This window comes from Barbus barbus (assembly GCF_936440315.1).
Source record: "Barbus barbus genome assembly, chromosome: 35".
NCBI classification, from domain to species: Eukaryota; Metazoa; Chordata; class Actinopteri; order Cypriniformes; family Cyprinidae; genus Barbus; species Barbus barbus.
The window spans coordinates 12199732-12269624 of NC_136763.1; the positions used below are offsets into that span (position 1 = coordinate 12199732).

General features: G+C 37.8%; 8 protein-coding genes across 10 annotated transcripts; 2 read left to right on the forward strand and 6 right to left on the reverse strand.

Annotated features, from left to right (window-relative positions):
• Positions 1 to 13059: 13059 nt before the first annotated feature.
• Positions 13060 to 21660, reverse strand: LOC306855199 (protein FAM83D-like). Its single transcript, XM_079393687.1, has 5 exons — positions 20264 to 21660; positions 16565 to 16927; positions 15147 to 15314; positions 14922 to 15046; positions 13060 to 14568 (listed from the first exon to the last, which is right to left on the reverse strand). The coding sequence occupies exons 1-5, from the start codon at positions 20399 to 20401 to the stop codon at positions 13659 to 13661; spliced, it is 1704 nt and encodes a 567-aa protein (XP_079249813.1). The 5' UTR covers positions 20402 to 21660; the 3' UTR covers positions 13060 to 13658.
• Positions 17893 to 23625, reverse strand: LOC306855192 (uncharacterized protein). Of its 2 annotated transcripts, none has more exons than XM_079393681.1 (4): positions 23484 to 23625; positions 19205 to 19455; positions 18356 to 18868; positions 17893 to 18201 (listed from the first exon to the last, which is right to left on the reverse strand). In XM_079393681.1, the coding sequence occupies exons 2-4, from the start codon at positions 19350 to 19352 to the stop codon at positions 18008 to 18010; spliced, it is 855 nt and encodes a 284-aa protein (XP_079249807.1). In that variant the 5' UTR covers positions 19353 to 19455; positions 23484 to 23625; the 3' UTR covers positions 17893 to 18007. The 2 variants fall into 2 exon arrangements, with proteins under 2 accessions (XP_079249807.1, XP_079249806.1); XM_079393680.1 differs by lacking the exon at positions 23484 to 23625 and adding an exon at positions 20050 to 20547.
• LOC306855172 (uncharacterized protein) lies at positions 22969 to 33361 on the forward strand. 2 transcript variants are annotated; one of them, XR_013782905.1, is made up of 4 exons: positions 23062 to 23197; positions 29014 to 32129; positions 32213 to 32305; positions 32652 to 33292. XR_013782905.1 is itself a non-coding variant. In XM_079393650.1 (3 exons), the coding sequence occupies exons 2-3, from the start codon at positions 29176 to 29178 to the stop codon at positions 32683 to 32685; spliced, it is 2988 nt and encodes a 995-aa protein (XP_079249776.1). In that variant the 5' UTR covers positions 22969 to 23197; positions 29014 to 29175; the 3' UTR covers positions 32686 to 33361. The 2 variants fall into 2 exon arrangements, 1 of the variants encoding a protein (XP_079249776.1); XM_079393650.1 differs by lacking the exon at positions 32213 to 32305 and having other exon boundaries at positions 22969 to 23197; positions 32652 to 33361.
• A 983-nt stretch (positions 33362 to 34344) lies between these two features.
• Positions 34345 to 46186, reverse strand: LOC306855177 (DNA topoisomerase 1-like). The gene is made up of 21 exons (XM_079393657.1): positions 46025 to 46186; positions 45597 to 45621; positions 42423 to 42519; positions 42067 to 42181; positions 41856 to 41902; positions 41160 to 41249; positions 40885 to 40960; positions 40700 to 40797; positions 40401 to 40516; positions 39894 to 40015; positions 39682 to 39804; positions 39379 to 39566; positions 39156 to 39300; positions 38252 to 38395; positions 37818 to 38003; positions 36829 to 36897; positions 36591 to 36705; positions 36379 to 36506; positions 36163 to 36257; positions 35895 to 36044; positions 34345 to 35808 (listed from the first exon to the last, which is right to left on the reverse strand). The coding sequence occupies exons 1-21, from the start codon at positions 46043 to 46045 to the stop codon at positions 35706 to 35708; spliced, it is 2253 nt and encodes a 750-aa protein (XP_079249783.1). The 5' UTR covers positions 46046 to 46186; the 3' UTR covers positions 34345 to 35705.
• Positions 46187 to 53175: 6989 nt separating this feature from the next.
• Positions 53176 to 55520, reverse strand: LOC306855195 (ubiquitin carboxyl-terminal hydrolase CYLD-like). Its single transcript, XM_079393683.1, has 7 exons — positions 55446 to 55520; positions 55267 to 55333; positions 54790 to 54922; positions 54559 to 54667; positions 54317 to 54435; positions 53992 to 54189; positions 53176 to 53792 (listed from the first exon to the last, which is right to left on the reverse strand). Exons 3-7 carry the CDS (start codon positions 54823 to 54825, stop codon positions 53760 to 53762), a joined length of 495 nt encoding a protein of 164 aa, XP_079249809.1. The 5' UTR covers positions 54826 to 54922; positions 55267 to 55333; positions 55446 to 55520; the 3' UTR covers positions 53176 to 53759.
• Positions 55521 to 55644: 124 nt separating this feature from the next.
• LOC306855193 (uncharacterized protein) lies at positions 55645 to 58047 on the reverse strand. Its single transcript, XM_079393682.1, has 6 exons — positions 57592 to 58047; positions 56823 to 56949; positions 56328 to 56572; positions 56066 to 56228; positions 55842 to 55974; positions 55645 to 55752 (listed from the first exon to the last, which is right to left on the reverse strand). The coding sequence occupies exons 1-3, from the start codon at positions 57919 to 57921 to the stop codon at positions 56343 to 56345; spliced, it is 687 nt and encodes a 228-aa protein (XP_079249808.1). The 5' UTR covers positions 57922 to 58047; the 3' UTR covers positions 55645 to 55752; positions 55842 to 55974; positions 56066 to 56228; positions 56328 to 56342.
• Positions 58048 to 60681: 2634 nt separating this feature from the next.
• LOC306855196 (uncharacterized protein) lies at positions 60682 to 63105 on the reverse strand. Its single transcript, XM_079393684.1, has 4 exons — positions 62937 to 63105; positions 61754 to 62005; positions 61145 to 61244; positions 60682 to 61014 (listed from the first exon to the last, which is right to left on the reverse strand). Exons 2-4 carry the CDS (start codon positions 61875 to 61877, stop codon positions 60759 to 60761), a joined length of 480 nt encoding a protein of 159 aa, XP_079249810.1. The 5' UTR covers positions 61878 to 62005; positions 62937 to 63105; the 3' UTR covers positions 60682 to 60758.
• Positions 63106 to 64773: 1668 nt separating this feature from the next.
• LOC306855191 (protein snail homolog Sna-like) lies at positions 64774 to 68197 on the forward strand. The gene is made up of 3 exons (XM_079393679.1): positions 64774 to 65156; positions 65580 to 66089; positions 67006 to 68197. Exons 1-3 carry the CDS (start codon positions 65081 to 65083, stop codon positions 67188 to 67190), a joined length of 771 nt encoding a protein of 256 aa, XP_079249805.1. The 5' UTR covers positions 64774 to 65080; the 3' UTR covers positions 67191 to 68197.
• Positions 68198 to 69893: the final 1696 nt, after the last annotated feature.

The following is a 69893-nucleotide window of genomic DNA, read 5'->3' on the forward strand; positions in this document are numbered from 1 at the left end:
GGCGAAAGAACGTGGGGGACAGAGAAGATGAGCTTTCCCACAGGTGGCAAATAGGGATCCGGCTTCCAAAGGTGTTATCAGGCCTCGCCATCTCATGTCGAGCTCGCCTGTCAGCACTTTCTCCACCAAGGGCATTTGACACTCTCACTCTTATGTGCATCAACAGTATGAGGAAGTAATGTGTTAATCTGAGGTGACATTTCACAGCAGCAACTGTACCACAAACATGTATCTGTATTATTGTTTCTCGTAATGAGACTGCGTTATGTATACTTATTTTGTAATAGATACCAAAATACACACAATCAAATAATCAAACAAAGCCAATTTTATAGATGGGGTTTTCTTCGACTACAGGCTACAAGTTCTTTTCTGTTTTGTTATATGAAGGTCATGTTAAAACTCTCTTGGAAACTTTTTTTTTACCATGCCTTTAATAATTTTTCTACTTTCTAAATACCTGTTATGTATATATTTTTTTAAACTATGATAATCTAAACAATTAGTAAAATTACTTAACAGCCTAAAAATATTTATTGTGTGAAATTTATTTGTATAAATTTAGTCTACTTAAATTTTGACTTATTCCTATGACAACCAACACTTTTGGCCCTTTTTTTCAGCATTTAGTGTACTTCGTCAGTAATAATCAGGCTTGAGATGATATACAAAAAAAGGAAAACTCAAGGCACATCTAATGAGAATATCCAATCATGATAATTTCAATTAGGTTGTTTTGTTAGTGCAGAAAATCTGATATAATTTAATTGAATTATTTAATATTATTTAATTGTTTAAAATGTCATTTCCACCACTGGATGCTTTCAAACACAATGCATACGCTACTGTTCAAAAGTTTGTGGTCTGTAAGATTTTTTTTATTTTTTTTTATGTTTTTAATGGAAATACAGGAAACCAGAATGATTGGGAAATATTGTTGCAATTTAAAGTTTTCTATTAGTATATATTTTAAGATGTAATTTATTTCTGTGATGGCAAAGCTGAAATTTTCAGCAGTCATTACTCCAATCTTCAGTGTCCTTCAGAAATCGTTCTAATATTATTGAACCGTGTTGAAAACAGTTGCTGCTTTATACTTTTGTGGACACTGATACATTTTTTCTGAATGTTTTGATGAGTTCAAAAGAACAGCATTTATTTGAAATCGAAATTCTTTTGTAACAGTTTAAAAGCCTTTACTGTGACTTTTGAAAAAGCCAAAAGTGCCGTAGAAGAAACACCCTGAGAAACTGACAAGTGCTCTGTTGCCAGTCATACAGAGTGTTTCTCCGCTTGCTCTCTGACCTTGCTTTCACACTGGTGGAAAGGTGAAGAAACCCACCTTCCCACAGGAGTCAAGTGAGAGGTGAATCTGGCATAAAATAACAAGCCATTTTATCTGTTTATCCATCAGCAACTCATCTGTATGTCCAAACCAAAAGGCTGGTTGTACAATACTATGAGACAGCTTTTGAAATCTATCGGCGTGGAACTTCTTAAAGATGACATGCACTCAGCACTTCGTATTTATGGCCAGCCAGTGAAAACCTCTGTAAAAAGGGACTGTGTCTGTGTGTGAGTGTGAAGACAGACACCATGATGAAAAAGCAGACCCATTTAATTGTAACTGCTGGTAGTTTTACTGCCAAATTCATGCAAATATCCATCTCGCTGCATGTGCAGTGTAAACAAGCATTTAGTGCTTGGAGACAGAGAAAGAAACATACAAGTATGGGAAAAGATCCACTCTGTCACCTCCACAGCAAACTGTGATACTGAGAACAGTAGCGTGCCACTCCCTGCTGTCAAGCCACCATAAAGAAGAAGTGTATAAATACCGCCGATAAACAAAGCACTGAGTCTGCAGAAAGTCTTTTTGTGGTGTGAGAAAACTGCATGTTTGTCAGTCACAGGATTAGGACTGTCTGTGATGTCTGTTGCTGTATACATAATAACTCGTCTTTATGATCTGACAGAAATCAAATTAGCTACTTAAAAAACTAAAAAAAAAAAAAAAATACACAGATACACAGCTTTGCTATAACGATTTTATCTAAGCATTCATAATGAGTCATTAATCATTACAATAGTACTTGACGTTGGCCAACAGGATGTTCCATGGAAGTTGTTTCTTAATGTAATTCAGTACAAGACTTTCAAGGCTTATGTATTAGTAATATGTAGGCCTATTCAATTTAAGTAAACGGCAATGTACTTTTGGTTGTTCACTATATTGCATAACTATTTTTTTAATTACTTTTTAATGTAGTGAGACAGGATCATTTTTCAAAATTAATGTTCATTTTTAAATTCATTAAATATTCAAACAGTCTTTTTAAACAAACAAAAAAAACTATTAGTGATAAGAAGAAAACTATTAGCAAATTAATTATTGTTAGCAATATTCAATATTATTGTTTTATTATATTACTTCATATAACTTTCATATGATATCGTAGGTGAAGGATGTACATTATTTATAATTTAATGTAGACATATAGCAGAAAAATTAAGCTACATTACAGGTACATCTCCAAAAATTTGAATATCGTGAAAAAGTTCATTTTTTCTTGTAACTTATTTCAAAAAGTGCAACTTTCATATATTTTAGATTCATTACATGTAAAGTAAAACATTTCAAATGTTTTCTTGTTTTCATTTTGGGGTTCAATGTCCATGGTGTTACTGTGCTTGATTGGCCAGCAAACTCTCCTGACCTGAACCCCATAGAGAATCTATGGGGTATTGTCAAGAGGAAGATGAGAGACACCAGACCCAACAATGCAGATGACCTGAAGGCCACTATCAAAGCAACCTGGGCTTCCATTACACCTGAGCAGTGCCACAGGCTGATCGCCTCCATGCCACGCCGCATTGATGCAGTAATTCATGCAAAAGGAGGCCCAACCAAGTATTGTGCATAGAAATGAACATACTTTTCAGAAGCCTGACATTCCTGTTTTATTGATCTTATGTAATATTCAAATTTTCTGAGACACTGAATTTTGGGTTTTCATTATCTGTAAGTCATAATCATCAAAATTTCAAGAAATAAAGGCTTGAAATATTTCACTCTGTGTAATGAATCTATATAATATACGGGTTTCACTATGAAATGAGTGGCAAACAATATTGACCTTTTCACGATATTCAAAGTTTTTTTAGATGTACCTGTATATAATTAAATGAACACTGAAACAGTTTTAATGATGATGATAAGAATCAAATGTTTTCATTATTTAGTATTGTTTACCATTTATTATTGTTAGTGCATTGTGTACCTAAAATAGTTTTCTATTCTATTCTATTCTATTACAACTTTTATATTATTATATTTCTTTTTTTAATATTATTTTTATTCAAATAATTAGATACACATTTATTAATTTATTTAATTTTAAATTTATAATTTTTTTAAACATTTGTATTAGTGTTAGAAGAAAATAAAAAAATAATTACAATTATAAAATAAATACAAATGTGCCAGAACAACAAAACATTGATGAACAAATGCATACAAAGACAAATGATAATTTAGGTAATGCATAAAAAGGATACAAATTCGTAAATGTTGTAGAGTGACTAGTTACATATAAAATTTTTAAGGAGGGCAAAATATTTATACAGACATATAGCAGAAACTGTGATCTCCATTGCTTTCTTTGTGTAATATTATTGTTCAGATGTCCTCTGCAGTCGACTCAATCAATGAAATCAAAGTTGTGCTGATCTTGCAGGACAAGCTAAGTTTCCCTTCCCCCTCAATCCCAACACCAGTGGTCCTCCAGACATATGCGTCTAAACACATTACCGCCGGTGAATGTAGAATGATAAACGTCAGCATGTGTAGTAGACGTCACCCTGATTTGTTTTGTTCTTCTGGCCAGCCAGTTTGGAGAGCAGGGAATACCCTTGAGTTTAATTCAAGTTCATAGCACCTCACAGGAGAGATACAGACTGCACCATCTGCATAATTCAGACAGCGTTCACATTGACATAGACAAGTGCTTTTGACTAATTGTTTGATGATTGCATTAGGTTCTCAATCTCTCAAACATGTAATGCAACCCCTTGGGCTGTTGAAAGGTGAGTAAATGTTTAGCAATGCACAGTTCTGTAATCAAAAAGCTTTTTGGTCAAAAGAATCTGGTGTGTGATTTGAAACTGATTGCCACTATAAAAACATCGAGCTTAAAGAATAAATATTAGAAAAGTTAAAGTTGCAAAAGATCAGTCAGAATAAAAAGCCATTCTGCCTCTGGCTGTATAATAACGTGAGAGCACTTGCTGCTTCCTTGTTGTTCATTTTGCATAACTTATTTTTTTTTACATAATTATGAAACAGTAAGTAAATAATCATTAAGCATCATTGACCTTGGTCATCCTAAAAACAAAAGGATTTCATATTTTTTTTTCTGGAAAAATATTTCATTATTAAAACGACATATTTGAGAAGCAAAATTAGATAGGACAAAAATATGTATTTATTTAACACAAGACAAGATCATTTGTATGCTTAAAACGAAGGAAGAAAATGCAAATGTGGTAAGAAAACATCTTTTCATTGAAAATGTATTCTCTGAAAACAAGTTTCAATATTAAGTATAAATTAATAGTCATCTTGAGTCAATAAGAGACCTTCCCTGTTTCCTTTCTCAGTAATGTCATAGTACTTCCATTTCATTTTTCTCTGCCGACTTGCTTTGTTTCATTTCCAGTCTCTATGCAGTTTATCAGGTGGTCAGTATTCTTGACCTCATTTGGCTACAGCTCCATTTGGCCAATCATTTAAAAGCCTTTAGCAGACACATGAGCAGCTAATAGATTATATCACAAAATCCATATGCAATCAATTTGCATGAATCAATAAGTAGATGGAGAGTCTGTGAAACACACCAAGACGGTACTGACCGATAGCCAAGGTACATGTTATTTAACAGCTAGCCAAGCACCAGCAACTACTTTCCGACCCATTAGTTTCAATAAGTTGACCATACAATGATTTGAATTTAAAAGTAAATATTTGTGTCAGCTGTCAATGCTGGATGGTTTAGAAAGGCTTTAACAGCTCCTAGGATCAGCTGTAACTTCACACTCTGTCATAAACTGATGAGGTAGATGGAAAGAGAGCGGGTAGAGCAGGCGCGCCTCCTCGACAGCGGCTGGTTAAACCGTGAGAGGGTGTGCGGTGTATCCGAGCTGGGAGATGGGTTGAGATAAAGACTCTATGAGGCAGTAGGAAACGTTGGACGAGGGTAAATGAGTGAACCTTATCTGCTTTAAACAGCGCTCTCATCTCAGGCATCTCTTTAACCACATGCAATCAGATTTTTCAATCTCAATAAGGAAAAAAAAATCATGAATTACCTTAATCTTTTTTTATTTTTTTTATTAAAACCGAAACTTGAGGTTATGAACCATTATAACGGTCTAAAAGGCAATCCGTTCTTCAATATATAATGTAGCTGTGGAATTCAGTATTTAACTTTCATTAATGTTAATGCTATATTTGTTGTATTTATTAAGGGATGCTCGGATACTAAAATTTTGGCTGATACAATAAGCCGAGAATAATTTTCATATTATGGTAGATAACCCATGACTTGCTCATATTACAATTCTTTTTTGTGTAAATAAATAAAAAATAAAACACAAACTAAAATCAATAATTTGAAATGTTGCAAGTGATTTATAGCATCACAATATTATAATGTACAGCATGAAAAATGTATTTGCATTTAAATATTCAATGCAGATTTGATACAGATTACATTTAACAGTGTTAATAAATGATTAGTGTTTTAAAGTTTTCCATTTAAGTTCAGTAGTTGATGGAAAGAATAATCTAAATGTAAAATTAGGCAAAATGAGCATGAACAATTAAATGAATATCGACTGAAGGTGATACATAAAAAATTTATACCGGTCAATAACCACCATTACATTGTATATAAGTATCAATGTTAGATAGAAAAAAGGTAATCTAAATGTAAAAATGAGCATGCACATTGCACAGTTAAATATCAAATATCGACTGATATTGATAAATAAAAACAATATTGGCCAGTAACCAATGTTATCATTATTTTGTGTATACCCTTAATGCTTTTTTTGTAGGAATGCATTAGTTTTATTAGTAGTATATGAATGAGAGTGTTACATGAAGGAAATACCTAATGTAAATCTAAAAATAATTCAATAGCCAATATTGACTGAAATCTGATACTGATAACAGTCAAATTGGCCAATAACCGATATGGTGCCATTATATTGTTTTGTATGAATGCGTCATTGGTAGTAATATTTGTGAGTGTAATTATTGGTAGTAATAAATATGAGTGTTAGATGAAAGAAAAAGGTCATCTAAATGTAAAAACAGCATGCAAAAAAGGTGCATTGTGCATTATCCCCTTCTAACTTTTCCTCCTATTTCTAGCCAAGGAACTCTGCATTGTTTCTGCATTACAAAGACAAAAGTGCAAAACAGATGATCTGGCCTGAACACAGAGCTGCACCTGTCACCTTCCCCAAGCCACATGCTCAGCCCACACAGCAAAGACCACAGGACACAAAGACTGCTTTCACCTGAGACACACCGTGGCTTCTATTAATAGCGCAGTTCGGCAGTGGTGCTGACACACACATCTAGAAGTAGTGGTTACCTTCACTGATAGCAGTTACTATAATGTGGCTTGTATTACTCATGTGCTGACAGAGTGTGAACCAAGGTCATGAAGCTAAAACACTGACAAATAGCTCTCATATTATTTATCTCCGCTCTTTTTGGTCAAAGGAACAGTCTGAAATCAACCCGCGAGCTCTTAATGTACTAGGGGAAGATACGAAATAAAGGGCAAGAACATATCACACCGGGGAGTGGGCAGAAAAGTTTACACACGCCATCAACTCGAACATGCTGCGCTCCGCCGGATCCACAGGGATTGAAAATAACTGTGTCATCATCATTTGAAGGCCGAAAATAGGAGCGGGGGCGTTGAAACCGAAATCTCTCCTGAAAACTACAAAAGAGTCGGCCGAGCTGTTTTGGCACGCGTCATCACATTGTTTTCCCCTGACTTGTATTTTCATGTCATTGTTTTGTATCCTCAGGCCAAACACCCTCCTCCAGATGGTGACTGTTCTAGTCTCCTCATGATGGAAAGTCAGATGTTTACCAGAGCCAGGTGAGGGGCAGAAGAGCTGACGAGGGCAGTCGGGTAACAAAAGGTCTCCACCTGCGAGTCTTGTTTAATTGGGATGACACATACCTGTGTTAGGGTTGGATATACACCCATGTGTTGCCAAATGTGTCCCATTTCCCTTTTAAAATGGTAAGAGAACTTGCCAATAGCATACAACACTTTCTACACTTATCTTGAGTAAAGTTTTTCCACCAAGCAAAAATCTTGCCATGAGATGCTTGTATCCGTTTCTGTAGGCATTTCCATTCATGCTCAGCATACAGTTGTTGAGATCTTAAAGTGACAGTTCAGACAAAAATCATTTACTCGTTCTCATGCTGTTCCAAACCTGTATGATGGATTTTTCTTCTGGAACATACACAATTTTTTATTTGTTTAAAGAAATGTCTGTTTTTGGTCCATACAATAAAAGTCAGAGGGGTTTAGTGTTGTTTAGACTTTCATTTTACATATTCTTCAAATTCTTCAAAACTTTCATATTCTTCAAAATATCTTTTATGATCCACAGAATTTTTTTTTTTTTTTGTCATTTTCAAATATCTGAACATCCCTAATTCAAAATGCATTTACTTGAGAATAAAAATCGTTTTGTTATATATTTATATACAGTCATGGCCAAAAATATTGGCACCCTTGGTAAATATGATCAAAATTTATCTGTGAAAATTAATCTGAATTGTTAATCCTTTTGATCTTTTATTTTAAAAAAATCTAACCTTTCATTGGATAATAAGAATTTAAAATGGGAGGGAATATCATTATGAAATAAATGTTTTTCTCTAATACACATTGGCCGCAATTAACGGCACCCTTTTATTCAATACTTTTTGAAACCTCCATTTGCCCGGTTAACAGCTCTAAATTTTCTCCTATAATGCCTGATGAGGTTAGAAAACACTTGACAAGAGATCAGAGACCATTCCTTCATCCAGAATCTCTCCAGATCCTTCAGATTCCCAGCTCCATGTTGGTGCTTCTTCTCTTCAGTTCACCTCATTCATTTTCTACAGGGTTCAGGTCAGAGGACTGGAATGGCCAGCAGAAGCTTGGTTTTGTGCTCAGTGACTCATTTTTGTGTTGTTTTTGAGGTTTGTGTTTGGATTATTGTACGGTTGGAAGATCCAAACATGGCCCATTATAAGATTTCTAACAGAGTCAGTCACTTATTGATTTTTTTATCTGTTGGTATTTGATAGAATCCATGATGTCATGTGTCTAAACAAGATGTCCAAGACCTCCAGCAGAAATATAGGCCCACAACATCAAAAATACAGCAGTATATTTCATTGTTCAAATGGGGTACTTTTTATCCCTGTGTTCACCAAACCCATCTTGAGTGTTTGCTGCTAAAAAGCTCATTTTTTTGTTTCATCTGACCATAGAAGCCAGTCCCATTTGAAGTTCCAGTCGTGTCTGATAACTGAATATGCTGGAGTTTGTTTTTGGATGAGTGAGGAGAATTTTTCTTGAAACCCTCCCAAACAACATGTGGTGATGTAGGTGCTGTTTGACAATTTTATTTTAGGTTTTCTGACCCTGAGACTCAACTATTTTCTGCATTTCTCCAGCTGTGGCCCTTGGAGAGTTTTTAGCTACTCAAACTCTCCTTCTCACCGTGCATTAGGACGATCCAGACACACGTCCTCTTTCAGGCAGTTTCGTAACATTTTATGCTGATTGGAAATTCTTAATTATTGCCCTGATGGTTGAAATGGGAATTTTCACTGCTCTAGCTCTTTTCTTAAAGCCACTTCACTAATTTGTGAAGCTCAATCAGAGCTCAATTCTGCACATCAGAAATATATTCTTTGGGTTTTCTCATTGTGATGGATGATTAAGAGAATTTGCGCTTTGTTTTCCCTCCTATTTATATTTATGTGAAACAGGAAGCCATGGCTGGATAATTTCATATTCATAATCACCCTGGAGTGCTCAAAATTGTGAATATGAATGGGAATATACTTCGGAGATATTTTACTCGTAAGAATTTCTAGGGGTGCCAATAATTTATGTCCAACGTGTATTTGAGAAAAAACATTTATTTCATAATGATATTTCCCTCCCATTTTAAATTCTTATTATCCAATGAAAGGCTAGATTTTTGTGAATTTTCTTAATAAAAGATCAAAAGGATTAACAAAGCAGATTAATTTTCACAGCCTTCTTTGTTCATATTTACCAAGGGTGCCGATATTTTTGGCCATGCCTGTATATATATAAAGAAAGATAGACAGATAAATAGATATAATCAACATAAGATATTAAGTCGTTTTCTATTGTTTTCCTGAAATGTATCAAAATTATGCAGGTTTATGCTTAAAAGAGAAAGATACCTGCCAGTAGAAAGATAAGAAAAATTGTCTTGTTTTACATTTGAATTAACTTTATTTTTCTTACCACATTAAATTAAGTAGGAACTTTTAATGCCATTTTAATGTATGGAAGATCATAGTTGCTTGTGTAATTTATAGATTCCCCTCATTCCCCCAAGTTACTGAATTATTGGACCTACTTGTTTGGGTTTAGGTAGAGAAATTAAACATGATTAAACTTGAACTGTATCTTAACGATTGCTTTTTAAAAACCACAAGCAGGTTTCATTACTCAAGAGGAGTGATTAAACCTGTGATCATTGGACAGTCATTGAGCTGTACCTGAGGGGGAGGCTGTGGCTCAAAACACTCATGAAAACAAGATAAATAATTAACCGCCAACAATCACTTGTTGTTCTGTTTAATCAAGCTATTAATAGTAAAGCTCAGGGGCGGCTTTTGAACGTATAAAAATTCAAGATAGTAAACAACATCTGAAAGGTAATTTGTTTTGAGTGTTAATTACGGCCTTCGTTGCCTGAATTTTATATTGAATATATTTTTGTAATGTTTATTCATTTTTAAAAGGCACTTTTACCTGTTAAAATATAATTCAATTTCACATAAACAACCCATGTGGATTTTACAGCAAACAACACACGACTTAGTCATTTGGCAGTATTTTGACACTTAGGCAATGAGGCAGTATGCATAAATCTTCAAAATGATCCAGAAATCAATAAGACACTGATCCTATAATTTTTTATATTTTTTTAAATGTGTGGGAAAAGCATAAATATAAAGTACTATTCAAAGGCTGAGGTCAGTACGTGTTTGGAAGAAAAGTTTTATGAAGAGTCTAAAGCTGCAAACAATTTGATCAAAAATACAGTTAAAACAGTAATATTGTGATATATTTTATTTAGAATTTTAAAAAACTTGTTTCATATTTTTATATATTTTACATTTTATTTTTTTCTGTAATAGTAAAAATAAAAAAAATCAGCGACCATTATTCCAGTCCTTGATCCTTGATCCCTAAGAAATCATTTTAATATGGTGATTTGGTACTCAAGAAACTCCTGATTATTATTATTTGTTGAAAATGGTTGTGTTGAAGTGTATGAAGTGCGGAAAGTTATTGTTCAGGATTCTTGAATGAATAGAAAATTCAAAAGAACAACATTTATTTGAAATAGAAATTTTGTAACACTGTAAAAAAAAAAAAAAAATTCTGTTAAATGTATGTTTATATTTTCGACGATGTTAACCAAGTCATTAGTCTCATTAAGTGAGTTGCAAGGTGCAAGATAATAGCGCCCTCTGTGGTTTACAGAGAACTATTGCTGGAGTGACATGAGGACAGACTTCCCAGAATTCCTTGTTCTGTGAACACTGTGAACACACAGATACTGACCTAAAATAAGGGCAGCTGTTTTAAAGGAATTAATTCTGCATAAGTAATTCTTGTATTAAGACAGTTTTATGCAATATCCATTGAATTATAGTTAAATACAGTGGGGTCCTGAAGTATGTGCGAAACCTCTAGTGAAAATGCATTTAATACAAATCATTTCATAACAAATTACCAGCACAATGATTTAAATGAGGATGTTGAGTTTTAAAATGTGGGCCTACAGTGATTCAGTGGAAACATGAACACCTGACCTTTTTTTTTTAAACAAAGGATTTCATATGATTTGTGTCACAAATTTGATTATTTGAATAGTGTCCTAGATATGGTTCAGAATCTTACTCATTATTTATTCATTTTATGTATTAACTTTAATATACTTTTTTTTTTTTTTTTTACCTAAAGTTTTGGAATTTGGTCAGTTTTTACTGAGATGAATGGCCTGATTTACCCGAATTCACCCTAATGGTTAATAAAACAAATACAATTTGCAACACAGTCCTTAATTTTGAGATGTCCAGATGATTAGTGCAGCCCTTGAGCAGATCACACATTTTCTGAGGAAGCATTTACATATAATCATAAAACATAACCCAGAACTCACCGATCTGTTAACATAAGCTTGCAAGTCAGTAACTATACTGTACATAAAGGCCCGGTTTCACTGACAGGGCTTGGACTAAGGATTAGGCCATAGTTCAGTTAGGACATTTAAGTAGTTTTTATTAACATGCCTTAGAAAAAACATTACTGGTATGCATCTTAAGACAAAACAAAGGCACTGATATGCTTTAAAATCAGTCAGTGCAAGTTTGTTTTGGTTGAAACGTCTCAGAATTACAATTTTAGTCTGGGACTAGTCTTAAGCCTTGTCTGTGAAACTGGGGGTAAATGTTTATGTTTCAAAAATATACATTTATAGTGTATAAAAAGATTTTTAATTGGTTTTGAAAGAAGTGTTTTGTGCAGTGCAAAATACAGTAAAATGATAATATTGTGAAATATAATATTTTTTTTCTAATGCAATATTTTAAAATAGAAACATATTTGAAATAGAAATCTTATCTTTACTGTCCACTTTGATGCATTTTTAATTTGAAGTATTGAACCCCAAACTGTTGAATGCTGGTATATATTTTGAAAATCTCTATATAAGATTACAGTGGGGAAAAAATATATTTGATCCCCTGCTGATTTTGTATGTTTGCCCACTGACAAAGAAATGATCTGCTCAAGAAAGCCCATGTACAGGCCCATCTGAAGTTTGCCAGTGAACATCTGAATGATTCAGAGGAGAACTGGGTGAAAGTGTCAGATGAGACCAAAATTGAGCTCTTTGGCATCAACTCAACTTGCTGTGTTTGGAGGAGGAATGATGCCTATGACCCCAAGAACACCATCCTCGCTGTCAAACGTGGAGGTGGAAACATTATGCTTTGGGGGTGTTTTTCTGCTAAGGGGACAGGACAACTGCACCGCATCAAAGGGACGATGGACAGGGCCATGTACCGTGAGGGCCAGGGCACTGGACAATGACCCAAAACACACGGCCAAGGCAACAAAGGAGTGGCTCAGGAAGAAGCACATTAAGGTCCTGGAGTGGCCTAGCCAGTCTCCAGACCTTAATCACATAGAAAATCTGTGGAGGGAGCTGAAGGTTCGAGTTGCCAAACTTCAGCCTCAAAACCTTTATTACTTTGAGAGGATCTGCAAAGAGGAGTGGGACAAAATCCCCCCTGAGATGTGTGAAAACCTGGTGGCCAACTACAAGAAATGTCTGACCTCTGTGATTGCCAGCAAGGGTTTTGCCACCAAGTACTAATTCATGTTTTGCTAAGGGGTCAAATACTTATTTGACTCATTGAAATGCAAATCAATTTATAACTTTTTTGAAATGCGTTTTTCTGTATTTTTTTTATGCAGTCTCTCACTGTTCATATAAACCTACCATTAAAAGTACAGACTGATTATTTCTTTGTCAGTGGGCAAATGTACAAAATCAGCAGGGGATCAAAAACAATTTCCCCACTGTATATATTTAAACATTACATTCCTGTATTTAAGTTCAATTTAATGCTAAGTGAGCTTTTATAAATGTTACATTCCACACCCCCACACAAATCTCCAACAAACTGTTCATCAAATGATGAGTTTTATTAAAATGAGGCAATCATAAAACAATGCACTTTTTATTTTTCACTATCTTTGTGAAATAAATATTCAACTGCCTCAAGCACAGTCAAAGTACCAAACATTTCCAATTTAGTACAAATGTTTTGATTCAATCCTTTCACTAACATCATCCAAGGCACATCAAACGCATAATCATGAGTGACTACTGTTTTTTTTCAATATATGAATATAAAAGTAATAGTGTTACAAAGGAGGTCATTTTCATAACTCCAAAACTTTAAACAACACAGAAAGAAACAGACAACCAAATACAGACAAAGTGTATTTCAAAATATCACAGACAAGAAAAAGTACTTTAGTTTATCTAACTACAGTATATAAAGACTGCTAATAATTCCCCCATCAAATACAATAGGTACAATTCAAGTTCAGAAAAAAATCAGTATCTTTGCACATTTCTCTTTTTTTATATTGCATACACATCATTCAAACTACTTTTCCGATTAATCTACAAGCTTTGTTCTGATTCGTAAAAAAAAGTGCTAAAACATTGCATAGACCACCACCTATGTTGACCACCTATCTCCTATGTTCATGTTACTGCAGACATCTTGACCTGGGCCAAGTCCCCATAATCACATTGTCAAGTGTACTGTGAACCTGCCTGCTCTCCTGCTGACCCTTGCGTCCTCTGTGCAGACCAGGCCTCAGCGTCAGGTTAGTGAGGTCCACTAGTTCCCTCTTGTGAGAAAGCAGTGTCACCATGTGGTCGAGCTTGGAGCGAATGGAGCTGTAGTGGTGCTGTCGCTCTTTGGTGATCTTGAAGAAGCATTCTCTCAGGTTGATCTCTTGTGGGGCAAGACAGACAGGTGGATGACAGTCCACCTCCTGTAGGTTGCAAGTGGATGAAGTATTGAGGTTGATCTGGTTGCTGCTGGACGAGGTTTTCGATTTAGGGTTGCTGTTGTCAGCACATGTTTGCACGCTCACGTCTGCTGTTTGGCAGATGGTTTGTGTTGAAATGTTGCAGGAAGTTACAGGGGGAGATATCATTACATCGACTGTCTGAGTCTGAGTAGAAACATTAATTGCCAGCAAACAAGGAGGGTCATCCGACGTGAGAGCTTCCTCTCTGAGTTCTTGCTCGATCCAGTCCTCACCTAGAGTGGAAGTATCAGAAACTGGGTTACTCTTTCTGTCTCGATCTTCAGTGTCTTTATTCATCTGTTGGATCTCTGGGGTATGAAGTCTGGCTGGAGTGCTCGTCAGACATTCTGGTTGAGGCTTTGTTGTTCGTGCCAAGTAGGAGGGAGGTGTTCCAGGTGGTTTGAGGACAAGATGGTCATATAAACTGCTGCTTCTGGCACTAGAGGGAGCTCTTGTATTCGCTGGCAGTGGCAAGGACTGGGCATAGAGGATGCGGAACTCTTCATCGAATTTCTCGGTTATCTGGCCAGATAACTCGATAAGGTTGCTGCTGTTTAGTTTGCCATCTGTCCAGTTAAACCTGTAGATAAAAATGTGCCAAAATAAATAGGGAACGTATAAATAGAACTGGAGTCATAGCGATTATGCACCGATTGTCTGTCATTTGCAAAGTTAAAATCGATTCAAAATACATAATTTCTATATAATTATTCTACATTGTCTGAAAGGTTACACCCATGCAAAATAGAAAACAAACCAAAAAATTTGTCCATACTTTGAAAGCCAAAACAATATTGGACCCCACTGACTTTCATTGAATAGACAAAAAAGACACTTTTGTGTTGCACAGAATAAATAAAGTCATACAATTTTGGAACAACAATTTTCACTTTTTATTCCTTTAAGATGTTGTGGAAAAGGGGTCTTTATTACCTATATGAACCTGTGGCCACTCTGTTTCCATCAATCAGCATGAAACGCTCATGAACCTTTCCAGTAATCCGAGCACCTGATCTCATGTAGTAGGTAGAACCTGTTGTGCTTCGTACTTTCATTTGCTTCATAAATAAAATGAAACACATTTTTAAAATGCAATAAAAAAATACTAAATCTATTAAATATAAAAACAACAATAATATTAGCATGAATAACTCATACCAGCAGTCCATCCAGCTGTACACAAAGGTTTTTACACATCTGTAAGAATGAGGGAACAGAAGACTGGTCTAAAAGAATATACACAGGAACTCTGCGGCGTGTGCAAGCTTCCTGCAGGTCTTGGAAGATATCCAGGTCTGTCAAGGAGTCTGTCACAATGGCAATCACCTAAGGATAAAAATTTCTGATTAATGAGAAATTAACAGCAGTAAACATTTCTTTATGCAACTGAGTATTGTTTGGTTAAAAAGGTGGGAATTGAATTAGCATCTTAGAGCTCCAGCATCACTGAACTCGACAATCTAGCTCATTGGTATGAATGTCATGACTTCACAGCCTCTGGCTACACACCTTGATGATTTCTTATTACGTTTGGTTTTTAAGTACATGCAAGCTGGAACAGATCCAGGGTGCCTGCAGGTATAACCTCAATACATTCAGCTCAAAAACCCCTTCATTTGAAGGACTGAAGAGCCTGTTGTGGCACCTCCAGGTTCAGACCCTCAGAGGTAACAGTTCAGTGTGATAGACGCTTCTGTGCATTCTTACCATTCCACATTCAAGATCCAGAGTGCTACTTTGAATAAATCATCACCTAAAAAACCCAAATGGCTGTTGTTTTTTAAATACAACTAAAATAAGAGATTTTTAAATCATCATAATCTTGAATTCATTGTTATTCTTTTCATTGCTGTTGCTTGGTTTTTGATATAATTTTAATCCTCTTAAAAGTTTCAACTGGGAAAACGGAAAACAAATTAATTAATGCCAATAAATAAAAAAAAATAGCTAAATGAAGGTGTTATGACATTTAAATATTACTTCTAAATTATTTGGATCTATTTTTGCAACTTATTTTTTTAATTATTAATTAATTCAACAGAGACAGACATCAGTTTCCATTTTATTAGTAGCTATTTATTAGCTACACTACTGCTTAACAAATAACTGTTTAAAAAGGAAAGTGGAATATATAGCTAGTTACTAGAAACATCTACTAGAAAAAACAAGTACCAGCAACAACTGGAATACATACGTGGAAATTAATATTTAATACATACATCTACACAGAATTAAATCTGGTCAATTTAAATTAAATTATGTTACAGTAGTAACAATGTAGCAATGTCACTGACTGAAAGGAAGTAATCTCTATTGGAATAAGTATTAGTATCTATTGAATAGTAAAATTTAAAAAGATAATAATCACTATTGGATTACACACTTCTAATTTGAGAATGAATACCAATAACAGAAAATATACTTAATAGATGTGTTCATATTAATGATTAAATGTTAATGCTTGTCATCGAGGCCCTAGTTTTGTAAAGCTGCTTTAGAACAGTATGCAGAGTGAATGATCGTGTCCACTTATATATAATTTTTTTAAACTATTTATTTTTTGGCCTGAGAAATACCTCTTTTGCATTTTTGATCATCCTCCTGGCTGCTTCTTTGCAACTATAAATGCACTCTCCATAACTCGGCTGGAAGTGGGCGACGGCGCGTGTTACTCCACGAAAAGACCCCGCGGTGAACGCAGGCCAACCCATCTCTAAAACTGGAGGCTCAATATCTGACACTTCGGGGAAATACGTGACAGATGAGCAGTCCAGTGTGCCAGACTGGTCCAAATGAGAATCGTCTCCGTTCAAAGAGAGTGGTTTAGGCACCACAGCCGCGCGGGAGATGCGCCTGATCTCGTCGTCGGAGAGAAAGTTAGGGATTCTCTCTTTCTGCAGGAATCCCATGAAGGACTCGACTCCGCCGGACACCAGCTCCTCCAGAGCGAGTCAAGTACACCCGGCTGCAGCCTGCAGATCGAGGCGGGGCTGCACCTGGGGCGGGGCTGCACGTGTCGCCCCGCCCATAATGCTTCTCATTGGTTATTGGCAAAGTAATGACGTAGATCGAGGCGGGGCTGCGCCTGGGGCGGGGCTGCACGTGTCGCCCCGCCCATAATGCTTCTCATTGGTTAGTGGCAAAGTAATGACGTTGACGCCGCGGTAAACAGGAAATGCGGTTGAAACATAATTGGTAGCAATACATAATTATATAAAACAAACCTGTGAACCCGTTAATTACTTATACCTGGTAAATTTATATAGTATTAAACAATACATTGCAAATTTGTTAATCTTTGGAAAACATTTCATTATATACATTTCCAAGCAAGAATCCAATTAACGTTGCTGCTTTTGACTTGTCACATTGCAGTCGCAATGTCAACGAATATAGTTTATTTACAACTTAAGTTTAAGTTATTTCTATTCATGTGTATAGGTCATTTACCACTTACAAGTTATTTATGGTCGTTTTTTATTTTATTTTCAGTATATGCTTTACTGTTACATGTGTTATTAACATTTAAATAAAAGTGAAATATTCTCAGCAAGTGTCATGCCTTAAGATGTTATTAAAATTAATGGTAACATTTTACAATAAGGTTCATTAAACAGTAATGTATTAACTAACATGAACTATAACCATGAGCAATACAATTGTTATTGTATTTACTAATCTTCGTTTACATTAGTTATTGAAAATACAGTAGTTTATTGTTTGTTCATGTTAGTTAACTGTATAAGTGCAGTTCATTATTAGTTCATGTTAACTAATGAACCATATTGTTAACCAAATTAATAATTTATGGATTTACTTGATAATGAAAAGCTTATGGTAAAAATACCAGCATTGTTTATATATGAATAACATGCCAAGACAATTATTTCCTTGTTATTTATTTAGGTATGAAACAGTTTAATTCTAAAAAAAAGAAAGGTGAAATTTGTACATCTGTATATAACATCTTTTTTACTTAATTTCCTTTAATCATTAAACCTTCCTTCTTTATTTACACTTTACTGGCACATGAAACAGCAGTCAGGGTCCTCTATGCTGTCGTAGAATCCTCTCAGGTAACCACGCTTCCCATTACCGTAAAAACCTGAGCAGGATTTGAACAAGGTTTTACATGTGCTACACTCTTTAATTTCAAAAGGCACCCGCAATTCAGCCTTTGATGCTTCACTCCATTTTCCCCAGTTCACAACACCTGTATCCAAAAACACACACAAAACAGAACTCTTTCATATGCACATCTAAGATTGTTAACCATGCCAGTGCTTTAGAAAAAACAAGAAGCAAGATTACTTAAAGCCAACCTTATGCATACTTCATTGCACAAATTTAAACTTTAACACACTTACTGTCAAGCCATGCATAGTGTGCCTTCTGCTGGACCGAGGAGGACTGGGGCTGCGTCTGCTGGACCGAGGAGGACTGGGGCGTCGTCTGCTGGACCAAGGAGGACTGGGGCGGCGTCTGATGGACCGAGGAGGACTGGGGCTGCGTCTGATGGACCGAGGAGGACTGGGGCTGCGTCTGATGGACCGAGGAGGACTGGGGCAGCATCTGCTGGACCGAGGAAGACCGAGGCGGCGTCTGCTGGACCGAGGAGGACCGGGGCGGCGTCTGATGGACCGAGGAGGACTGGGGCGGTGTCTGCTGGACCGAGGAGGACTGGGGCAGCATCTGCTGGACCGAGGAAGACCGAGGCGGCGTCTGCTGGACCGAGGAAGACCGAGGCTGGGTTGGTGGTGAAGCATGTGTGGCAATGTGCTTCAGCAAATTTGCCCGAGTTATTACAGTCGCTGAACAATAGCAGCAGTGAAAGTGGGACTTTGCCCGACATTTTAAACTACACTTTAAAATGGTGAAATCTGAAGGGGCAAACAAAAGAAAATAAGTTTATTGAAAATTGTCTAAATTTAACCTTCACTTGTTTGCATTTTGCTCTGGACAGTGGACAGTCGCAAGACAGAATTTTCATCAGCACCATCCATGTGCAAGCACATTTTTTTGTGATTTCAGCAACAAAGACCCATGGTCAATGCCCAGAATGCAGAAAATGAAGTTTACCTGAACCTTAAAATTAAATATTCTTCTACAAATTCACAAGCAATTAAATCCGAAGCATGCACAGTGCATTGCTGGCTGGTTCAGCACCATATTATACTTTAACTAAAGTGAGATAAGCAAAAGACAGTTAAACTCACCATGATGTTGAACTGCCCACTGAAAGTGATTTTTGATGTGATAATACATCAGTTCTGGCATACTGGAGTACCTGCAGAATGGGCACTCACTAGTGCAGCTTTTTAAATACTGCTCACATTCCCCCTTGCTTAACACCGTTTTGTGCATTTTTGCAAGGGGTAATGGCTCTTAAAAGAGCCTTTGGGTTATAAATTGAAGAACAACAAAAAAAGAGGAGAGATGGAGGGGTGGGGATGACAATGACAAGGATCTGCAAACAGAAGGAAATACAGAGAATCAGTATTAGATATAATTTAGATATAATTATAATAAAATCTAAATAATTAACAATTAATAATTTTATTCACAGAAAAACAATAAATTTGTATAGCCATTGTTAATATGAACTTGTCCTATATTACTTTTGCTGGTTCAGTTTTGCCACTGTATTTATTTTTAAGGTTATTTTGGGAACACTATATCAAATTCATAATCCCACTAAAACCACACACTAACTTTCTAATGCTGCCTTCAAGTGCTCTCGTAAACATTGCACATGAACGCCCTCCCATTCCGAAACATTAATGCGATGAGCTCGTAATTACAACTTCAATAGTAAGAATTATTAAATTTCCGATAGAACGTGAAGGCAGCATTATGCCATGCTTTTGGGAAACGCAGACCTGGTTATTTAAAAGCAGACCTTTAACGTTACACCTTGCGTGACATGGCTGAGTGAGTAAAGTTATGCGATTTTATTTTGAAACTACTTTACATTTCCTTTAACAACACACTAAACGGCACTTCAGAATTAAAAATTGTTATTAAACAAATTAGACAAGAGACATAGCTCGCCTGTACTCACCATGCAACCAAGAAGAACGTAAATGAAAAACCGCTAGAATTGACGTAATGACTTGACGCCACTAACCAATGAGAACAGTTGTAGGTGGGACGAGATGTGTAGCCCCGCCCCACATATAGCCCCACCTCGATCTACGTCATTACTTTGCCAATAACCAATGAGAAGCATTGTGGGCGGGGCGACACGTGCAGCCCCGCCCCAGGTGCAGGCCCGCCTCGATCTGCAGGCTGCAGCCGGGTGCATCTCGAGCGAGTCGGTGTCTCTCATTGTAAAGCTCTTTCAAGTTTAGGTCCTGGCCTGTCCTCGGTGTCCGCCAGCCCGGCGAATCTTCAAGACACTGGGAAAGCGCCATAACTAAAAGTTAATTAATCACACTAACGTTTCCTGAGATGAATACTACACTCTCTAACACCTGCCTCCTGTACTTTCAAAGGGTCCCAGCTCTTCGCCAGACGGCCATTGGTCGGTGAGTTGTTACCAGTCAAGATCTTGCGGCACGTGTCCGCCGAGTAAGAACGCCATTGGGTAATCTGCCCTGCGCCTATTGGCTGAGAGTTTGAATTCGGAGGCAAACAAAGGCGGCGTGTATGATTCTCCTCTGTGTTGCTGAATGTGAAATACTCACGGTGGTGTTGTGAAAGTAAATGGCCTCATTAAATACAGGTAATAATACACCATATAAACACCAATATAAAATCAGTTAAGGTTATGGCGGCATGTCTAAAGCCCTCCTCCAAAACTCCTATTCTTGCTTGGGTAAAAAAGATTGTTTTAGTGCTTGCATATATATTATTTATAATATTAATGCTGGTAATACAAATATACATACTAATCTTAATCGGTAATTTGTAATAGAAAAAAGCTAGTAAACACACTAGCTCCTTTCGACTCTTCTGTAATCGAATAAACCATTGTATACACATATTTTATTCACAGGCACAAACTTTAAAGACTTTTTATTTGCATTGACTTAACATTAAGTTTTTTACATTACTGCTTGAAAAATACAGTTTACTAAATAAACTTATAAACTTTTTTTCAAGCCTGTCTTCCAGGTTTTTCAGCAAAATTTAAACAGTAAAAAAAATTATGAAACAAAATGAAACAAGCAAACAATATAATAGCAGTAAAGTAAAGGATAACATAAAACAGCAAACCACTCTAACAAATATCTTAAATTCTCAGCCTTTCAATTATATAGTCCAGTTTACTGACCGTGTCTTGGTTATATGGTGATCATTCAATAGCTACAGCAAAAGAAAAAAAAAGGGTAATAACGTTATAGTTTGGTGGACAAAATTCATTTAAAAAAAAAATCTGCTTTAAAATTTTAGAACTAGGTGTTTAAAAAATAAGATTACTGCAAGAGAAACACGTTTATGCCATTGGACTTTTGACTCAATACCTTATTACTGAAATATAGTCACAGTGACAACTAACCTCAGTTTGCTCTGTTTAATATTTATAAAGCTAAACTATGTTCATCGTGCATTTACACCAGAAAATTAAACATTTGTGCCGAGGCCTTAATGAAGGAAAAGCCCAAATCGCATGGCAACCGTCTCATAATGGACAGTAGGTGTTTTCGGGCTTTATCCAATCAGATTCATCTCTGTCAAAAAAAAAAAAAAAAAAAAAGGAAAAAGCTGCATATCTGAAGGTGTAATTGCCACTGTGGTGTGAGGGGGGAGCCCCTATAGCAGGTCTTCCACCACATCCTAAGAAAAGAAAAGTAAAGACTTTGAAACATTATACGTATTTTATATGCGCACCTACAAGGACTGAGTATCACACAACCTGTTGATAATAGACAGGCCGGTGTTTGTTGCACTCTGGTTGACTGGTTGTTATCAATTCAGAGAGCACAACAGCAGGCCTTATATGACCCTCTCAAGAAGTAATCACTGTTTCTGAAACTGTTAATGGTTAAAATGGCACAGCGTTTGAGCACAGCTGTGCATATTTATCATCATTAATAATAAAATGTATAAATATTTCTGGTGATTATTACCCAAAAGATAACAACAGGAATAATAACTTAATTGTGGGAAAATAGTCTCTCTACCCATTCTGTAACGATAATGATAATGGTTACATATTACTATACTGATAAAAATAATATCTGTATTTAATTGTATGTTGCACAACATCAACATCATCCATTCAATTCTATCCCAATAATAATAGGCCTACCAATAATAATTGCATTCTGTTGCATGATGCAAATGAATTTCCCCTGGCCATGGTTGTGTAGCACTGGAGATCATATTCTATTCTATTTTATTCCAGTATTAGTATGTACAGCATGCTGCACACCAATTTTCAATTTGGTTGTGTGGCTAATGAGATTCTATTCTGTTCCATTCTGATAATGTGTATTCTGTTCAATGTTGCACATTAATTCTCCCCACACACGGTTGTGTATCAATGGAGTTCCTATTCTATTCTATTCTATTCTATTCTATTCTATTCTATTCTATTCTATTCTATTCTATTAATATGAATTACATGTTGCGCAACAATTTCCAGTTTGGTCGCGTGGCTATAAAGATTCTATTGGGTTCTATTGTGTTTTATTTTATTTGACTCTGTTCTGTAACACCGCGGGCAGCGCTTCGTAGTACGGTGGTTTCAAACATGCGTGTGTAGTAGTCTATATGTAGTCGGCACATGCTCGCGATCGGTTGTCTACTATGGCTGTTTTCCCCCCTCGTCCTTATACGACCTACTGACCGAAAGCGCTGCTCCATATTTCTGGCTATATTAGACATTTGCGCATGAGTCACTCCCTTCAGTGTGTCTGCTCAGCCCGTCCTAGAACAGAGAGGGGTAGGATCAGAATTTTGGGTTTGGGTGACGCGTTTTAATCACGTGCCCTTATTTGAGAGCGCCTGGCGTACATTTCTCTCCCTTCTCGCCACTCCAGCAGCGCCCATGTCAGCCGGGCACATAATCAGTGTGCCATAAAGCAGTTGATGCTCCTTATCGCGGTGACCCGACGGGTTCACGTTAGTTCACAGGGTTCATCTGAGGAGAGGTCTCGGCCCCTCCTGTTCCCCTGAGACCCGGAGCGGAGCGAAACCTAAATGTTATTTATTTCTGTATCAATAACGGATTTCCATTCGCAGTCAACAGAGCCGACGAAAAGGTAGGGAACTTTGACTTTTCAGAGAAGTGAAAGCGATTTATTTAGGTGACGCGAACAGTCTTCAAAAGTAGTTCTAGTAGAGAGAAGCGTGCCTTGTTATTCCACTCATATGCGGCGCGTGAAGTCGCCTCTATGTATAAAATGGCGACAGTAGATGGGAGTGCTTAGTTAAAAATTTTGGTAATAGCCAAAATATTGCGCCGCGCTCCACACTCAAACTCGCGAGAAACGTCTAGCCGGATGGAGGTTACTAGTGCCTCAATACGAAGCGAAAGGGTTAACTTACCAGTTTGTTACAGTTTGTTACTCAATGTTCTCGTCTGCTTCCAATTTAATTATTCGCACGCTACAACGTGCCTATGTGATGTTACTATAGTCTGTCCACTCCGGAGCGTCAACGCGTCAGATTTCTACTTCAAACGGAGGGCAAAATGGGACCCGAGTCTCGGATTGATCGCCGGCGAGGAGCACGGAAATATTGGCGCATAATCGATTTCCAAAAGTGATCTTTGCGATGACGAACCCGAACCTTTCGTGGGTGCCTGTAGTTTAAAGCTGGTGCATATCTAGACAAGCATGCGCTATCAAATGTTAATGGGTACAGAATGTACTCAGACTCGGATTTAACTCCAGATCATAAGCCTGGCTCTGATACCACACATTATAAATCATTATTTAGAATCACACTGTGCTTCATCTCAACTCTCTGCCTCAAGCCTCTCTACAGTAAACATCACTTTCTGCTAAAGCACGCTACTTTTTAAAAGTTAGCAGGCAGAATGAGATGCTAAAATGCGTTAGAAGGTCAGGATGCATGCTTTCTGTTGGTCCTTTTGCATGCAGTGTGTTTCGGATGATGGTCTGTCTGCTCTCTAGTGGGAATAGTGTTCTGGTCTGCAGTGTTGTAATAAGGCAAGTAAATATTGCCTTTCATCCTGAATTTGAGCAATTAGGACAGTAAAGCCTTCAGAACGTGACCTTCCCAAAGTATTTGTGCCTACAGACTAAAGAAAATGCAATTTGTATATACATGCACAGTTTGCCCTTTATTATTGTGTCAGATTAGAACAGCGTGACGGCACAAAATGAAGGACTAAATGTTAAGCTTGCGTGTGCACTTTATTGTATGTTGATTTCCAGTAAAAGCTGGCAGTTTATGTAATATTCCTTGAATTAAGAGAGGGGAATTGTCTGCCTAATGCCAAATGGATTTCTAAGCAGAATTATAATTGTGGAGACTCTATGTCCTCTATCCGTGCTATAAAAGCAGTCAAAATGATTAAATTATTTATAATGAAAAGCTCACTGTGCATGTAATAACAAAAATGCCCTTCTGTGATATCTCACATTACCTTATTAAATTTATAAATCTAAAGAGTGGATGAATGTCATGGAGTAACAGACAGAAATGAGCTCCACAATAGGAGTATATCCCCAAAACCTCCCTGAAAAGCTTGTATTAACCTTAAGTACTTTTCGAGATAAACTTTTGACTTAACGGCGGCGTGTCGGCCATACAAGTATTTCAGCTGCTCCAGCTGGGTTTTGTATGGAGGAGCCTGGCATTCGCAGAGACCTGGCACTTGACTCAGTACAATTCATGGTGCTCCGCCATCTTTCTTTTTTGTAACTAATGAGTGTGTCGCACCGGTGATCAAACTCAGCACATCGCATCAATGATTATTTCTCCATTATTTGCAAAGTACTTTTTTTCTTTCTCGTGCGAATTTCTAAATCTTTTCTGTGCTTTTAATGGGAGATTTTTGTGTCGCAAGACTGGCGAAGTAATTCTAAAAACGCAAATAGCGCCTTTTGTAAAATTCTGGGGTGCTCTCTTCATGAAGAAGACAAAAAAAAAAAATCTGCCATGATTACAGAGCGGAAAAAGGGATGGATCCTCATTTGTTTCCAATTTGTATATTGGCATAAACAAATAGCACAGTCAAATAAAATATTTGGAGTTTTGTCTATTTTGGGTTGGAGGGCTGCGAAAAATGTCCCCCAAGTGTGTGCTTTTTGGTGAAGAATAGAGGATTTAGTCCCCTCTGTGTGTTGTGGGCAAGGAAAGGGAAAGGAGAGGGGTTGCTATGGCAATGTTAACACATGAGTGGCAGCGCAGACTGGCCTCCCAAGAGTCCGTGCAGCAGTCACCGAGGTAAGGGGGGCAAAGGGGGCACTTCTGATGGCACCCAGCTTTCTGTAGTACTCGCATAAGGTTCATTGACTGGATTTAAACATAAACACAGGCTGTCCAGGAATAGCTGATGGTACAAACGCCTGTGTTGGTGGCATTTTGCTAATGAGTCACATCCTATAATGAAGGTGAACTGTAGGATGCCTCAGCAGCACTTCGGTCTCTACATAATTAATGTGGACGTGTTTGATGCCGTCACTGATATAGCTCGCAAACAGCGCCGTACAATGATGGCATGTAGTCACATGCCCATCTTACGTACTGGCACACACATTCAGGAAATATTTCAGTGGCATGCAAGCATTGAGGGCACTGCATATGGTTTCCGGCTTAGTGTCATATTTCCCTCGTAAATGGGAGTGCCATTGTGTAAAATGAAGAAAAATGGTCACGACAACCTCATACGCTGACCTCCTTTTTTCTTGTATTTATAGAAATATAATTATTATAGCATGTGTGCGCTGACCTTTGTTATGGCTTCTTGGCGTTAAACAAAAGTCTCATTCACGCAGCGCTTATGAAAGATGGTCATGTTAAAATCGACCGATATCCCTATAGGCTTATTCATATCAGCCTTGTGTAATAAAGCAGATCCAGTCAGAGAAATAAAAGAGGACGTCATGATCGTGTCTGGGAGCACTGTGTATTTTAGGCCAACATTTCAGTTATTTAAATTTTTACATTTTATTTTTTTCCTGAATTATTTCCTCCTTTATTTAAAAGGCAGCTGCCTGGGACCAGTGAAAAAAAAAAATACACATGGACACCACATTATTTTTACCCGAAATGTATTTATAGCCTAATGAAAGGGAAGCTCACGAAAATTTAGAGAAGTCTGAGAGATCTAATCTGCACACTTTATCTGGTGCCAATTTTTTCATTGAGTTTAAAGAGGGATGTTAGGATATATATACGCAGCAATGAATTTACTACATATGGTGGACACTCAGATTAACAGTCAATGCAAGATATTTACATAATTGTTAAAGCGGAACAGGAGGAAAAATGTGAACCGCAGATGAACTTTATCCTAAAATGCTCCCGCACTGCCTGAAGTGTGGAGGAGTGCACCAAAAAAGAAGAGGATTTAGAAGGGTGTGGGAGTATGTGTGTGTGCGTGAGCATATGATCAAATAAAAGAGAAGTGGGTACAATATGGCATAAGAATACAAACATACTCGCAGCTTCAAAAAATGTGACTGTTTATAACAATCTGTTTATTTTAGACCCCTTATCATGAAAAATTCTTCCTGAGCACATTTTGTTGCTGTGCAGAAAAACAGATTTTATTTCAGCAGCCTTATGAAAGATTTTCATGCTGAGAATCTATTGATATCTTTGCAGGCTTATTCAGCGTGGTCCCATGTAATAAAGGACGTCCAGTCTGGGATGCTTCGGCCTTTAATCAATAATGAGAGAGGATGTTTTATTATGTAAGGCCCGTATTGCCAGGCCTTTGACCTCACACTGCTTTTAATACTGTGCATCACTATCTCAAATGTTCAAGCAGAGCCAGCCTTATTAAATGTGTAACACGTAACATGATGTAATATTTTAGTTTCGAATGCTCAAAGACGTAAATGTAGGTCAGCGTTGTTGTGCTAATTTTCAACCAAATCTACTGCATGCCTTGACTCCACAGGTTGCCGGGATAAAAAGGCCTCCGGTTTCTCTGCTAAAGCCACGAAAGTACTGAGGCACACAGTAGCAGGATAGACTGTTTTGTGTGAGACTGGTTCACCCCGGTGCTGAAACACGAGGCCTCTCTTTCTGAGTTCCCTTTTCAATAGCTCACTGTCTGGAAACCTCTTGTCCTGTGTCTAATCGCACGTCTCGGTTGCCAGATAAAGCATCCCATTCTTTGACGAGTGACCTGTTTTTTTCTCTAACATTTTTGAACCATCTCCTGCTGGTCCGGTGCTAATCAGGCTAGTGGTTCAAAGTTTGGGTGGTGGAGCGATATTTAGATATTAGTGTGTCTGTTGTGGTTAACTAGCATTTTATGGTTTATATTAGACAAATCTGGAAAGCAGATTTTTGTTACCATCTGAGAGAATGGTAGGTGCTCTCATTCATTCAGATGCACTCCACAAGGTTTTAACTCCGCTTGAACTCTAGAACTTTGTAACAAAAATAAAACTCATGTATGTAAGACTTGCTGCACACATTTCAATTACAAATATAGCTTCTTTATTTTTCTATTCGGACCAAAGCTTTTATACACACATTTATGAGCAATGTTAATATTATTAAACAACTTTTTGTATAGATTCTACTCAGAGATGTCTGGTGCATTTTCAATAAAACCCAGATTCATGTTAGGGGTTAACATCCATTGATGAAATCCGAGTATCATGGACTAAGTAAGCAGGCTGAACATACAGTAAATGCCCATGGATGCAGGGAACCAGGATTACAGCATAAGATGCTGGTGACCTAGTTTTATTTTTATTTATTTATTTTTCTGGCAGGAAGGCAGCCGTCATGAGAAATAAAAGAGTCAGTTGCAAAAGAGTACGTCATGGCCATGTCTGAGAGCACAGTGTATTTTAGGCAGTGTTTTTACTTCTGAATGGTTTTATCCTTATTTTTTTATTTTTTTTTTTAAAGACAGCTGGCGATACTGAAAAAAATATATACACATGGACACCACATTGTTTTTATTCAAAATGTATTTTGTAGTCTGATGAAAGAGAAGGTCAAGGAAATTTAGAGCTAAACACTAAACAGAAGTCTTGGGTGGTTTAATTAGAATCTTTTGCAGATGCATAATGCATGGAAAAACAAGTATTAAATGACTAGATTTATTCACCAGCTAGTATTTAGCTGAAATATTGAAACTGCTCTGACAAGATGAACTAATTTATGTGCTCTGCTATCAGCTTTTAAGATGGAGACAACACGTTCTTTCACAAATCTTTTGCTAGTGGCATTATTTTTTTTTAAGGTTTACGCGCATTAATTAATTTATCTTATATTTTATGTTTCAAACTTGTAAAGTGGACTACATATGGTAGATGAAAAATTATTACAATATATATATATATATATTTTTTTAAACCGAACAGGCGGAAAAATGTGAACCACGCATGAACTTTATCCTGAAATGCTCCCTTACTGACTGAAGTGTAGCGTGTGGAGAAGTGCTACAAAAAGAAAAAGATTTAGAAGGTGTGTGTGTGTGAGAACATGTAGAAATCACGGAGAACTGGGTTTGATGTGCTATGTAGGAATATAAACAATCACATTTTTGGAAACAAACATTTTTGGAGTATATTTATAACAAGAAATTGTATCTTGCTATCTGTTTATTTTGGTCTCTGATAATGAAAACTTCTTACAAGCACATTTTGTTTGTTTTAGTTGCTCATAAAAAAGAGATTTTATTTCAGCGCATCAGTACCGCCAATGTTTCTGCTCTTAATAGTGAACTGTATTTAACTGATTTTTACTTTAATATTAGTGGTTTGATTATAACAATCATTGAACAGTGGTTGGTCAGAGCATTTCAATAAACCGTCCCTATTTTAGAAAAGTTTTTTATGTATATCCAATGGTGACATTCTTTTTTTTTTTTGTATCACAGCGATTTATATCAAAATGTCATGTTTTCTCTCCTTAGGTTCACTGGGAGTTGTTACTTCACTCCCTTTTACAATGGGAAGTCCTGATAGCTGATAATTTCACCAGTTTCTGGTTCATCACGGCTGGCTGATGACACCTCAACTCCATACAATTCCAGTATTTGTTTCTAACTCTTCACTCATCTGCACAATCCTATACTATGGCCAGCAAGAGGAAATCCACCGTTCCCTGTATGATTCCATCAAAAAGCAAGCACATGAGGGAGGACATCATACTAGGATGCTTACCTGAGCTCCTGCCCACAATACCCGAAGACAGCATCCTTAGTATCTCTTCAAAAGATGAGGATACACAACGATTCCATGATCTCTCGAAAGCCAAACCGAAGACTTCATGCTGGGAAAGGGGAACATATAGCTGCCCTCTGTGCTGCTTTGAGTCCAGAGACTTGAACCTGTTTCTTCACCATATGGACAACTGTCACATGGACTTTCATGCTCAACCAAACTTCTACTGCCTGCCTTGCAAGGTTTCAGCTGTGAAGTTTGAAGGCCTCGCTTTACATAACGCAAAATCACATCCTGAACTCCACACACCACACAAGAGAGTATCCTTGCAGGTTACCAAACGAGATGGGGCTATCACAGTGCAGCAAACCCTGTTTACAGAAGAGGACTTAAGTGAGTCCGGAATATCCATTACCAAGACACCCATAATGAAAATGACCAAAGGGGGGCACAAAAAAATTGTCGTCTCCCATACTGTTGAGGTACACCGGGCTGAGCCTAGCGGTGACAAGCCCGCAACTGTAACCAATGGCACTTCAGTAAGGACCTTACTCCTAACAACATCACCACATATCATCGGTGGCATTAGTGCCTCTCCGGTCCATAAAATCCCCAACACACTTGGGATACCAGGGATGCATAACCGTGGTCCTCTGTGGAACTCTAATCCATCATCGTCTGATTCGAACACTGATCTCCCAAAGGTCATGATCCCTCTAAGTAGCATCCCCACCTATGATCCAGCCATGGATTTAAGCAGTTTTCTTAAGACGTCTTTTGGTAAGTTCCCTTACCCTACCAAAGCAGAGCTCTGTTACTTGACGGTGGTCTCTGGCTTCCCAGAGGAGCAGATCAAACTCTGGTTCACAGCCCAAAGGCTGAAGCAAGGGATCAGCTGGTCTCCTGAGGAGATCGAGGATACACGTAGAAAGATGTTTAACACTGTATTCCAAGCCACACCGAAAACGTCACGCAACCAGATGCATCACCCCATTTCCCAATACTGTGTTTCTGTCCAGTCCAACTCTTTGAGTTCTAACTATATACCACAGATACCAAAGGGAAGTGTAATGGGTTGGAAAGGTGGGGTCATAGTCAGCCAGGCTAGTGTGACCCAGGCCACATCCCTTAAGCAGCAGCAGCCAGTGGTCCAAACACCGCAGGTAAAAATCCATCATGCTGTCATCACTAAGGAAACTGGAAATGAATTATCTTGTCAGACAGCTGAGAACTGCAACATTGTAGGCAGAGGAGGCAGTGTTAGCAATCATGGACACACTGGAAAAGGTGAGACTGGCTGCAGCTCATCCATCAAGACTGGCGTTAGCTGCTTGCCTGGCGTTCCCAAGACTCAAAACAGCAGTTACAGTGAGGGCAGCATTATGACTCTGACGAACATAGTCAGGAAAATTGACTGTCATATCAATGACAGGAACGCAAATTGCACCAGCAAATCTAATATCAGTCCAACTTCCATTTATGGCCAACAGAAGGTATCCAGTAATGCGAAAGAAAACAGCAACAGCAGCTTTGCCACCACCAGCAAATATAACAACGGAAGCACTTATAAAAGCACCAGCCACAGTACTATTTGCACTAAAAGGGAGGGAAACATCTTAGACCACACCAGCAAAAGCAACGCTGACACTAGTGTCATTTGTAGCAGCAGCAGCAGCAACATACATGCTGCAGAATTTATACCACCCCTTACCCATAGCCTTTTCCCACAGCCTGGAATTCTCATGGATCCATCCCTTGGAAAGGGCAAGGTATTACCTGAGCAACCAGTGACTTTGATGCAAAGCTTTATCCATAACTCATTCCCAGAACAAAAGCAGTTTCTTGCACCCCAAGGTCAACCATACCACGTACGTACTTTGACAGACACCCAGTCTGCTGTGGGGGGATCATTTAGCAACATGCCCCAGGGCTCCCTTCAGTCTAACCCTACAGCAAGTTCATGTCTTCAGGAGGAAACAAGTCAACACTCCTCTCCATCCCTTTCTGCTCCTCAGGAGCAACATTCTCCAAAAACCCTGCTGGGAGCACCTCAGGTCCAGTTCACAGACTTTACTGCCGTCCACTACAAGGAACATGACCCCAAGCACTTACCTGCCTTAGACAAAGACTGTAAGCAATCACATTTTGATAGAGAAGGATTGCACAAAAACATAGTGCAAAAAGAAAACGAAGGAAGGGTTTCTGAACACAGCGGAATTACAAATACATTATACAAGACTGACAAGAAAGAGCATAGCAACCTAATTAACACACTACATACCTTCACAAACGATAACACTAACACGGCTAAACAAGGCATGCCACTATTACGACAATACATACAGGAAGTGAACCAATGGGAAAGCAACAATGACTACCTTAAAGAGCCGAATGTGAGCCCTATGAAGATAAACATAATAGCGTTGAACAAAGAAGAGAGTTTGTACAAGAGCAACAGCAAGCAGCTAATCAGCAAGCCGTTGGAGAACTTGATCAGTGATGGTGGTTCCAGCCATAAAAACCAGTCTTCAGAATGGCACGAAAGCTACCAGCATGTACCGGTGGAGACTGAGGAGCATATATCTGATATAGGTAACACACAACCACATCAACCAGATAACCTTGTGGGGCTTGAATCAGAGAAAGTTAAACACGATCTACGCCCTGAGCGGAAAATTATTTTTCAGAGTCTAGACTCTGAAACTCCTATGCTTCCAATAAAGAAAAAATCAAAGGAGGCTGCAATGGATTTAGACAAACCAACTACAGGAGAACAAGACTACTGGGAGATAAAAGATGAGGAGCATCAGCAACCCATGGGCAACCAGAGTTTGAGGGGGCATCAAGCGCAAGACAGTCAATCAAGGTAATGGCTGCAGACCATTGATGGACCATTGATCAGGTTATTTGAGAAAAATAAAAACAGCTAATTTTAAGCGTCTTCCCAAGAGACGCATTGTAGTTTTTCTAGCAACTGACTTGTTGAGTCTTCAACTGCTGTCTACTACTCTTGGATTGTCACATCACATAACGGTGTTTAAGGTAATCAAAGTAGCTCAAATTTTAAAATTAGTTTAATTGGAAAACGTGAATTAAATTATGTGCATATTAACAACATTTGGCCTTTTGATCAACTTAAAAATACAGTATTTTGAATTAGTCACTGCCACACGCACATGATTATGTGCTTTATTTAAAAGGCTATTTTTGTCGTTAGTGAAGGCAGAGCTAATGAATTATAGATTTACTCAAAGTGTGTCTTAACGTGAATAAATGATGAAAATTGTGTGTAGCAAAGTGCCGGACTCTCGGATCTCTTTTGGAGTTCATGGTGTGATGCTGTTTGTTGTGTTTGGGCTGGTCTTACACATCTTTTTCTCCCCAACAGGGACTGTCTGAGAGGAGAGCTTCTGAAAGTTTAAGGACTTCACTCCATGAGGCGAAGAGGCCGAGGATTCCATATTCATCCTGAACATTACATTTCTTGTTTTCTTTCAATATGACAGCCGATGAGATTGTAAAACATTTGTGATGGTCAGTGGACTTGAGTTTTCGGAAGGTGGCCCAATCCAGAGAGTAGCCACTACATATGTAGGTCTAATTTGATTTAGGTAAATTCTGTGTAGGAAACTATGATGTATATGCTTGAAACTGCACTATTGAGGGTGTACTGGACGTTAGGAATGTCAGTTAGTGATATTGTTATACTTTGTAATATGTCAGATAATCAGCACTTCTGCTTTGCCTTGGGTTTTACGATAGTCATTGGGATATTCCAACCCGTTTTCCCTTCATGTCCAAATCAAATAAGTTCTCCATGGCTTATTTTTTCACACAACATTTAGCAGTTAGCGACAAATCATGCACTATAACTCGCTTTAGTGGTGTCTGTCTGCACACACAACAAATTGGCCAGACATTGCCTTAAACGTCACCTTTCTATTTCTATGACTGGCTGCACAAACAAGCTTTTCAGCAACTGTGTTGATGTGTGTATAAATTGGGGATTTGAAATCCCAACAGAACTGCTGCTATATCTTCGGAGGTGTTTTTTTTTTTTTTATAAGCATTAACAAGACTATTATATGTGAAAAGCTTAAAAAAAAAAAAGAAATGTTAATTTATGGTGGAGAAAGTTTAAAACAGTGTGCTTACAATCCGAGGGGTATTACAGTTCTCAGTCAGATCAAGTGTTATGCTAACTGGATATTCCCTGCATTTGAGTTGGGCTACGATATATAAATATATATAGTATATATATATATATATATATATATATATACACACACACATTATGCATCATTTATATGCTGCTAAGTTCAGACCATCCAAAGTGAATAACAGGTGCTTTTCATCCCTTATTATTTGCATTTGTATCCAATGTGGTTTCTCTTTTAAAAGTTAACACAAAGATACTATCTGGACTTACAGTATTACCTTCCCATCAGTTCCCATTGTGCAGGTCTGTCTGAAAGAACACAGTGCACTGGAGTGTTATCCTTTCTACACATTACAAATCTTTTGGTAATAAATGGAGAATGTCAAATTTAAGAACTGACGTCTTGAATGCATTTCATGCTATTGAAAAACACAACTTGGCAGAGACCAATTCTAAATAAACCTCCAACAGCAGATGCACATTTGCTTGGATTTAAGTTAATTGCAGCTAAAACATAATGCACATGCAAACAGACAACACTGTTGCGTAAATAAAGACGGAGCAGGAGAAGAAAACCATCTTGAGGGGCAAAATGATTAGAATACCTTCCTGAGCGTAAGAGTCACAGAGAGGTCCCGGGTGCACTTTTCAAAAGGAATGAAACCTTGCCTAAGACCACAGCTTGGCTAATACATCATACAGGCCATTCTTCCAAGACAAACAGGCAGGGTCTTTTTACACTCCCCCTCTGAGTTTTTCCTGAGGCCTGTTCTCAAAGCAAGACTGGGTGCTCGTTTCACACGGTTCTGGGAACACAGGAAGTTCTTCAACCCATTCTAAGTGTAACGCATCTTAAAGCATCAAGTTTTTGCAAAATCTCACCCATTGTGGCACATGGAAGACGAAAAGACATTTGGATTTGGCTTCAAAAACAACATACAGGTTAAGTTGTAGGGTTTTATTTTTAAATAACCTACAATTGAGCAAAAGAAGAAGAAAAAAAAAATGATCAGAGTTTATGGCATGAGTTCGATAAGTTGGAAAAGGTTACATGGCTGCCACTAACAACAACTATTTCCAGACTGGAGTGGAAAAAACTAAATGAAGATTATTAAAGTCCAGGTTAAAACAAGTATATTCTTAAACCTTGTTACAATTACAAAAAAAACAAAAACTGCTTAAATCATAACACAGACTTTGTTTTTGGCAATGTTGATTTCCCCCACATACCCTTCAGAAATAAAAACCCTTTTGCCATACCCTGAAATAATACATCCTAATAGTGATATTTTCAAGTAACACGTACAGGAGTTTCTCTTTTTTTCTTTCTTTTTTTTAAGCTTATGGAAACAGTCATTACACATTAAGTTAAATCCAGATGGAGACTTAAAGCCATGAAGAAACAATTTGTAGGATACTGGAGACAAAAAGGGGGGCACAAAAAAAAAAAAAGAAATTGGTTCACATTTACACTGGAAACAAAACCCTGATATATGCGGTAACAAAAAAAGAAATTCACATTCGGCATGTTTAAGGAAATATAGTTGAAGCTGTAGTCCCCTGCAGCTCATCCAAGCATCCTACTTTGTGGTCTGGACATAGTTTACACAAGAACTCCAGTTTAAACGTGAACAGTTCATGTAACACTCACTCAAACACACAGCTTTTCATGGTCATATTTCCCATAAAATATCACACCTGGTGTACACATTTCTTCTCCTAAAAAGGCGTATGGGTGTACTTTAAGCAATTCTTTGATTTTTTTTTTTTTTTAAATCTTCTATTAAAATATAGAATTCATTATTAATACAGGAGGGCTAAAAATACAGCAAAACTAAAAATGAAACGATCCACAAAGCAAGTTGTAGTTGAATACAGTAGCTGTAGGACCATGTAAGTTCATAGCTTTCTGACATCCTTGGACCCCTTTGTCCAGAGATGGGAGGGGAGCGAGACAGTAAAAGTGTTCAAAAGGTCAAGCCACTGATTCTCCAGTTCCTGGCTTAAAGACCATGCAACCTCACGCACAGGCCGTCCATACTTCATTCTTAAAAGACCGACCCAATAAAACCTACAAGATTACAGGTCACAGCCTAAAAAAAAAAAAAAGTCAGTCACCCAAATCATGACATTCAGGCCTCCTCGACACTATGCTTGCTTCACATCTTTTCCCTGGCCAGGTTCATAACCTGCTGGAAATCACTTAGACTAAAAGTATCTATTAAAAAAAAAAAAAAAAAAAAAAGGATGGGGTGCAGGGAGAAGTAAAATTGCAAAGAGGACTTAAAATTCATAGTCATTCTCAGCCATGTCGATAGCCCAGGCAAATTTCTCACGCTGAGTTTTGTTGTAGATCTTCTCTATCGGGATGCCAAACTTCTTGCACCTGGAGGAGGAAAGAATAAAAAGGAATAAGACACCAAAACAGACAAGGGGCATCTTACTGCACAACATATTAAAGCGTCTTCTCACCAGGCTACTGAGATACGTGGGTCCAGGTAGTTGAGCTTGGAGGTACCCAGAGCGATCTGCTTGTTCTCCTCCCGGTCGGTGGCCTGTACCTCCAGCTTCATCAGCTGCTCCTCGATCCTCTGCACGGCTTTCTTCTTGGACTCCACGGCTCTGGGTTGCCAAAACAACCAACATTAAAGCAGCATACAATCACATATGAACGTACAATGAGCGTCTAAGGGGCCAAATTCAGTTGGGCGCCCCTTCAAGCAAATATTTTGACACTCACTTCTTGGATTTCTCATCTCTGCGTACTTTGGCGTCAGCCTTGGCACTCTTCAGTTCTCTTTTAGCGTCGGCAAGCTGTTCCTTCTTTGCATCAATCTGGTTTTAATGAACAAGTGAATGCACGAAAGGCAAACATTTAGATGGTCCAACAGACCCTGCACTAACAAAAAAATACCAGCATAAAGACAACGAGGACAAGGTCACAAACGTCTCATACTTTAGTCTGAAGATTTAGCATGGACTTCTCAAACGTCTTGGGTGGTGCCCTCTGGTGGTTACACAAAATGGCTACTGCTCGGTTAGCACGATTGTAGGAAAGGATCTTCGCAGGAACATTGTCTTCAGCTGAACAAATACACTTAGGGTCACATACTTGTACATATCAAGACGGGGTCTGTTAACTCAATCCTCTTTACATACGATACTTACGGGTTGTGAGTTCATGAAGCTGCTGCTGTAGTGTGATGGAGGCGTTGTAAGTACGGAACACTTTAGCCGTAAGTCCATCCATCAGTTCCTGAAGATGCTTGTTCAAAATGGAGGTCTGCAAGAGAGAGGTCATTTTACATTCATGTTACATACGCTGTCTTAATTCAAGGCATTCAGCTTTATTTTTTTTTTAGTTTTCCAAGCAATAAATAACAGACTGGTGAAAGCGATGTCTTACATTGAGACGGTCGAAGAGGTCATCCTCCGGTTCCTTGTCCTCCATAAACAGCTGAAGATTTTTGAAAACCTGTAACATATTAAATAAGATTTTACACAAAAGGCAAAGCCGACACATCTGTGCTAATCAATAGCACTCAGATGAAGATTTTTCATTTGTACACCTGTAATTTGAAAACCACATTTGATTTATACAGAGCCTTTCACAAACCCAAGGACATTTGCAATGTGTAACAACAAAAGACCATAACCAAAAACAATCAAAAAGAGAAATAAAAACAAAATATAAAACCAGCAAAAACTGGCATGAATCAATGACTGTAGAAAAACAACAAACTGAGCAACGACAAGCCAATGAACTTGAGTTTTGAAAATATGGGAACACGAAAGTTCACGTGGCATCTACTACCCATGTATCACAATCAAAACTTACAGTTAATAACTTGGCAACAAAGGTCCTGACTGCATACAACAGCATAACAATATATCAATTCTAGTTAATATTGTGGTGCTAGAACATGACAAGCTTTAAAAACTGTAAATAGGACTTGATTACATGCAATTAGTAACCTGTGAGGTTGCTGAAGAAATTTTTGGTGTAAGGACATGGGCTGCAGCGTTTCGGATATATTAGCTCTGTTCCAAAACCAAATGAGACGCCTCAGGCAGCATCCTAACCGAAAGGAACCTCATAAGTGACTGATTTGGAACGCTCCATTTCAGCAATCGGTGCAACGCACAAGAGCGCTGCAGACCTCTGCGTAAGCTTTTCAATATTGAATTAAGTATTTATAAATCCACATTTAGTTTTCCTTGTCCACCATCCTGGGGAAACTCAACTTTTTGCAATAACTTACAAGATTCACCTAATCTGAAAAATACATGTGATACAGCCTTGTAATTCAACTGAAATGAGCCTTCAGAGGTGTGCTTATGATGCCTTAAAACATGGTCTCTGTGGGGGGTGGGAAGAGAAACACTACAACTTACCCTCTTCTCTACGGGGACTTTGTTGTAGTATCTAATGGAGTCTTTACCAAGGAAGTCGAACTCCACCACATAGTCCTGGCCGTCCATCTCTTGATGGAGAGTTAGATGTTCCACTCTAAGTGAGCAGCAGCCCACTGTGTCAGCCGTCTCTCCTTCCTCCTTCTCATTACCTGCTCTCAGAGCCAGCTACACCAGAGAAAAATGGAGATGCATAACACCGTTCTGCTTTTCAACTTCTGCTTTAGCTCAAAAAGATACTATAAACACAGTAAATGTACGCCCATTGAGAAGAAAAAAAGTTTTTTTTTTTTTTTAACTGAACCAAATGTTTTAAGTGCTTTTAAAGAGTAATTCCGAATTAACCTATTCACCACAAGCTTTCAGGGTCATGGGCTTGACGCGAAAGATGTTACATTGATATAAGCAATGCAAACCTTGTCAATGAAGTAAAGAGCAACAGCGCGCTGTCTGATCCTCATCTCTTTTGATTTCCAGTCCTCGCGGTATTGCGCACGGATCCGATCCACACATTTTTTCAACCGACGGGCCGTTTCATATTTCTGCCAATCCTTCTCTCCCTGCAAGAAACAACACATGGGATACACCAATATTAAAATTATGGCCAAACCAATACTTTTCATGTACTGGCTAATATCTATACTACAGTCTATAAAGATTTATTGGTTAAACTGACTTTACAAAGGCAGAAATGGTACCAATGTACATTACAGTTCAAAAGTTGGTGTCAGCAAGATTTTAAAGATAAAAAAAAAAAGTATTGAGTACCTTATTCAGCAAGGATGCATTAAATTGCATCAGATTTTTACAAAAGATTTTGATCTTTCTTTTACAACAGAAAATCCTAAAAGATATAAAAAAAAATAATAATAATCGGTCCCACTTTATATTAAGTGGCCTTTATGTATTTACATGGGAAAAAAATAAGTACAATGTACTTACATATTGTATTGCAAAACACTTTTGCTGCTATTGAGGTGGGATACGGATAAGGTTAGGGACAGGTTTGGTGGTATGGGTAGGTTTAAGGGTGGGTTAAGATGTAAGGGATGGGTCAACAGTGTAATTATAAATGTAATTACATTAATTACAGATGCAATTACATGCAAGTATTTTTTAAATATAAGTAGACTGTAAAAACATGTACACAATAAGTGCATTGCATCAAATTATTAATTTAAATGCAAGTACATAATAGTTAAGGCCGCTTAACATAAAATGGGACCAAATAAGAGGAAATACAATCCTTGGCTAAATCGGTGCTTAGAAAACCCAAATTCTAATTCAATAGCATGCCTACAGCCATGTGTTCATTTTTACCTTGATCCTTGAACTGGGGTTCAACATGATGTATTTGATAGAGCCTTGGATATTCTCAGTCCAGGACAGCAGCCACGTCACCTTGTTGTCATGACGCACCTCCTTCCACTTTGTCCCAGGTGGTGGTTTAGGATGCTTCGAGTCCCTACAATGAGAAGCACATGATTATAAACATGTTTTCCACCAAACGGGCTGATGTTGGACTGTGATGAGCACTCCTTACTTGCTGCAATTAATGATAATGTCCTCAGGACGGATACGGCGCTTCAGCATGCCCATTTTCGGATGGTCACCTCTGCCACGGAACAAGCCTGGAGGCTCAATACGGAAGTTAGCAATGCGCTCTTTGTGATTGTCCATGATACAGAAGCCATACTCCAGCAGAATGCGCTCATTCTCCTCTTTAATTTTCTGGGGGGGGGGGGGGGGGGGGGGGGGGAGATAAGTGAGTGTTATACTTAATTTATTAAAAACATTATTTGAAAATGATAAAAAGCCATTTTGGTATTTAGAAGTTGAATCTTACTTGTTTCTCTGCTTTAGTCATGGCCTTCCTTGCTTCAGATTGAGCTTTGAAATATTCACTCATTTCAGAAAAGTCACACTTGTTCAGATCTGAGATTTTGGATTTCTCTTCAGACGTCATTTCCTAAAGTGACAAGATCGTGCAAAATTAATAAAAGTCATTAGCAATTATTTAAAAAGCAAGGGGGAAAGATGACACATTGGCAACATTACCTTCCTCCAATCTTTGAAGAAGTTTTTCCGAAAAATATCCTTAGTGGTGTACTCATGGTCCAACATTTTTGCGAAGAAGGTGGCCACTTCCTCTGCACCAGGGCTGAGTTTCATGTGTTTTCCTGGTGACGGACCAAAAAATATCATAAAAGCAGTTTGATAACAGTAGCAAAAGAACAGAATCCATCTTTTTGTCAGGACTCTTTAAAGTTATTAAAGCCTAAACATCTGAATGTAGTAAAGCCAGTTATAGAAGATAAAGGCCAACATCCAGAACAAAAAACTGAGTTTGGTTGGAAAAATCGACATCATTTTAAACAGACTAATGGAACAAAACACAGCAGGGCATGTGCGTTCAACATAACAGAGGTGTTTAAAACATCTGAGGTTTACACAACCCAACACCTGCTTCTCCGACAGTTTTGATGGTAGTCCAATCAGAGCAACCCCTGAATAGGATGATCCTATCATCCTTGTGAACTGCCATTGAATCATTAAAGGACGTACCGTCATAATAGAACTTGACATTGCTGGGAAGAGGCTCATATGGTGGAGCAAATACAGGCCCTTTGTGTTCCAAAAACTTCCATTTCATGCCATCTGTGTACCTCTCTTCCTCCCACCTAAATGGTATGAAAAAGCACAGAGATGGAAGGATGTAAGCCAACATCCCAACACAAACCACCAAAATGGCTCTGCAAAGTGCCTGAACAAGGACATTTGTGATCTGCACCATATCCCCGAATAAATCAGAAGACGAGTCGTCAGCCTACAATTACTTGACCATCAGAGGATGTGAGACTAACCATTTCCACTTCTCTTCTGGCTCTTTTTTTGCTTTTTTCTTGCCATCTGTGGCAGCTTCTCCTTTCTTGTCTTTTGTCTTCTTTTTGGGCTTAATGTCCTGTGGCAATCAAAAGATTCACATTAATTATGTTTAAAGACGATTCTTGTAAAGTGTAACATGGAGAGATAAGCTTTATCCACTAACCTCCTCTTCCTGTTTCCGTTTCTTTGTCTTCTTTTCGCTTTCCTCGGTTTTAATTTTTTTGGGCTTGAACTCGGCACTGAAGAAAACAATAACATTAAGATGTCTGGTATTTTCACATCTTTCAGTTACCATATAACTGGTTCTATTTGCTCTAACGCGTCACATTTTAAACAAAGATTAGCGAATCAATGAGCTTTCGTGACTAAAGACGACTGGAAAGTTCTTATAATGTCACATGCGAGTTCAAGATGGCCTGCGAATGCAATGTCACTTACTCGTCATCATCACGCTCTCTCTTCAGAGACTTCTCGTGTTTAGGAGAGTGGTAGAAATCATCATTCTCAGGTTCAGACTTGATGAAAGGGCTGCGTGAAGGATAAGACAAGCATTCTTAATTTTCTTGCTCAACTGATCAAAACTGAGAACCCATTTAAATTGTCTCAAGATAAATTCATGCTTCTAATTATGTGATTACAACCATGCAGGGATCATATCATAAGGAAAAGAGAAACAATTCACTGTAGAATGAAAACATACTGCAACTCACAGAACTTAAATCCCCTCAGTACAAAACAAGCAACTATTGAAAGAAGTTGGACTGATGACTTCAGAAACCCAAAGCATTAACATCTGAGCCCAATTTACATAAATCGCACCTATTTGGTGTTTAGAGGAAGTATAGATACCATTATACCAAACAACAGAAGATTAAGAGTAAAAAGGTGTAGGAAGTTCACTAATATTGTGGGGTATGTAGCAATTAAATGTATGATTCTAATTTGGGTTGCTGATTTTTCAACATTCTTTTTTTATATTTATATATATATATAAATAAATTACATGACTGTTTATGAAATTATGGGGAAAAAAAAAAGTTATGACTCCTTTATAATAAAAACATCAGAGCTACTCTTGGCATTCATATCTTATAGTTGCGTCATTCACCGTCACATTTAGGGTTTTTTACTCACCTTTCAAATCCATTCTCTTTCTCTTTTTTGGGCTTGCCATCGAAAGACTTTTGAGGAAGGAAAAAGACAGAATCACACACACACAACAGAAAGAGGTCAGTAACAGCATTTACTGTGTGAATCACAAAAGACTATTTACAACTCCTCCAGAACCAGAGGATTTAGCTCAGATAAAACTGTTGCAATGTGAAAGTAACAGGACTCTGCCCACCCTTTCCTCCTTTTTCTTCTCTTTGTGTTTGTCCTTCTGCTTGTCTGAGGATCCATCTTTGAGCTTCAGCCTCTCTTTATCTCTGTGCTTTTTATCCGAGGAGTCCCTGTGTTCACTGCCAAAATGCAATAAAATATGACGTGATCTAATTACCACAATGATCTGGTCCATCAACAAAATCGGCTCCAAATAGATGACAGTGTTTACAAAGGAAGTTGCAGTAAAGCCAACATTCCTTCCTGTGGTCTGAACACCGAAGGCCACTCCCTGCTTATCAAACACACCCCGTAAAGAGCAAACTGGGCTATACAGCACCCATATATCTACAGTAGGAGTGAATAACAGTGACGTCATACCTGTTGCTGTACTTTGATTTCTCACGTTCTTTGTCTTTCTTGTGGTCCTTGTGTTTGTGTTCTTTGTCCTTGTATTTATCTTTGTGTTTGTGAGAATCTGCCAACAAAGAAATTAAAGATCAAGTAGCACATTCAAAAGGCAACGAACACCTGGCAACAAAAGTATGTCCCCGGAACAGGAAAGACAGACTCAAAAGCACAGTTAACTGGGGGTTAGAAAGTGTACAAAAGAATGAAATCAAACAGACCTCAACACTGAAACTGTTTTACTCCTATAGATATTCACAAAAACTAGGCAAAGATTAAGACAGTAATTCATCTGGAAACATTATGGCAGCTCTTTTTGCTCACACCTGTATGAGAAATCCATTTCAGAATGACCTGCACAAGCCTGCCAAACGCTCAAGACCATTTACAGACAACTGGTTTGAAATAAGTAAGGCATGACACATTTTGGGTTGTCCTCGCCCGACCTACAGCAGACACATTAGTCACACCTTGTAGATTTTGGCACTTTACCTCTTGACGTGAAGTGTCCAGTTTTTACTCTCAACTATGTATGGTGTTTATAGAGGCCCCATTCTTTGCAGACCGTTTACTCTGACAGAACTATTGCTTTAGGAAATGTGTAGGTTGGTAGGCCGGATTGGGTTACAAGAGGGCCAGGCATATTCTACTGACACTGTAGCGGACAGTGAGAAAGCTTTTGTAACAGGCCTCCCAAAAGGGGAAAGCAAAATTATCTTTCTCTCTGTCGTGAGGACCAAAAGAACGAACGGGAATCGTACGAGGCTTCGGAATCCAAACAAACTCAAACGTCATCCTTTAAGAGCACAGATAAACAATGAACCTCATGTTACAGTAGGATGCATTCAAGCATTAAGAGGGACAGGAGTGCTCGGTTAGGACATGAAATCAAATCCTTTATCTTCCACAGTACGCATGAGTGCATTACCAAACGCAACAAACCTTTCCCTACCTCTAGATATGCATCCTTACCTGAACTCCTGTACAGGCATACATTCGGCAATATGCATGGGGTTACCTTTTAGCCTTCATTTAAAAAAAAAAAATATATATATATTGAAAGGCAAAAATAAAATCCTCACTATGGGCCAGCCATTCACCATGTTCATTTTGCCCTTCAGCAAAACACATGCACATCTGGGACTGTGGAGAACTTATTTGTTAACTGTACCCTCTAGTGGGTGGACAAGTTCATTGTCAGCAGAATGGTTGCATGCTGGAGCTTCATAACAAAAAGCAAACCCAAAATAATGAAGTCTGAGTCTGTATGACTGAAATAAGCCTTTCGACTAAAAAGAACATACTGAGGTAATCAAACAAAAGAAAAGCTTCATGTACTAAAATTACTTCCAAACACAATTATATTTCAAAGTACATGCTAACCTTACACAAAAACAGTCTCTGCATAATTTTGAAGACTGCTAGGCCAACACTCATTCCGTCATATCCAATTTAAAAAAATGCCATTATGATAACATTTATATTACATAGTTTCTGGTACACATTAGCCATGCAAATGTGGTAAAGCTTGGGAAGACCATGCAGAATGTGCAAAATAAAGCAATTTTACACAAACCATGTAATTGTTTATTAAATACATCTCTAAATTTATGTGCCAGGCCTGAGCATGGGTTTACGTTTGCATACGTTCAAAACCCTGTTAAGCACTTGGATGTTCAGTGGAATGGCATGTAAACATGCAGCTCGTGTATCAGCACAGCCATGGGTTAAGAATCCTAGCTGCTCTTAAGAAGGGAAGCAAAAATTTCTTACATAAAGCATCATGCCCATTCAAAGTAAGGATGGTATGATTTTAAATGTAACAAAGAAAGCTAATTTATGAGATGACCTACATAATTACTGTAGTTTAAAAAAAAAAAAAAAAAGGAAAAAAAAGTGCCCAAAACATTGACAAATCATTTATCCTACCTCACTGAAGGGGGGAAAAAAAAAAAAAGTCTAGTTTGAACATTACAAAAGGAAAATGCACGATCACTGCCTATTATGTTCAGCTGCAGTTTTGCTTAGTTTAAAAAAAACACGTAACCTAATAACAAATAATTATTATATTACTATAATTATGTTAAATTAAAATATAAAAAAAGTGTCAAACATCAATAATGCCCTATAAAAGTCAAGTGCATAACATCCCGGTCCCCTGATTTACAGAGTTTGCATTTATGTTCATGTGTAATAAACGGTTTACAGTTGGCAGCTAAATAATGCATTGCATAAAACAAAAAGAAATGTGTCTGGTGCTGTGGGATTGCTTGTCATGGCATCTTAAAAGCTGTCAAAACTGTCCAAAAATGGGGAATAACCTCACTGATCTTTTGGAGGTTTTAAAACAAGCTACAGTCATTATAAAAGCAATATTATTTTGCAATACCTTTAGTTGACCATGTTTTAAACCTACATGACCAAACTGATCTCACCAATGACACTTGTGGGAAATCAGGTAGGCTATAGGTCTATTGAAATCCCACAGCACAGGCTCATTTAAGTTTATTAAGTATTCTTGTAATTGTTCATCGAGGCAGATTATATTACAGAATAGCTCATAAGAAAATATGAGTTTTAAAGATGTCAGATTCCTAGATAATTGCAGTTACTGTTTTGATTAATAAACGTGAATTTTTCAGCACATCTAATCGAATAAAGGTGATTTTGAGGTTAAGGGTTTATTTTTGTTTAGTAGATCCGGAACAGGTCACGCACGTTTCTCAATCCTTCGCCTCCATAATCAAGTCGGTGTGCACTTAACGTTCACTACACTCCGCTAGACAGAGAAAAAGAAAATGGCGCAGAGACTAAGTCCTCAACCCTCAAACCCTCACTTTCACAAGCCTCGCTAGACCGTTTTTCTAACTCTACAAACGATCAAGCTACACTAACTGACAAATAATCTCTTTCTCTTTCAAAATCGCCCTTTTCGTCGATTTTAAAGCAATATAAATACGATTTTTGAGGCCTCAATGTGAACAATAGACGCTTGTCAGTGCGCGAGAGGGGACTTAGTCTCTGGGACGCCATTTCTGTTCTTAAAACTAACTGGTCGTCAAGCAAGCTCCTGAGCGATCACGTTAGATGTGTAAAACGTACATTTGAATTTAATCATAATGTGCTGATTAGACAAGTCCCACTCACCATTATGTCTGGATCCCGAGTCGATCTGCGGAAAAACAGTGGTGTATAAGTTAATGTTAAATCGTGCCGTGTCAATAGGCTGCTAACTTTCAACTTGATGCTAGTCGGAGGGTTAGCGCTCAAGCTAACAAACCTGTTCCTAAAACAGCGTTTAAATACCACCGCTGCGGAGGACAGGGGACTATATAAAGTTTTAATTCCCAAAATGACGTATTTATTAGGAGACGTTAATGTAAGAAAAGCGCCAATGGACAGCAAGGGCTGAAAATATAAAATTATTACATTCAAAGCCGACTTCTAGTGCCTGTTAGCTTAGCATGCTGGGAAACTGCCGCTGCGGATGGAATTTAAACAGCCGAGCTAGTGACTTCAAACCATCAAGAAAGAAAAAAAAAATAACTGACAACGTTAAATCACAAACACTTTACCTGGGAATGGTCCCCACTCATTTCTATGGGTCTTATTTTTAAAATAACACAGTTAAAAGCCTGTTAAAGTAAAATGCCGGCGAGGAGCTGTAGGCAGAATGAAGAAAGACACAGTTGTGTAACAGACCAAGCCCGAAATTCAAAGCACTGCGCATGTCAGACGCGTTTAAAAGGAATAAAAGGAGTTTTTCCTGCCCTGGCTCCGCCCACACCGCGTGCCCGCCCAGCTCTGCTCTGTATGGGGGTTAAAGCCACGTGGTACCAGTGAAGAGAGAATCAGAATCAGAAAGAGCTTTATTGCCAAGTGTGTTTGCACACACAAGGAATTTGTCTTTGTGTTAGGAGCTTCCTGTACAGAAAGTACAAACATAGTGCAGACAACATATAATTAAGGTGATAAAGAACACTAATAATGAAGAGAATAGACAATAATTAAGAATAACAATAGTAATAAAGAATAAAAATATACATAAAAGAGACATGACCATAGACAGAACTGTGAATGTGCATGTGTCCTATGTACAGATGAAGGTTTGATGAGTTATTTACAGATGTACAGTACCGGGGTGTGTTATGTGTTGTTCAGGTGGGATACGGCCTGGGGGAAAAAACTGTTCTTGTGTCTGGCTGTTCTGGTGCTCAGTGATCTGTAGCGCCGGCCAGAGAGCAACAGTACAAAGAGAGAGTGAGCTGGGTGTGAGGGGTCCAGAGTGACTTTCTTAGTCCTTTTCCTCACTCTGGAGGTGTAAAGTTCTTGGAGGCTGGGCAGAGGGGCACCGATAATCCTCTCAGCAGTCCTAACTGTCCGTTGTAGTCTTCTGATGTCTGTTTTGGTAGCTGAACCAAACCAAACAGTTATAGAAGAACATAGGACAGACTCGATGATTGCAGAGTAGAACTGTTTTTTCAGCTCCTGAGGCAGGTTGAACTTCCTTAGCTGGCGGAGGAAATACAGACTCTGTTGGGCCTTTTTCGCAATAGAGGGTGCTTTCTCATCTGCCTCATTTAGTTCGGTTGAATCGCACTAGAGTTCGTTTTCCCTCTTGGTGCGGTTCGTTTGGGCAGGTGAGAAAGCAGCAATCGCACTCGGGTGCGCACCAAAAGCGGACCAAACAAGCGTACCGAGACCTCCTTGAAGAGGTGGTCTCGGTACACTTTCAAACGAACCCTGGAGCGGTTCGTTTGTGGTGAGAACGCGATCCGACCTTAAACAAACCCAACCGCAAAAAGAACTGCGCATTTTTAGACTAAACCAGCTGCCGTAGTCAGCTGCGCTGTGCATTATAGGATGAGGAAGTGTTTGTTGACAGTTTGCAGTTTAGCATGGCAGGTCGCGGACAAACTTGGGGTTGTGAGGAGGTGCGGAGCCTCAAAATAGCAGTGTGCTGTCTGCTGCATTTTACTCCTGTCTTTGTTTACTTCTGGGAGCACCGTTGGAATTTTCCCGCGCGCTCTTTCTGATCAATCGAAAAGCAGTTTAGGGAATGCGTTCAAAGACACACAAGTGAAGCGGATGTTGTCACGTGACTGCATTTTGGTTCATTTCAGCTGGTTCGGACCAGAGCAAACAGTGTGGTGTGAAAAGGAACCAAAACGGCTAAAAATAGCTACAATGTATAATTTGAGTGGGGGGAGAGCAGGGGGGTTCCTCCTGGAGTCCACGATCATCTCCACTGGTTTGAGCGTGTTCAGCTCCAGGTTGTTAAGACTGCACCAGACAGCCAGCTGCTCAACCTCCTGTCTGTAAGCAGACTCGTCACCGTCCTTGATGAGGCCTATGACTGTAGTGTCGTCTGCAAACTTCAGGAGCTTGACAGAGGGGTCCTTTGAAGTGCAGTCATTCGTGTAGAGGGAGAAGAGCAGTGGGGAGAGAACGCAACCCTGAGGGGCGCCAGTGCTGATGGTGAGAGTCCTGGATGTGAGTTTGCCCAATCTCACTAGCTGCTGCCTGTCTGTCAGGAAGCTGGTGATCCACTGACAGATGGAGGAGGGCACAGAGAGCTGTCTCAGTTTGTCTGAGAGAAGGTCAGGTATGATGGTATTGAAGGCCGAGCTGAAGTCCACCAAAAAGATCCTTGCATAATTCCCAGGTTTGTCGAGGTGTTGCAGGATGTAATGCAGTCCCATATTGACAGCGTCATCCACAGACCTGTTTGCTCTATAGGCAAACTGAAGAGGATCCAGCAAGGGTCTAGTGATGTCCTTCAGGTAGGCCAGGACCAGTCTCTCAAGTGACTTCATGACCACAGACGTGAGTGCGACAGGTCTGTAGTCATTAAGTCCAGTGATTTTGGGCTTTTTGGGGACGGGAATGATGGTGGAGCGTTTGAAGCAGCAGGGAACTTCACACAGCTCCAGGGATCTGTTGAAGATTTGTGTAAAGATGGGGGCCAATTGGTCAGCACAGACTTTTAGACAGGCAGGTGAAATACCGTCTGGTCCTGAAGCTTTCCTAGATTTCTGTTTTCTGAAGACCCGGTTCACATCCTCTACACAGACTTTAAACGCAGGTAGATCGGTGGGGGAGGGAGTAAGGGGGGTTGCGGGGGGGGGAGGGGGTGAATGTGTGAAGTGCAGATCAGAGCGGGTGCTGGGTGTCAGTCTGGCCTTTTCAAATCAGCAGTAAAACACATTGAGATCGTCAGCCAGTTGTTGATTCTCCACAGACTGTGGGGGTGGTGTCTTGTACATGGTGATGTTCCTCAGACCAGTCCATACTGACGCTGGATCGTTTTTTGCTGAAAGTTCTTTTTTCAACTTCTCAGAGTAGTTCTTTTTAGCCACTCTGATCTCCTTTGTTAGTCTGTTCCTGGCCTGGTTATACAAGATTTTATCCCCACTTCCAGGGGCGTAGCCATCATTTCAAAAGTGGGGGGGACGGAATATCTAGTGTTATACCTGTTCTTTTTTTTCAGTTAACTCTTGTCTAATTGACAGGTTTTATTTTTAATAATACCTTTTTGCTTAATATGCTTTATGATTATATTGTTATATATGATTATAGAACAGAAGGAAAGAAAGAGAGAAAAAATTAAAAAAGAAAGAAATACAACAGCTTGTCACTGGGACAGTACCATTAAAAGGACATCTTTGTACCTTATTTACCCCAAAAAGTTTCATAGTTGTACATTACGGTACATATTGGTACTCTATATGTGCACCTTTTTGAGTATAAGTTACAAAGATGTTCTTATAAGGGTACTATTGTTTACATATTTCAGATTGTATTTTTTGAGTGTTGTATTTACAGTACATGGCACACAGTAATGGATAGTTGCACATTCACATACTCCTTTATTCTGTTCTGTTCTATTATACATTAGTCTGATTACTCTGTTAAAAGAAATATCTTATCATAGACAATACTGTAAATAATATTTACCTCTGAAGCCTCACTGAAACCTTCTGCCTCATTCACTCTCAACTCTGAATTCACTTCTGCCTCCGTCTACAGCAAATAAAGCAGTGTTTGAAACATGTACATACAGGGAATAGTGGCATACAGAAGAAAATAACACATTAAATACACTGCTGGACAATAACCAATCATTTATATCCTAAATTATTTTTTAACACATTAGAATGGGGAACATATTTACTATTAACTATGACTTTTGCCTCAATAAACTCTTCATGTACTGCTTATTAATAGCTTGTAATGTAGTCGTTGTAGTTGTTAAGTTTAGGATTATGGGATGCAGAATATGGTCATGAAGAATACAGAATTAATATGTGCTTAAGTACTAATAAACAACCAATATGCAAGCTAATAATCACTTACTGTAGTTAAAAATGATAGCTGAGAAGTTGTTCATCATACTAATGTTATTTTTTTTTCTATACTTGACTAATTATGTGTTTTCTATGATTGGTCCATATATAATCCTACAAACGCTTGTGTATTAATAGATTTTATACAATGTAAAAACAGCCAGGTGTTAAAAGACACTCTATCAGTTCTTCTCAGCTGTGAAGTTTGAGTTTCTTGTTTGTCGTCCTGATTCTGCTAACAAACCTAGGCTGACTGTTTCTTGTTCATTCTTGACAACACATAAACACGTCAAATTAGTGCAATAATGACAGAGCACCCCTAAATGAAGATCGGCCCTGTATCAGATCAGTGCTTGCATACTTGATTGAAATACATCATGTATAGTATTGGCAGAGTGTCACAATGCTGCAAACGCTGTAAAATCTCAGTTAAACATTATCTTTATTCTTATTTGAAGGGTTCTGATAACATACATACGTGTTAAAATAAAAGACGTTACAAAGGAGTTACGGAAAAATACACTTAAAATAAGTGCATGTTTGTCCAGGCAGTTTTTTGTTTTCTCCATATAATGAACATCAAACTTGCTAATTATTCAACAAGAGCAATAGGCAGAGTCACTCAACATTGTGCAACACTATTCGGATCCCACATGCCAACTTACGCTGCTTGACTTCTTCGTAAAAAAGGAGTGAAGAGTTTTTTGCCGCTTTGAACTCATCTCGACCTCTAATGAATGATGGATACAGCGCGGGACCGCGGGCGCGAGACTGGACATGTCGTGACGTCACAAACTGAGTGACTGATTGCCATGGAAACGTAAACGTCATGTATATCTTGTCTCTTTGAATTTTAAATCATTCTGCATTTATATACATTGCTCCATTAAAACCTCAAGATGTCGAGAACACAACTGTCCAATGAAAAAGTGCGGGGGACGAATTTACTTTTTATAAAAAGTGGGGGGGACACGTCCCCCGCATAATCTACGCCCCTGCCCACTTCTGTAAGCGTCCTCTTTGGCCTGACGAAGCTGTTTGAGTTTCCCAGTAAAGCACGGTTTATCATTATTGAATGATAAGAATGTCCTGGTGGGGATGCATATATCCTCACAGAAACTGATATATGATGTTACAGTCTCTGTGAGCTCGTCCAGATCGGTGGCAGCAGCTTCAAAAACACTCCAATCAGTGAGGTCAAAACAAGCTTTTAAATCTTGCTCTGCTTCATTAGTCCATCTCTTAACAGTTCTTAATACAGGTTTAGAAGATTTAAGTTTTTGCCTATAGGTCGGTATGAGATGAACCAAACAGTGATCAGAGAGCCCCAGAGCTGCCCGTGGGACAGAGTGATATGCATCTTTAATTATTGTGTAACAATGATCCAATATATTATGGTCTCTGGTGGGACATGTAACCTGCTGTCTGTATTTTGGCAGTTCGCGGGAGAGATTTGCTTTATTAAAATCTCCAAGAATGATTAAAAGAGAGTCCTGGTATCTTTGCTCTGTTTCAGATATTTGTTCGGCCAGCTGTTGCATTGCGGCGCTCACGCACGCGTCCGGAGACACATACACATTCACGAGAATGAAGGAGGAAAACTCTCCGGGCCAATAGAACGGTTTACACTTTATGAAGAAGGTCTCCAAATTAGGAGAACACATCTTCTTCAGAGTTGTTACATCTGAACACCAACCTTCATTTATGTAGAAACATATAGTCCACCACCTCTCGTTTTCCCCGTTAGCTCCGTGATGCGATCTGATCTGAACAGCTGATATCCCGGCAAATGAAGCACGTTACGGGTGAGAAGTAGTTCATCAATTTTGTTAGGAAGGGATCGGAGATTCGCTAGATGAATGCTTGGGAGCGCAGTTCGGAAGCCGCGTTCGCGACGAGCTTAACCAGCGCGCCGGCGCGCTTCCCCCTTTTCCATCTTAGCGCGCGTTTGACCATGACCGCTGCCCCTCCGACCAAAACATCCAACAAAGCGTCTGAATAATCAAAAACCGGAAAACAAAATGTCCGTAGTGTGTTGCCTTATGTCCAGTATTTAGTCTCTGGTAAAACTGACAGTAAGAGAATGACTAAACACAGAACAAACAAACAAAAACATTAAAAGAATGGGAGCGTTCCACACCACAGCAGCCATACGCGGCGCCATCTCAACCATCTCCTTTTTGTGAGATGAGAGGCTTGCCGAAAGAGTTATGATGATTAATATTAATAACAACTAAAAATTATAATAATACATTTATAACATTTGACTTTATAAGCAAAATACTAGCTACAAAGCCTCCTGTCACATGGCTAGGTAGGCTATTATTTACTTTTTAGAATTAATACAAAAAGGTATTAGGAGGAAGGCTTTTAAATACAGCTGATTTGCTTAAAAAATTCAGTCTTCCTCAAGATTACTTGCAGCTACAGAGATATGTTCATACACTGAGAAGAATTAGCCTATTTAGAAGTTGTGCTGCCATGTATTTCTTGTCATAGGCAGTTATTTAGCAGAATCAATACTATTAGAACTGTTTGTTTCAACGCCTTTGTTATCGCTGAATCCCTAACAGTATTTTGTGTGTGTACTTTCTAACATGTACAGTGCTTTGCTTCTCATTGGCCACATTTATCTTAAACCTGCAGTAGGCCTATCTCTGTCCAGACAACAGATGTACAAAGGCGGGAATTGTTTTGCAACCACGTGTTATGTATGATCTTTGTGTCTTTAACAACTTCCATAATAAATGTATAACCCTAATATGATTCACAGTATACAATTTAAAGGTCAATGACAAGGAACTGGTATAGGATTCTGCTAAATAACTGCCTAACAACAAACTACTGTAGTCTGTACATTTATCTTTATTTATTTACTTTTATTTAAACATAAACCTATTACTGTGTGCATATCTACACTCATACGGTCAATCAGTGAAATAATATTTCTTGGTTTATGTTTCAGAAACACTAAATTAATTTTAATATAGTATAAAGAATTTGTTTCAGTTGTTTACCAGATTGTTTATTCATTAAAAAGAACCCATTTAACAGAACCATTGTTTGAGAATCAGACCTCAAAGTTTATAATGTCCAATCTTTGTCAAATCCGTTATTGAAGAGTCAATGCTGTGATGTTTCCATTAGAGGGCATCAACGCCATACTTCTCTTCAACCAGGCCTCACAATACATTTAAACCCACTGTAATACTCCTATTTTTCTACCTCATAGCTCCCCATTTTATTAATTCCTAATATTTTCAAGGTTTTTTTTTTTTTAGATTATTTGTTTCCGTAGACTGTAGTCATAAACACCAAATATAACATACAATTATGACCAAAAGAGTGAAAGAGCAGTAAGAAACTCTGAAATCAACTATGAATTAAATGAAGATTTATCAAGACAGACAAATGAAATTGGTGCAGCATAATTTTGAATACTAATATAAGCATCCTACAACTTTTCAATACAAATAAAATATACTAATCAGTACAAATAAACAATACATAATGTAATCAAAAATCATAATGAACTTACTACAAAAGAAATCATACTGAACATACTAAACAATCAAAATAAATTACATTGTTGCTTGTGTATAAATGTATATCTCTACCTGATAAAATATCTTAAGATACATCTAGGAGCCCTTTTACATATAAATACACTTCCATTAGAAGTCACAGACATTCTGTTCTTTAGCAAACTGTTCTTCTAAGCAAAACATAAGTCTACAGTAATTCATGTTTCAGCTCTGTTGATGTAATCAGACAAGCGATATAGTAGGGACACAGTAGTCCGAAGATATCAGAAATGTCTCTGCTCACTCTGTTCTCTGATACAGACACATGTATGAATCACACAGCAGTCTGCGCACCACCTCACTGCTCTGGCTCACATCTGCTGTGGACATCTCCTCTTTAGATTGTGAAAGGAAGTCTCCAACCTCAGGACAGGACCTGATCACGGGAACATTTTAGCCATTGTTATCTTCACCTAAGGATAATAATAAGATAGTGAGGGATTAACTGAAATGGAACACCCATTTTAGTGATAAACAGCATTTTATCTGGTTATAGAATCAATAATGGTGGGATTTAAAAAAAAAAAAAAAAAGGTTTGTGAAACCTCAGTGATCATGTGCAAATGACATAAATATATAGATTACATAAATATGATTTAACGTTTTACATACCACATCGTTCGGCCATACTGTCAAAGAAGATCCAGGAGCGTGGGTTAGGCCCAAATTTAACAAAAGATACATAATGGCTATACAGAGGACTGCAAACAGTTGCATCTGGTTTCTCTGAACAGGTGCATCTTCTGGAAGGTGATCTGGAACTGTAAGTTTCTGAGGAGTGTGTTCCTTTCGGAAGGGGTGAATGTGAACCTGTAGAAAGAGTAAAAATATTTGGGTTTGACTGTGGGTGAAGGCATATGGATAAAAAAACGCATTGTATCACAGAAACGTAGAAATGCAAAGTGCATAAAAAAGATTTTAGTATTAGATGCACTACCTGTGTATTGCAGGTGCTGTAATACTGCTTCATTTTGCCTGGTTGGAGCTTATGGTCCATCAGGCACTGGACACACTCATATTCAGCAAGATGACCACACAGAAAACATTCCCGGGGAGCTGGCAGAGTGAAAACAGGAGAAGTACGAAAGATATTGCATCTGAAACTGTCCAATATATGCATCCACAAAACAAATGTTATCAGGAGCAGATTTCATTTAGAAGTATGCTTGTTAAACTCACAACAATGTAAGATGTCTGTGATGTCCAGCTCTGTTGAGGGAATGATTTTAGGGAACATCCTGAACTTCTTTCCAAACCGTGGCATCTGAACTATAAGGCAAGATGGAATCTAAAATAAAACAAGGTTTGGTTAATCTTTGCAATTTATCTATGAGGTAGGAAACTATGGGGGTATGCAGAATAAAATAAATTATAATCTAATTTGCAGCAAACTATAGGAAATTAACAAACCTCTTCAAACTTCAGATCGCTTGACATGAAGGACATCTCAAGCAGCTGTTGAACCGAAGGCACAGCTCACACCTGATTCTTCTCTACAATGATCTGATGTGTATAGGCATCCTGAGCCAAGTCTCCACGTGACCTAAAAAAGCACATGCAGGTATTAAGATCAGTTTAAGCTTGTTTACACAGAATGCACACAGTTCAAAAGTTTTGGGTCAGAAACATTATTTTTAAGTCTCTTATGTTCACCAAGGCTGCATTATTGTTGCAATATTGTGAAATATTATTACTTTTTAAAATAGCAATTTTCTTTTTTAATATATTTTAAAATGTTATTTATTTCTGTGACCACAAAGCTCCATTTTCAGCAGCCATTACTCCAGTCTTCAGTGTCAAATGATCCTTTAGAAATCATTCTAATATGCTGATTTGGTGTATTGTAATATAATGTAATGTAATATAATCAGTGCAACTGAAACAAACCTGATTTTGAGCAATGGCTCTATATGTAAAACATGCTTTAGTAGTAGGGTGATGAACTCCTCTGGATCTGATGGCAATAAAAATGTTTTAGAGGTCAGGGTAACATTAGCTCTAAGCCACAGATTAAAACCTGCAGCTCAGCAATAACAAGTAAATGGCCGCTATGGGATAAGTAATACCTTTCTCTTCTGTTGCAAAAGATTTGCAGCCCAGCTGTTTACGAAACTTCATCACACTCTCTGCTGGAACAAAGCCTGTTCTGGTCACATGAAGTGAACTGAGAGTACCCTGATGACTATTAACACACATACCCATATGAAGCGTGTTTACTCAAGCTCCAGCTGTGCATTAGCTTTCTTATGTATTAAGAGCCTTTACCTGCGTAAACGGTTCACAATGTCCCATCTTAAAATGTGTGAAATGCCTTCCTCGCTATCTGCTGATCTGCTAAACATTCTGTTGAAAGCTATGGATGACGTGAAGAGACTGTAAAAGCAGAGGAAAAAAAGAAAATGCATCAACATGTATGAAACAGAATGAAACATGAAGTATCATGGCTTTCTTGAGACCTTTACCTAAAGAGAGTGGCATCTAGATAGCAGGAGTTGAAGTAACCTTGGATTCCCCTCATTCTGCCAATCAGATGGGACAAAACGTCTTGCTCAGCAACAGGGGGAACATCTTCATTTAAATCTTCCAGGAATGTGACTGAGAAGGAAAAAGGTCATCATCTTTAGGCCAGCAACATTCAGAATTTTCTGTAAGTGGAGGAATAATAAAGCAGACTGAAGGGTCTCACCTGAAGGAGGTTCAAGTGGTTTTGGGATCTCATTCGGGATGAACAGAAATCTGCTGTCAGGTTTGCAGTTGGTCAGTGGCACAAACAAGGTTTTGTTTCCTTCGCAGGTGAAAGACCGCTTTGTACCAAATGTCCCATCTGAACAAGTCGTCGCCTCATTGTCCTGAAAGGATTTGAGGGATATTTTTATTACTTACAAACACAAAACACCACATAATCAGCACATGCTTTATACTGAGAGAAAAAAAATGCTGATGCCCACCAGCTCAAGTCCTGCCTAGCCATTTTTCTTTCCTTCTGGAACTCCAATGCATCTGATCACCCCATACACGGTCAGTCCATTCAACGATATGACCTCTGCCGTAGATCCCACCTCCAAGGAAGAATGGGACAAGGCCTGAATGGAATTGGACACATCTGTGTTTAATAAGATACTTCCTTTTTTTGCATTGCGTGAGTTGAGAGCTGGCATGGAATTGATGCGAGACACCGCTTTCCTTTTCAAACCTAAAAGGAAAGGGAAAACATGTAAATAATATTATTGCAGAAATTATCACCTGACCCCATTAAATTTTGGTATGAAGCAAGCTAGATGCTATGAAATGTTTCAGCTTTGAGATTGACTGCATCGTTTTTCCAGTTTAAGATAACAATCTCTTCCATAGTCTCTAGTCATAGGATCTCTACAATAACACCCTCATCCAATACCCGTGAGACTTCAAATATGTTTTAAGGGCTCAAAAGATGATTAACTGACCTAAATCAATGCTGTGTCTTAGTGGTTGCCTGGTGTTTAAATGCGACGGAGCCACTTGGACAATGTCAGCTGCGCTGAAGATGGGAAGAGGGACAGTCGTCTTTGAAAAAATATCATGTTTTGTGTCCTGTGAAAAAATTCAACAGCATATCAAGAGATGCAAGTGGATAATTGCACACCTTTATCTATTTTCTTTGCATTTCAAATATTTTTTCAATGTGATCAAGAGATCAACACTTATGTCACAGTTCAAAAGTGCATGTTTAGATTATGTAACAGTACACAGTCATATCATGTTGATTCAGAAAGTAAACCTACACACAAACATGTCCTCTATATGTTATATAAAAATTATATGTAAATAAAAAATACATTTTAGCTTACAATTAATATTAATATTATTTATTTTAAAATAATTTATGTATGATAATAAAATATGTTAATACATTTCATTGACTGTAAAATAATAACAATCATACAAATATAAAAATGAGAAACTGATTAAAATATTAACTTTCTTGTGTAAAGTTACATAAACTATATTGATATTAATACTAATATACTAGAAAATCCATATATAGATGTGTATATAATAATAAATTATTTAAATACACACACAGTGTTTTATTGTTAAATATTATTATTTTCAAATAAAATAATATTAATACAAACATTAAGTAAAAAAGAATAAAATAGTCAAGTTCCAGAGTCAACTATACATGTAATTATAATAAATGTAAAAAATTGCCAGCAGAATGCCTTTCCTCACCACTAATTCCAGCTCAAATCCCAGCATCTGCAAGACCCCTGGTTTGTCTTTCTTGCCTATTTGAATCAGACTTTTGACCAGGCATGGTTGAAAGTCCTTCTTGTTTTTGACCACTACAATATCGTCCTGAGCAAGAGCGCAGATTGCATTGAAGAGCTGGACGTTGCACACGAGTTCCAGTCGTTTGCTAGCAGGTGAAACGAACAGAAGTAGCTGGGCTTGGTGGCGTGTGAGTGGGTATGTGTCCTGCTTCTTCACCGTGCCGCTGCTCTTGGCACTGCCGCCTCCTCCATAAACCATTCCTGAGATCTCCTGCTGCTGTCTCTGCATCCGCGCGTCCAACTGACCCGCGAGACATGCCCTTCTTGCTTCTCCTCACTACTATAAAGTAGCACCCCTGTCTTTCCTCGTTTGGCTCCATGCTGAGGAATGAGTGTTTGCTCCTCGCAGCGCGTGTTAAATGACAGCAGTCGCCTTATGAACACAGGAGTCAGTTATCTTCTAGCCAGGCGTGATGTCATGACACTGTATAGGATCTAGGAAATCAGTAGGCCTACAAAAAGCGTAACCAATTGATATGCATTGATACATTAATCGTATTGATTTGTATACATTTGCATTGATATTTAAGATATACAAGATTCCTACTTTTCCAATACAACCCCCCCCCCACAAAACTTTCTCAGTGGATCTATTTTGATCCCCAAAAAGTGAGTTGTCTTGAAAAGTGAGGAGTTAAAGAATCGTTCCTTTTGCTTTTGTATGCACGTTTTTCCTGCACTTTGGTTGAAAGCACCTGAGCTCAAATATCTGAGTGTATATGCACTCTTTGACTTGATGAACTTGTTTTGTAACTTGTTCTTTTCATTGTTAAATACTTTGTTAAAATATTAATCATTATAAAGGGTAAGAAGTCAACTACAGTTCAGCAAGGAGATATGAGATAGAGGTGAATGCCTCCATCCATACTTCCATATGCATGTAAAATGTTTCAAAAAGTTGTTTCAACTTAAAATAATGTTACCCCGCTGACTTAAATTTTTTAGTTTAGTCAACTAAAATATCCCAGTTGTCCCTTAAATTAACATTGAGTAACTTAAAATTTCAAGTTGAAAGAAATTTTTACAGTGTAGGTTCATTCATTTTAATTTCTGATTTACCTCTTTTCCTCATCCTGGAAATCATCTTACCCTTCTGCCCTATAAAGATAAGTATTAAAATATGACATAAATAATATCTAACTGACTGTGGTTATGTAGAACACTGCATGCAAGTTAACAGACCACACCTTTCCACCAATAAATGCATTATTTTAAATCTACCTATTTAAGCAGAAATCTGCCTCTTTATTTGTAGAAACGGGTTAATTAACACAAGACAACTGAAGTCATGTCAAACTTTCTGGCAGTGTCAGATAAAACTGCAGGGAACATTCACAGAAAGAAAAAACCTCTCTCAAATAACTATGGACGCCGCATGGCATAGTTGAAATGTATCTTGCTGCTCATCAGATCAGGTGATAGTATAAAAATGTGTTAAAGGTGCTCACCAGACTTGATGTGCTTGTAGCATGTCCTATGAGATCCTTTAACAGATTTTTTATTGCTGGTGAAGATGACCTTTACATCACTTATTAGAACAAGAATTGCACTTTATTAGTACAACATCAACATTATGAAACATTTAGTAATGTGTGATTATTGACATAACATGGCCAAATTGGTTTTACACTTATGGCAACAATTGTCCAACATCAGGTGGGTTGTGTATACTGTTGCAACACCATCTTGGTCTGCTACACGTTTGATTATGTCTTGGATGCACTCAGATGACCCGTTCGCATGACAGCACCTGCATGTGATGTTTATATGCTGCAGGGCTATGATGTCCTCAATGAGAAACAAAGAAACAGAACAGAATAACCGATGAACTGTAAATGTTCTCTCTGCTCTAATTCAAAATCAACTGAGGAAAACGGGAGATAGAACTTAAGGGGATAGTTCACCCAAAAATGAAAATTCTGTCATTGAAGAATGTTGGTAACCAAACAGTTGCTGGTATAGCCATTGACTCCCATAGTATTTTTTTCCCATACTATGGAAGTCAATGGCTACCAACAACTGTTTGGTTACCAACATTCTTCACAATCTTATTTTGTGTTCAACAGAAAAAAGAAACTCATACAGGTTTGGAAAAACTTGAGGGTCAGTAAATGATGGCATTCTTTCTTTGGTAATTTAAAAAATGTTACATTCAACAAACTCCGTGCACGTGGAAAACACAAAAAAAGATCAAATACATTTGCATTCAGTTATTTTACCTGTACAAAAAAAAAAAAAAACATTATGCTGCTTGATATTGCAAATTGGTATTTGTTATCATGTTATTTTAATTAATTATCATAATCATAGACACACTGGTGTTACTGCTTGCTGCATTTATTATTATTTTTTAGTTATTTCCTTATAGCAGCAAATGAATCAGAATTCCAAGAAAATGGCTTATTTCCGTGTTGCAAAATAAGGTGGATAATGCTGAAATAAAAAGTTAAACTGTAAATGTGCATCTTCTCCAGTTCATAATGTTATTAAAAAAAATTCAATAGACAAAACCCCCACAAGCAGTTATCATTTACTACTGTGAGACCACTGGAAGACAGTCATGTCTTATAGATTTGACACTACTCTGATGACTAGACCACACTAGGGGAACCCAGGCTCCCCCTCGTGGTTTTTATAGTGCATTGCATAATAGTAATAATAACAATACACGTATCTGAAATTATCTGTGCACGTATCTGTGCATTCCTTTGCTAATTGTTTTAAACACAATACGTTAATTTCACATGGACTATCAAACCAAAGCATAATTTAGCACAGTTTTCATATTAGCTTTATGTTACAATGAAAGAAAACAGGATAATTGAAAATTCCTTCACTTCATTTTATTGCTGCATGACAGTCTAGCACACATGTACTTTCAAATGGCCAACAATATATTTGGAACCAAAATTTTAGCTGCCACTGGATTTATTATACACTATATTGTAAATATATATATATATATATTAAAAAAAGTTCAAGCATGTTTATATCAAGCTTTTATTTTGAACCAAGATATTTGCATGTTTGTTGTTCACTTGCATGCTTGTTGACTCTTTCTGCATTTTAGTGACTAAAGTTGCGCCAACTAGGCTGATGGAGGATCACGCGATGTATGCGAGAGTAGTGTTGAGGAAGACGCTGACGAATGTGGTTCTGCCGCTGAATGCAATTGCGGCTGAGATTGTGGCGGTTGGACCTTGCCTGAGCCCGCTGTATCCGGCCCACCTGTGACACCTTGACCAGACCCCCGGCCTGAGAGACCAGCCGCTGAGATACTCGACTACTGCCTCGAGCAACAGGGACTTCTGGTTCGACCATGCTTTAGAAAGAGTGCAAAACATTTGTTCAAATCAATCCAATACTGACCGTCAGTGTCAATGTTGTTACAAGCTCACAGCAGGAATAAAGTGATACTGACTGTGATCTCTGAGCAGATGTATTGGTTTTACCTTGCATCACTGACCAAGCTGGCAGCACATTTCTCAGTGCTGGACAGGTTTCCTATTAACTTGAACTGCACCTCACTGGGTTCAGGGGATGCCTCTCCATCTACAGAAAAGAAAAATATAGTATACCAAGGAAAGCTGTAACTTAATAAACACAATTACACCTCTGTTTTGAGACAACTATTATTTGTGACAAACAAATATATTTTGAAGAAAGTTTTGCTCACACAACGGAAATCAGTGGGGTCCAAAACAACATTGTATTACACAGATGTGATAATCCATGAATCATACTTTTGAGGAATGGTTATTTTTACATCTCTCAATCAACACTGTATTGTATATTTGTACATTTCTCAATTAACATTGTAATTACAAGCGACATAATGAGTTACATCATAAGAACTTTATCTTACTTTTTGGTCATATAAATATCAGCAACTACAAAAAGAAGTGCATATTTTGCTCAGTTTCGGCCTCTGAATAAAATGGAAGTTTTTTTCCTCCTTGAGTATGAGCTCCACACTCTCATATTCTCTTATAAGACTTTTCTGCCAATTATTTCATATGCCAGTCTATCCAAGGTTTTGATATTTGTAATGCTGTACTCACCAGCTGCATTGACCAGGAGCCACCCCTCCTCGTCCAGTTCTGGTGACCCTGGTTTTGGTACAGTTGGTTCCTCAGTTGTTTCATTCACGCTACCAAAGAGCAGGTTTGTGAGCCGTTGAAACATTGTTATAAATCAGGTGTGATAGTACTGAATAACTGAAGGTTAACTTGATTGCCTGGAACACGGGTCTCACAATTCTTCCCTCTGACAGACGTTATGAGCAGATCTCAGCAGTACAACTTCAGCCAGACCTTTGATAGAGGAGAAATGTGAATACAAATGTAAACACTACGATATAGTTCCTGTTTTGAATTATGCCCACTAATCAAGACTTGAATAATAATCAGGCTTAAAGCTATTTTAGGATCATATATCATATTGAGGTCAGTCTTCCAGGCTTCTGTCAGGCTTCATTTTTAAATTTGATTTTTTTCAGGCCTGGCACCATAAAGTAGTGATACATTAAAAAGGAACAAGCGTCCTTATTTACACAATGGCTTTTCCTCTTTTAATGAACACTTAGAAATTCATAACATCAGATTACACTGTGTTTTTAGTAGAAACATATATGTTTCTTTAGTTAAAGATATGTTCAAAATGTGACTGCCATGTACAGTAAAACCTATATCTGGAGATATTTGTTCATAAAGCCACAAAGATGGATGAGCAGAGTTTTGGGAGTGCATTGTTGGACCCCAGCTCCATTGTTGGCGTCCATCTGTCGTTCCCCAGCTAGGGGGGGGTGTGCCATTAAAACAATACATATATTTTCTCTGAAAACACAGCATCTGCATTATGTGGAAATGGTTTAATTTCGATGGTTTTTATGCAGAGTTTATTTAGTAGCATTTATTTATTTATTTTTGCTCCCTCTCCTTGAATGCTTGAATCATTTAGAAAGGCAATTGGGTCACTGATTTATCCGTGTGTGCAATAGGATACAAATACACACTAAAACAAAGTGTCCAGTAAAAGAAATGTAAATGACAAATAACGTTACTATCATATCACTATCAATGAATGAAGCAGCGTCATATGCTTCGATTATGAAATATAGTGTTATAACATATTCATTTATACAAATTTATATATATGCATATATACAAACAAAACAGATTTAGGAAAATACGCATTTTCTCACAAAGTCTAAAAAGAGGCTTTAGTAAAACATACTAACGTTACCTGCTTCTTTACAGAGCAACCGATTTTCCGACGTCTAAATCGCTAAAAATAAATCTTTGGTTGTTTAATCCGAGGTAGAGGTGCAGAATATATATTGTTTTCTTTAGTTTATTTTTGCTTTTAGAAACTGTTCCTTGTAAATTACAGCACCGATCCCAACCCAACGAACAGCTGATAATAAAAAATAAAAAAAAACAATGATGTAGCTCCGCCCACAGTTGAGCACTAATCCAATAGGATTCGTACACAAACCGAGGGGTGGAGCCAGAATGTAACGGGGCGTATTAAGCGTTTTTCCATCTATTACAGACCTGGGAACAGTTTTTTACAGTATACTATAAAACTCATTGGTTGACCGTGAGTAAAACCGATTCCAGTTCAGCTGTGGAGGAAGGGGGCGGGGTTACAAATTTCGAAAACTGCACAATGACAGTAGGTATGGGTATGAAGGAGAGTTTTTTTTAAAGGCATAATTCACTTAGAAATTCAAATTTGCCTTTATGTAGTTCCAAACCAATATGGTTTGCTATCTTCAGTGGAAAACTAAAAAGAGAACATTAGGTGGGCAGATTTAGTCACGATGGAAAAGATGCAATCAAAGTCAGCAGTGACTGAAGCTAAAAGTGTAACATTTTACAACATTTTTCCTCATTAATTATAAAATAAGCCTCTAATTCCCTCTAAATGCTATAAATAAAACACGTTTTGATCAAAATTAATGGACACATGAGGGACACATTAGTATTACTATTTTAATGTAATTAAAACGCAAACGTGGTTGATAGTAAGTGAATAGGAAAACACATTTTTATCACGAAATTTATCTAAAAATATTAAAACATTTAATAAGTTCAATAAGTCACGTTAAAATATTTTAAACAGAATTCGATAGGTATATAAGCCTCCAAATACCTAATAAAATATTTTTTTGTGTCTAGTTCCTCGCACTTTGTGAACACAAAGTTATTTCATTAAAAAACGTGATAGCCTACACAGTGAAGGACCAACCCTGCAGAAATTATAAATAAATATGTCTATAAACAAATAAACGTTATCATCGGAAAATAAATCAAGGAATGATTTGATAAAACAAATAATAATAATAATAACCCTGAATTTATTTTTTATTGTTTTCTTTACTTATTATTTTCTGTATTTATGTTTACATTTATTTGTATTATTTTACATTTTAAGTATTATTTCATGTATTTTTAATTATTTATAATAATATCCTTAATATAATTATATTATATTTATTTTTATATTATAGCCTATTATTATTTTAATTTTTTTAAAGCTTATGACTGCATAATCAAACAGAAAACCCGTTATGAACATCGCAAAATAACCATGTTTTTTTACCACAAGGTGGAGCCTTAATCAAACCTGTACTTTCACCCACCAAACTCATTCATTCCAGGCTCGTTTTAACATCTGTTGAAAAGTGCATTGTGCACTTGTCAGCTATATCAAAACTAGGTTATGCAACATATCCAGAACACAAACATTTTAGTTTATTATAGACTTTGAAATAAAACTGAACGACAGTGAACTTAATTACTCAACGACTTTCATTACTAAACGATGCATCTGTACAAACCAAATGTTTTTTGCTACTAAGTAAACATTAAGTAGATTTGTGCTGCACGCGCTAATTCTATTATCATCCATTATGCAAACTTTGGAAATGGCAAACAGTTCCTTCACAAAAGCTTTAATTTAAATGAACAATGATCTGGCTTTTACAAACATTGTTTTGAAGGCATGACGTAAACACTGAATACAGAATGAATAATTTGCATGATCTTAATAGGCACGAATTAAACGATTCATTTGTGCATTACCTGCGAAGTGCTCTTAGGAACATTCACACCTAGGCAGCAGTCAAGTGCTGGGTGATTAAATGAAGCACTGACGACAGCGATCGATGGCTGTAGGCTGTTCTTTTGGGCGGGTCCAAATACCCACTCAGTCTGTCAGACTATTTTAAATAAGTACAGACTCACTAATTGTAGTACAGATCAGTGTCCACGTTACGAGAACTGCGGATTGGCGAGGTCGCTTCATTTAACAGTGGAGCGGTTTCAGCGAGACTTTACACTTGAAAATAACTGGACTGGGTTGTTAAAACTGAAGAGTTCAGCATGCCTCGATCTTTCCTGGTAAAAAAGTATTTCACCAGCAAGAGGCCAAACTACAGCGAGTTGGAATGTTTGAACGGTGAGTTTTGGTCTATTTTAAAACAAACAAAAAAAATCGAATCGATCTAAACGTAAAACTTTTTAGAGAGTTAACAAAACTTGCACATAGATTGGCTAAATAATAACAATTGTATTCATGTTAGAGTTTTCATCAAGCTTCGATATAATATTTATATATATAATTTTAAAAGTAAGCTTGTGGATAATTTCTCGTGTGTGGAATTTCGATTTAGACACAGCTCCTTTTCTTTACTGGATCTGGTTGCATGTGAGATGCACGCGCTTTTTTTTTCTACTTCACTTTTTACTTTGTTGCAACTCTGCCTTATGCTTTTCATTGGCAATCACTTATATTGTAAACTATCAGGTCCTTTAAATCGAGTTTTTCTGGTTGTAAAATCATGATTAGGAACCTTTTCTGTCGTTCTCTCTCACCCATCAGATACTCGACCAGACAGATACCCACTAGCAGAACTTCCAGCAGTCACCAGCGACTTTCCAGTAACTTGCTTGACCACTGGACTGGTTTGGGATGTCAGCCTGCTACCCTCCCTACACGATACCACATCCCCATCCACCCTTTCAAGTAGCCAGGGCCCGCTGGACCTCAGCTCCCCGTCCAGCATCAGCTGCAGCAGTAGTGGGGAAGAAGATGAAGGACGCACCTCAGACCCACCGAGCCCAGATTCCTCAGACACCTACCACCCCCAACAAACCAGCAGGCCGAGGCGCAACAGCAAGAACAGAGCAGGACAGAGAGAGGACAAGAGCGAGGCCACCGTCCCAGCCACTCGACCGGCCTTCTTCTGCAAGCACTGTCCTAAAGAATACAACAGCCTGGGTGCCTTGAAGATGCACATTCGCTCACACACACTACCATGCGTCTGCCCCACCTGTGGAAAGGCATTCTCACGACCCTGGCTGTTAAGAGGACACATTCGCACACATACAGGTACACCAACTAACTTACAAAATCTTTTCTCATTTGAAGGCTTATTTCATCAGTTATTAACACCAAATTTGGTTCATACTGATTTGCATAAAAATCTTGGAAGTTTGAAATTTTATCTATTACTTTTTAAAGATATAGCAGACTAAACAATCTATTTTGCTTTGGAAATTTCAAGTCTTTCAAAATATAATTTATTTTAAGATATGTTTTTTATTTATTTTTAAGATGTAGCAGAGTAAATTACTTTAATTTTACTAGATTTAATTCAATGATTATTATTTTTATACATATATTGTAGCTGGACAAATATCTTCAATTTTGCTTTGAATTAAAAATATGTATTTTCCTTGTTTTTAATTAATTCATTTTATTTTTAAACATGTAGCAGAGTAAGTATCTTCTATTTTTGCTTTGGGATTTCAAGGGTCCATTAAATAATTTAAATTTTATTTTTTCTCTTAAATCTTTATTTATTTTTTTATAAATTTTAAGGTAAATGTCTTTCATTTGTCTTTGGAAATCTCTAAAATCTTTTTTCTCAATAATTCCACTGATGCAATTGCGTTAGTTTAGTGATTCACTCAGTCACGTGAGTTTGCCCTCAATAGAATTGCTTTTCATTGATCACTCATTGTGTTGACATCTTCTTAACAATGACACAATAGGACAATCTTATCAATCACTAGTGTGAGAGCAGAGATAAGCACAGAGAAGTTGATCAAGAATGCTGGGGAGCACTTGTTATCATCCTTGCTGAATAGCCACTTATTTTGTGTACTTGTGGTTGATTCAATCAGTTTACCATGTGACTGTTAGCTAATGCACTAGCATTGCTTTTTTAACAAGGATATTTACTTTTAGAAAGGACATTTGATTACAAAGCATATACATTTAACTCTCTCTCTTTTACCCACAGGTGAACGTCCGTTCTCTTGCCCACACTGTAACCGTGCCTTCGCAGACCGTTCTAACCTGCGCGCGCACCTGCAGACCCACGCAGATGTGAAGAAATACCAGTGTAGCACCTGTTCTCGCACCTTCAGCCGCATGTCCTTGCTTCAGAAACACAGTGCAGCCGGCTGCTGTCCCTCCACGGCCTAAACACGCCATTTTTTTTTACAAATCGGACACGGTGCCTTGTGAGATAATAATGACCGTGCGCTTCTCCTCTCCACATCCGCGCAATATGCGACAAGAGAAGGATGACATGACATTTTCAGCGGACTTCTTAAACATAACACGGTCGATACATTTCCAAATGCCACAGACTTTTTTCCTAACCAGATTACTTCAAATGAAGGAGTTATGAATGTTTAAATATAATAGCTGTTCAGCTAGGACTCTTGAACCAGGGACAGCTGCTGTCAGTTTGGGGGTGGGCTCACATGTAGGATATGTCTCTCAGCATGACACACACACACATGCAAACATAACAGACAGACAGCTGTTCTGTGGTGCGGAGGCAGTGTGCTAACAGGTGCCACGGCCCTGACCGTCACATCTCTGATAACAGGTGGCGTCTAGAAACGCGCTCGGAGAGAGTCGTAATGGACCACAGTTGACCATGTGTGGGGGGGGGGGATTTCAGTTGGTTTTAGTGTTGTAACCTGTATGCGCAAGGTTCATCACTTGTTTTTACCAATGTTTTTTCTTTTTACCACAAGTTGTTGTTTTTTTACCTTTTGTTGTACAGGGACTGAGTTTTAAAATGCACTCCAATTTACCAAAGAGTATTGAAGTCCTGTTGGTTTGTATTATTGACACGAATGATTGGACCATTGAAACCAAAGCCATGCTACTTTTTTTTTTTTTTTGTACCTCCATGTTTTTTCAAGTGATGATATGCAACACCTTTGTATTTTTGTCTGATGTGAAGAAAAGGACATTCTCAATAAATAGACTGCAATGTTTTTTATATTGTGTCCACAATGTTTGTGGACATATCGACTTTGATATCACAATTTATTGACACCATAATTTGAGCATGAAATGTTATATTAAAATTGAGTTCAGTGCAATTTTTTAGCTTACATTTTTTATATTTCATGCCTCTTTGTATTTGTCCAAATCATTTCCAATAAAATAATTTAAGTTTGCACAAAGACTTGATTCACGCTCACTCGTTTTGGATTCGGTACAGTTGTGAAACAAATGGGGGAAAAGACTCAGCAATGGATCCTATGCAGTGAATGGGTGCCATCAGAGTGAGAGTCCAAACAGCTGATAAAAACATCAGTAATATTCCAATTGATCAGTTAATGTCTTGTTAAGTGTGTGTGTTTGTAAGAAACAAATCCATCAAGACATTTAAACCATCGCTTCTGACTAAAATATGAGTCCATAATACTTCCTCCAGTGAAAACGTCCATCTGCTGCTGTCCTCTCAAATCAAAATCCACTGACATATTTGTTTAGAACTGTTTTAACTGGTAAATAATATTTTCTCTGTATATTTCTTTCCTGATTCAGAAGACTTTTTCACTGGAGAAAGCAATATTATAGATAGAGGACTCACACTTTAGCTTGAATATATTTCTCATATAGTTTTAATGTATTATAAGTCTCATATCTTGCCACATTTCTTATGCTACTTTACTTAAAGCCATCAATGACCAGTTATAAGTATAGTAATAATAATAGTAATAATTGTTTTTCTCTCAAACAGCCATAAGATCAGATATCAGATCAGATGAATGTGTAATATGACACATTTGCTTTGAACTATTTTTATTTTAATATCAGTTTGATTATTTAGACGGTACCCTTTAGACAGCTGTTGTTAAGTAACTCTGCAACTACATGTCAACTAGCAGTCATTGGAGTCTTAGTAGTATGTCTGCTAAATATATGCTAACACTTTATTTTGATGGTTCCCCAACAGACAAATTGACTATAAGTAACTTTGTAAGTACGTTATACCTACCCTAACCTTAACATAAGCCTACTATACTCTAATGAGAGTTAGTTGACATGTAGTTGCAAAGTTGCTCATAGTCAATAGATCATCAGATCATCAAAATAAAAAGGGGATCATCAAAATAAAAATGTAACCTAACATAAACACTGCATTTTTTTTCTCAGTTGAAATTATTAATTAGCTCACATAAAAATTAATATTAACCTCACAGGGAACTCAAATAACACTCCACACCTAACCACTTACAAGATGTAGTAAGATACTATGCAGATCTTAAATAAGGACAAGATATATAGTCCATTATAAATGTAAAAGTAGATTTAATATGGTGTTCATTTTGTTATTAATAATCATAATCTTAAAAGTTATAACCACAAATACGTAAGCATTATAATGTATTATAATGTATTAGATAAAGATGATTTCATAACTTCCATTACTAGTCATTCAAGGCTAAATCTCACGGCCCTGACAGAGACCTGGATCAAACCAGAGGACAATGTTACACCTGCAGCACTCTCCAATAACCCCCCCCCCCCCACCACCACCTGCAGCACTCTCCAATAACCCCCCCCCCCCCCAACAGCTCCTTTGAATCACATTCGGTTACTATTACCTACCCTCTAAAAATCCATTTTGTAGTTGTTTATCTACCTCCAGGTCCACTAAGTAACTTTGTGGAACAATTAGATGTGTTGCTCTTAACCTTTCCTGAGGATGGTACTCCCTTAGTTATACTTGGAGACTTGGGGGCAGTCATGGCCTAATGAATAGAGAGTTGGCCTTTTAACCCGAATGTTGTGGGTTCGAGTCTCAGGTCTGGCAGAGATTGTAGATGGGGGAAGTGAATAACCAACACTCTCTCCACCCTCAATACTACGATTGAG

Coding starts and splice junctions, on each gene's coding strand:
- LOC306855177 (XM_079393657.1), bottom strand. CDS start 46,045: ATGAGTGGGGACCATTCCCAG. Junction 40,961..41,159: donor AGAGAGCGTGATGATGACGA/GTAAGTGACATT, acceptor TGTTTTCTTCAG/TGCCGAGTTCAAGCCCAAAA. Junction 40,016..40,400: donor TGTCAAGTTCTATTATGACG/GTACGTCCTTTA, acceptor GTCCGTCACCAG/GAAAACACATGAAACTCAGC.
- LOC306855191 (XM_079393679.1), top strand. CDS start 65,081: ATGCCTCGATCTTTCCTGGTAAAAAAGTATTTCACCAGCAAGAGGCCA. Junction 65,157..65,579: donor CGAGTTGGAATGTTTGAACG/GTGAGTTTTGGT, acceptor CTCACCCATCAG/ATACTCGACCAGACAGATAC. Junction 66,090..67,005: donor ACACATTCGCACACATACAG/GTACACCAACTA, acceptor TTTTACCCACAG/GTGAACGTCCGTTCTCTTGC.
- LOC306855199 (XM_079393687.1), bottom strand. CDS start 20,401: ATGGCGCTTTCCCAGTGTCTTGAAGATTCGCCGGGCTGGCGGACACCG. Junction 16,928..20,263: donor GCTGCAGCCTGCAGATCGAG/GCGGGCCTGCAC, acceptor CTCGCTCTGGAG/GAGCTGGTGTCCGGCGGAGT. Junction 14,569..14,921: donor GTGGCCACAGGTTCATATAG/GTAATAAAGACC, acceptor TTTTATCTACAG/GTTTAACTGGACAGATGGCA.
- LOC306855172 (XM_079393650.1), top strand. CDS start 29,176: ATGGCCAGCAAGAGGAAATCCACCGTTCCCTGTATGATTCCATCAAAA. Junction 32,130..32,651: donor GCGCAAGACAGTCAATCAAG/GTAATGGCTGCA, acceptor TCTCCCCAACAG/GGACTGTCTGAGAGGAGAGC.
- LOC306855192 (XM_079393681.1), bottom strand. CDS start 19,352: ATGCACAAAACGGTGTTAAGCAAGGGGGAATGTGAGCAGTATTTAAAA. Junction 18,869..19,204: donor GTGGGCAGTTCAACATCATG/GTGAGTTTAACT, acceptor TTGCCCCTTCAG/ATTTCACCATTTTAAAGTGT. Junction 18,202..18,355: donor ACACTATGCATGGCTTGACA/GTAAGTGTGTTA, acceptor TTTTGGATACAG/GTGTTGTGAACTGGGGAAAA.
- LOC306855196 (XM_079393684.1), bottom strand. CDS start 61,877: ATGTTTCAACGGCTCACAAACCTGCTCTTTGGTAGCGTGAATGAAACA. Junction 61,245..61,753: donor GCTCCTGGTCAATGCAGCTG/GTGAGTACAGCA, acceptor TCTTTTCTGTAG/ATGGAGAGGCATCCCCTGAA. Junction 61,015..61,144: donor AGCTTGGTCAGTGATGCAAG/GTAAAACCAATA, acceptor CTCTTTCTAAAG/CATGGTCGAACCAGAAGTCC.
- LOC306855193 (XM_079393682.1), bottom strand. CDS start 57,921: ATGCAGAGACAGCAGCAGGAGATCTCAGGAATGGTTTATGGAGGAGGC. Junction 56,950..57,591: donor GATTTGAGCTGGAATTAGTG/GTGAGGAAAGGC, acceptor ATTTTTTCACAG/GACACAAAACATGATATTTT. Junction 56,573..56,822: donor AAGACACAGCATTGATTTAG/GTCAGTTAATCA, acceptor CTTTCCTTTTAG/GTTTGAAAAGGAAAGCGGTG.
- LOC306855195 (XM_079393683.1), bottom strand. CDS start 54,825: ATGTCCTTCATGTCAAGCGATCTGAAGTTTGAAGAG. Junction 54,668..54,789: donor GCGATCTGAAGTTTGAAGAG/GTTTGTTAATTT, acceptor GTTTTATTTTAG/ATTCCATCTTGCCTTATAGT. Junction 54,190..54,316: donor ACAGCACCTGCAATACACAG/GTAGTGCATCTA, acceptor CTCTTTCTACAG/GTTCACATTCACCCCTTCCG.